Below are 60,948 nucleotides of genomic sequence, written 5' to 3'. Positions count from 1 at the left end.
AAATACTACGTTTTTAAGCGCATTGTAGCGCATTTTTCTGCCCTCATAAGTGCATACCACATACTTACATCTAAGTAGTGTACTATTTTGTGCCTGTTAATCTGTCAAGAGCTTACATACTGCGAAAGGACAGCCAAAAGTAATCACCAGCTGTTGTTTTACTCCGATACGTTTATTAAGCGCACAGTAGCGCATTTTTCTGCCCTCATAAGTGCATACCACATACCTACATCTAAGTAGTGTACTATTTTAAACCTGTTAATCTGTCAAGGGCCTAGATACTGTGAAAGTCCAGGCAAAAGTACTCACCGGCTGGTGGGGTACTCAGATACTTTTTAAGTGTACTGTAGCACATTTTTCTGTCCTCATAAGTGCATACCACATACCTACATCTTAGTGTACTATCTGGTACTTGTTAATCTGTCAAGGGTCTAGATACTGTGAAAGGACAGCCAATAGTACACATCTGATGCTGTTCTAGACAAATACTGTTTTAAGCATAGTGAAGCGTATTGTACTCCCCTTATATACGCAATAAGTATCTCAGGCAGAGTAGTGCCAGGACATGCACAGAGGAGTGGCAGAGGCCTAAATTCATCAGGCACAGGCAGAGGTCGCAGCAGAGTAGGGGTGTGTGTTGCAACCGGAGTCGCAGCGAGAGGTCTGAGCTCCCGATGTCAGCTAGCAGTCGTGTCGTGACCAGCAACCCAGCAGCATTGATTGATTGGTTCACGCGGTCATCAATTTCATCCCAAGTGAGGTTCACTCGGTCATCCACTTCATTCCAAGTGATATCCGACACCCCCAGTCAACAGTCAATGGATTCCTCAGACTCAACCCTCAGTTGGCATGGCCCTCATGCTAATGCTACCACCTCAAGGCTCTGTCATTGTGCTGCCATATGGTCTCCTCATGTTAATGCTGTCACCTCCAGGCTCTCTCCTTCTGCTGCTCTATGGTCTCCTCATGCTAATGCTACCACCTCCACGCTCTGTCATTGTGCCACCATATGGTCTCCTCATGCTGATGCTAACACCTCCAGGCACTGTCATTGTGCCACCATATGGTCTCCTCATTTTGATGCTGCTGCCTCCAGGCTCTCTCATTGTGCTGCTCTATGGTCTCCTCATGCTGATGCTACCGCCTCCACGCTCTGTCATTGTGCCACCATATGGTCTCCTCATGCTGATGCTGCCACCTCCAGGCTCTCTTATTCTGCTGCTCTGTGGTCTCCTCATGCTGATGCTGCCACCTCCAGGTTCTCTAATTGTGCTGCTCTATGATCTCCTCATGCTGATACTAACATATCCAGGCTCTCTCATTGTGCTGCCATGGATTCTGCAAAACATAATTAAGGTGCTTGGCCCCAGTTTCAGAAATTCCTTGCAGTAGGGTCACTTTCAGGACCCCCTGATGCCACCTCCATGCTGTGCCATTCAGACACTATATGGCATCCTCATACTTCAGCCAACTCCAGGCTGTGCAACTCAGACACTATATGGTCTACTCATGCTTCAACCACCTCCAGGCTGTGGCATTGAGCCACTATATGGTCTCCTCATGCTTCAGCCACCTCCAGGCTGTGCCATTCAGACACTATATGGTCTCCCTATGCTGCAACAAACTCCAGGCTGTGCCATTCAGCCACTAAATGATCTCTTCATACTGATGCCACCTCCAGGCTCTGTCATTGTGCTGCCATGTGACATGTGACTCATTGTTAGATTTGGTCCTTTGTACCCACACGCCGGTGCCTGGGACACTAAAACTTGGGAGTTAAAATTTAAATGTCAAAATCCTCAATTTAAATTTCAAAATCTTACATTTCAATGGTCTCCTCATGCTTCTGCCAACTCCAGGCTGTGCCATTCAGAAACTATATGGTATCCTCATGCTTCAGCCACCTCCAGGCTGTGTCATTCATCCAATACATGGTTTACTGATGCTTCAGCCAACTCCAGTCTGAGTCATTCAGCAACTATATGGTTTAGTGATGCTACTGGGCCTATTACCTATGTATGTTTATGGTAGTGCTAGGTACCATACATCTTTAATGGAAATTTCAAAATTAATCTTGTATTTTTAGAGATTTTGAGGCCCTATTGTCTCCTCATGCTTCACCCAACTCCAGGCTGTGCCATTAACTACCCAAAATCTTCAGTTTAAATTTCAAAATTCATATTTTAATCTTGGGGATTGTGAATCCCTAGTGTCTACTCATGCTGCTACCAACTCCAGGCTGTGCCATTCAGACACTATATGGTCTCCTCATGCTTCAGCCAACTCCAGGCTGTGCCATTCAGCCAATATATTGTTTACTGATGCTGCTGGGCCTGTGTCTGGGCCTAAAAATGTTGCTATGGTAGCACTAGCTACCCAAAATCTTCAATTTAAATTTCAGAATTCATCTTTCAATCTTGGGGATTGTGAAGCCCTAGTGTCTACTCATGCTGCTGCCAACTCCAGGCTGTGCCATTCAGACACTATATGGTCTCCTCATGCTTCAGCCCATCTCCAGACTGTGCTATTCAGCCAATATATGGTTTAGTGATGCTGCTGGGACTAAAAATGTTGCTATGGTAGCACTAGCTACCCAAAATCTTCAATTTAAATTTCAAAAAACATATTTTTATCTTAGAGATTGTGAATCCCTGGTGTCTACTCATGCTGCTGCCAACTCCAGGCTGTGCCATTTAGACTTTACATGGTCTCCTCTTGCTTCAGCCAACTCTAGGCTGTGTTATTCAGCCAATATATGGTTTACTGATGCTGCTGGGCCTGGGCTTAAACATTTTGTTATGGTCGTACTAGCTACCCAAAATCTTCAATTTAAATTTCAAAATTCCTCTTTTAATCTTAGGGATTGTGAAGCCATGGTGGACAGGCTGTGCCATTCAGACACTATATGTCTCGTCATGCTTCAGCCAACTCCAGGCTGTGTCATTCAGCCAATATATGGTTTAAATTTAAAAATGTGTCTTTTAATCTTAGGGATTGTGAAGCCCTAGTGTCTACTCATGCAGTTGCCAACTCCAGGCTGTGCCATTCAGTCAATATATGGTTTACTGATGCTGCTGGGCCTTGGTCTGGGCCTAAAAATGTTTTGTGGTAGCACTAGCTACCCTAAATCTTCAATTTAAATTTCAAAATTCATCTTTTATTCTTAAGGATTGTGAAGCCCTGGTGTCTATTCATGCTGCTGCCAACTCCAGGCTGTGCCATTCAAAAATGTTGTTTTAGTAGCACTAGCTACCCAAAATCTTCAATTAAAATTTCAAAATTCATCTTGTAATCTTAGGGATTGTGAAATCCTGGTGTCCACTCATGCTGCAGCCAACTCCAGGCTGTGCCATTCAGACACTATATGGTCTCCTCATGCTTCAGCTAACTTCAGGCTGTGGCATTAAGCCAATATATGGTTTACTGATGCTGCTGGGCCTGGGCCTAAAAATTTTGTTATGGTAGCACTACCTACCCAAAATCTTCAATTTAAATTTCAAAATTCATCTTTTAATCTTAGGGATTGTGAAGCCCTGGTATCTACTCATTCTGCTGCCAAGTCCAGGCTGTGCCATTCTGACACTATATGGTCTCCTGATGCTTCAGCCAACTCCAAGCTATGTCATTCAGCCAATATATGGTTTACTGATGCTGCTGGGCCTGGGTCTGGGCCTAAGATTTTTTTATGGTAGCACTGGCTACCCTAAATCTTCAATTTAAATTTGCAAATTCTTCTTTTATTCTTAGGGATTGTGAAGCCCTAGTGTCTCCTCATGCTGCTGCCAACTCCAGGCTGTGCCATTCAGCCAATATATATGGTTTACTGATGCTGCTGGGCCTGGGTCTGGGCCTAAAAAATATTTACGGTAGCACCAGCTACCCTAAATCTTCAATTTAAATTTCAAAATTCATCTTTTATTCTTAAGGATTGTGAAGCCCTGGTGTCTACTCATGCTGCTGCCAACTCCATGCTGTTCCATTCGGACACTATATGGTCTCCTCATGCTTCAGCCACCTCCAGGCTGTGTCAGTCAGCCAATATATGGTTTACTGATGCTACTGGGCCTGGACCTAATATATTTTTATGGTAGCACTAGCTACCATAATTCTTCAATTTAAATGTCAAAATTCATCTTTTAATCTTAGGGATTGTGAAGCCCTAGTGTCTCCTCATGCTGCTGCCAACTCCAGGCTGTGCCATTCAGCCAATATATATGGTTTACTGATGCTGCTGGGCCTGGGTCTGGGCCTAAAAAATATTTACGGTAGCACCAGCTACCCTAAATCTTCAATTTAAATTTCAAAATTCATCTTTTATTCTTAAGGATTGTGAAGCCCTGGTGTCTACTCATGCTGCTGCCAACTCCATGCTGTTCCATTCGGACACTGTATGGTCTCCTCATGCTTCAGCCACCTCCAGGCTGTGTCAGTCAGCCAATATATGGTTTACTGATGCTGCTGGGCCTGGACCTAATATATTTTTACGGTAGCACTAGCTACCATAAATCTTCAATTTAAATGTCAAAATTCATCTTTTAATCTTAGGGATTGTGAAGCCCTAGTGTCTCCTCATGCTGCTGCCAGCTCAATGCTGTGTCATTCAGCTACTATATGGTCTCCTCATGCTGCCAACACCTCCATGCTGTGTCATTCAGCCACTATATGTCTCCTCATGCTTCAACCTCATCCAAGCTGTGTGATTCAGCCACTATATGGTCTTCTCATGCTGCCAACACCTCCACTCTGTGTCATTCAGCCACTATATGGTCCCTTATGCTGCCAACACCTCCACGCTTTGTCATTCAGCCACTATATGGTTCCTCATGCTTCAACCTCATCCAAGCTGTGTCATTTAGCCACTATATGGTCTCCTCATGCTGCTCACACCTCCACGCTGTGTAATTTAGCCACTATATGGTCTCCTCATACTGATGCCACCTCCAGGCTCTGTCATTGTGCCACTCTGTGGCAGGGATTCTAATAGCGATGCCTGTAATCTGCATGTCATACTGAATAACAGTATTATTTCACTACCCCAGCCCACTCCATATGCGTGTTAGAACAAAGCAAAGGGTTCTACACCCCTATTGAGGCTCTCTGTAGGCTAGAAATAGCTAAATAGCTGATTTTAATATAGATTCACCGCAAATAAATTCGTATTGAACCAATTATTTTAGAAAAATTTGCCCATCTCTAATGATAATAAACTAATTCCACTAAAAGAAACATTTTCAGCACAAAATGTTGACCAAAAGCGGAGATTTATCAAAAACTGTGCAGATGAAGAGTGGTGCAGTTACCCATGGCAACCAATCAGATTGCTTCTTTCATTTTTTATGTGACCTGTGAAAAATGAATGAAGCAATCTGATTGGCAACTGCACCACTCTTCCTCTACACAGGTATTGATAAATCTCCCCCAATGATCTTTTAAATTTCCCAAAACATATATCAGATGATAGTTTGTAAAGTGTTGCCCGTAGAAGTAGGAGTAGCGATGATACCTTTTTTGTCTAACTGAGAGGATATAGATTGCAAGCTTAGGTAACATGCCTGATTAAGTTACCTAAGAAGTCTTGAAAGCTCACAATCTATATGCTTAAAGTTAGCCAATAATTATAGCATCGCTACTCCATTCATCTCCAATATATATATTTTACTGTTGCTTAGTTGTCACAATCCAATGTATGAAACCACTATAGTTTTCATCTTATTTTTTGATAACAAACAAAATGAACAAAACTTTTCTTCCTAGCCAGCAGAAGCATGGCTCCTATGATCACAGAACCTCTTAAAAACAAAAACTTGTAAGTGGAAGCAGGTAAAAAGCATTATTCAGGCTACTTTATAGTTGAGTATAGTTGTGTTGAGCTCACAGTGACTCTGATCAAAGGATTAAAAGTACTGAGAGCACAAATAGATACCCTACACCCCCAGAGAATAGAATTAAAAAATAATATAAAAACGATTGGCTCTCTTGGTGCCTTGGGGAATATGGCATATGTTGCACTTTTACCATATTCCCCCAGGTACCTAGAGAGCCAATAAGGTTTACATTACTTAATAACAACATGGGGGGACATTCATAAAAGTGTTTACCCATTTTTTTTCCTTATATTTGTCGCTAAAAAGTCACAGTTGTGACTACACATTTTTCTTTGCGACAATCCATCTTCAGAGCGAGAAAAGCAAAAATAATGATTTCAGCTTTTGTAAGCAACTTTCACAAATCAGCTTACGGTAGTTAGAGATTTATAAAATGCGAATGTCGCAAAAAAGTCGCAATAAAGTAAAAGTTTGCTTACATTTACTTCAGGAAAATCCTGGCTTAGGTTTTTAATCTTTTTTGGACTTTAGAGAACCAAAAAAGTGATGGAGATACCTTTTTTTTACTAAAATTTCATAGTGTACCATTTAAAAATAATAATTAAAAGATACAGTAGTGATGGAAAAAAATGTATTTAATGAAATGCATTTTTTTATAACAACATTTTTATTCATTTTTAAACAGGGATCAATTTATGTGAGCGGGTAAAGCACGAAAAATGTAGCCGACAATAATAAAAATGTAGTTTGTGTGTGTTTTTAACTATTTTTTTTTAAATTTTTTAGGTAGTACTACTAGTACTACCAGCATGGAACACACTGATCCATGATTGGAGTAGTAGTTCCTGTACTAATAGACATATCGCCCGTTGCTATCCTCCTGTATAATGTATAGATGCGGGCGGCCACTCTTGGGTTGCTGCCACTGAATGAGGTAGGACCTCCGCAACTTTCAAGTACGTTTGCTAGGCCAAAGCCTTGCGGCCTCAGCCTACACCACAGCGGTTATAGATACATAATTCCCCGCTACTCTCCGCAAGATCACTGGACCTAAATGCACCCCTAAATCCAGCGGATCTGTGCAACGGAATCTTCCTAAAGCTAAATTGAGCTTACCTGATCTCAACCAACTGTCATTCGCTGCTCAAATACAAATAGACTTTGTTCATGGACTGTTATTGCTATTGTCTGCTTCAGAAAATCTTCAGTAAAAGTTCCTGCAAGTTTCAGTTCACAGTGGTTGTTGACAATCCATTTATTACGCATTCACCTATCGTTCTTGGGAAGGGTAGCGATAGGCTCAGCACCATTACAGTATTTAACCTCACCCTGGCGTCACGAGTGACAAGGGTTAACAGCGCCCTTTATAAATCAGGAAAAGCAACACCCCAACTATGGGAGAGTGCCCATAAGTCAATGTCTACCTAAACAGGGAGCCTCCAATTGGCGAAAAACTACAACTCCCAGCATGCCCAGACAGCCTTTGGCTGTCTGGGCATGTTGGGAGTCGTAGTTTAGCAACAGCTGGAGTCTTCCTGTCTGGGAAGACACTGGCAGAAAGGTCTGTTCACATTATCCAAAACGGACAATGTTAACAGACTTACCAGCCTGAATCCCATTGTAGCTCCGCCCCTAATGACGTCATCACTAGGGGCGGAGCTACATGGACCCGGTGGGCTCAGGAACGAGGGAGGTACGGGGATCTCCTTTTCTGTATACACCATATACAGCTATCTATAGATAGCTGTATATACTGTATACTGCCCAAAGGGGCTATAGGAGCAGGGAGTCCTGTCAGTCTGGTGACAGGATTCTCTGCTCCTGTATAGTATACAGGTGTACACTATGCCCCCCTGTATACTATACGGCCGGAGGAGGTGAGTAGTGACGCTGTACATCACTCCTCATACCCTTACACTCTGTGCACCGGGCGCTCAGCATCCGACCCTCAGAGTGGTACCTGAAGACAGTGAGAAAACTGCCACAGGGGACAAAACTGGCAGTTTCAACACACCAGGAAAAACGCCAGAAAAAAAGCCAGAAAAACTGCCAAAAGGCAAGGAAAATTCGTGGCAGTTTTCCCGGCAGTTTTTCCTGGCGTTTTTGCTGGTGGGGTAAAATCTCAGTGGAAATCTAGCCTTACTAAAATACCTCACCTACTTTTGCTTACATGTGGCAGATTTCAAGATTTTGCTTACGCGCGACAAATTTATTAAGGCAGTGCAACATCATAATAAATTTGTCGCACATAAGCAAAACGGCATTTAAAAAAAAAAAACTAAAAACAAGAGGACTAAAGCAAGGTTTTATAAATGTCCCCCATGATTGTTGCAGTAACATGCACAAATAATTCCTCTGTTCCAGCATATCCCTGTTTTAAATGTTTGCTAGTCATGCCATTCATAAAAAATGGACATTATTATATCTTAACAGCAGAAAAAAAATCTGCATTGCAGATTTTATTATAATAGAAAACTGCATTACTGTAATTTCATAACTATAAGCATTAATAATTTTATTAATTCATTTTCTACAAGTATTTTTTTGGTTGCACCATTCCTTGTTTTTTGTAAAATGAAAAGTGTCATTACAAAGTACAATTGGTTGTGCAAAAAACAAGATTGCACACGGGTCTGTGAATGGAAAAATAAAAGAGTTATGGCTCATAAAAGGAGAGAAGGGAAAACAAAACTGCAAATATGAAGCTGGCCGTGTCCTCAAGGCAAAATGGGCTGTGTTCATAAAGGGTTAAACGCAGATCGTTTTCACAACCTTCCTCAGATCATCCTTCACTATCACTGTCTTCTCCTTGGCGGTAGACACTACTGTATATTGATGACTTAGCATTTTTATGCACTTCATAGACAGCTCATGTGACAAAACAAATTTGAAAGTATTGTGTAAGAAAAACATTTTCTGACAGGAAGCTGACGACTTTCTTATTTCTTCTTGTGAAACAACATAGAATGCTCCTTCTTCCAACAGCGGTAAGTATTCTTCACATTTATGTAACTATTTACCATGCATATTCGCATTTTATCATGTATTTCCTTTCTTATCAGTTACTATGTTTGTATGCTCCCTGTATAACCCATCATATGTTTCATAGAGCATTAAGTCCTTTAATTATTAACTGTACTTAATAAGAACCTGTCAGGTCCCTGATGCCCCATAATCCAGCTTCAGGACCTGACAGGTGAGATCAGTATTTTGAACATGTCCTCCTATACTTCTTACAATACTTCAAAGAGCTGTATATAGCTGCAGTCACAGGTGAGTAGATGCGGTGACTTCACTAATGCTTGTCATGCCCTCTGCCCACCTAGTCAGGCTTTGTTGATAGCCTGAGTGCAGGGAAGCATTGAAAGTTGTTCTTTTAGCTCTCTTCTGCATCCTAGGAGCCTAGTTAACCAACATCATAATTCAGCTCTCTTCACCTGTCAGGTCCAAGGGTTTATCAAAACCGGTGTTAAGGAAGAGCGGTGCAGTTGCCTATGGCAACCAATCATATTGCTCCTTTTATTTTTCAGAGGCCTTTTTTTTTGTTTAACCCGATAACGACCATGGACGAGTATAGACGTCCAGGTTGGCGGCAGTTCCGGCACCTGGACGTCTATACTCGTCCATTCTTCTCGTGGGTGCTGCCCAGTGCACCCACGAGATCGCGGCAGGGACTCGGCTGTATCACACAGCCGGGACCCTGCTGCACTGCCAGGACCGAAGTAAACTTCGGTCCCGGCAGTTTTAACCCTTACAGCCGCGGTCGGAAATGACCGCGGGCTGTAAGTGTTATGACAGAGGGAGGGAGCTCCCTCTGTCTCCTCTGCAGCACCCCGCATCGCGATCGCGGGGTGCTGTGTGTAATACGCGGCTGGCCGGGGCCTGCCGCACTGCCGGCAGTGAAGTTCACTTCACTCCCGACAGCTTAACCCTTACAGCCGCGGTCACAAGTGACCGCGCGCTGTAAGGAGTTCTGACAGAGGGAGGGGGCTCCCTCTGTCTCTCCTGCAGCACCCCGGAGCATCGCGGGGTGCTGCTGCATACCTGGGCAGCCGGGGGTCCTACAAAGACCCCCAGGTCTGCCCTGGGTATTGCCTGTCCCTGATATGCTGCCTGCTAGTGAAAACTGGCAGGCAGCATATAACTGCAATGCTTTGGAATACTAAGTATTCCAAAGCATTAAAAAGTGTATAAATAAATAAATAAAATAAAAGTGTAAAAATAAATAAAAATGTAAAAAAAGTGTAAAAAAAAAATAAAAAAAAAATAAAAGATATTAAAAATAAATTTATTAAATGAATCTAATAAAAAAAAAAAGCATAATGTGTAGGATCGCAGTGGCGGACATCCGCAGCATGTAATATGCTGCGGATGTCCACCATGTGATCCTACACATTATGCAGCAGTCATGGTAATGAGCTCGCTGCTGCGGCTGGGTAGCTTCGTGTGTCCACTCATAGCGGCGGATTTCCCGCCAGCAGTCATGAGCGGACACACTGAGCTACCCAGCCGCAGCAGTGATGGATATATTCGCCATGAGCGGGTGCTTATTCCCACAACATGGCGGATATATCCATCAGGAGCCTTAACTGTCACAGACAGACGCGTTATACTGCCAGCCGACCAAGGACCAATCAGAGAGGTCCCTGGTCCAGCCAATAACTTGTACAGGTGCGGTATATAAATGGGGTCACTTGTGGGGGTGGGGGTACTGTTCTGCCCCGAAAGCCAAATGGCGCTCCTCTCCTTCTGAGTCCTACCACGTGGCCAAGGAACCATATATGGCCAAAGCGGGGGTATTTCCGAACATGGGACAAGCAGCTAAATAAAATATAGGGTGCATTTCTTTCAATATCAGAAGTGATGTACAAAAAATATGTCCCCCAAATGATGCATTTGTGAAAAATTGCAAATTTCGAATTTTTAATACTGACTTTGTAATAATTCCTGCAAAAAACTATGGTGTTAAAATACTCACTGTACCCGCTAGCGAATACCTTTAGGGGTCTAGTTTTTAAAATGGGGTCATTTGGGGGGATGTTCCTATGTTCTACTACCTTTTAATGTCTGCAAACCTTGCATAGCACATAAAAAAAGATGTACTTTTAAAATTTTCTAAATTTTCAAAATTTCAAGTTAAATTGTTAGGCTTCTAACTAATTTAAAATGTTAATTAAAAACAAAAAAAATGATGTCAAAATAAAGTAGACATCTGAAAGTATAAGTTTCATAAACTATTTGGTCAGTAAGTATAAATATATGCAACCTATTAGTGTTAAAATAGCAAAAAATCTTAATTTTTTGTAAAAATTTCATGATTTTTTGCATTGTAAAAAAAAACTACAAATGATATCGGCTTACTTTTACTATGTACATGAAGGACAACTTGTGACAAAAAAACAATGTCAGAATTATCGTGATTGGCAAAACGTTACCAGAGTTATTCTCTAATAAAGACAGACATCCCCGATTTGAAAAAACAGGCCTGGTCTTTCAGGGGCGTACAGGTTTATTTGCATTGGTCCTTAAGGGGTTAAATAAAGGAAGCAATCTGATTGGTTGATAATGCCAGCTGCTCCACTCTGCCTCTACACATGTTTTGATAAATCCTCTATTAATGTGTGGGGCACCAAGGACCTGACAAGATATTGGAATTTTCTGGAATTTTTGTTGTCATTTTTTTTTTTTATAAAGTGTACCCATATTTGTTATCTTGTCACATTGTTGTTTTTCAAACATGTTGAGAGAATACAGACTCCAGAAGCTAATTGAAAAGTGGTAACCCATAGGGATGCACATGTTGTCTTTTTTTTTAAAATGACTAGTTGCCGATATAGCCGTAGCCATATACTTAGCCATATACTACCTTGAAGAAGTGCCAAAAAGAAGCTGCAGTACAATAATTACATTACAGAGATTTCCAGGCAAATGTAACACTTAAAGAGTACCTTTCATGATCTTGTTAAATTTTATAATCCTCCCAGTTCACTGCCCCCATCATGATAAACGACCCCCTCCGTTTATTTTTATTATTTTTTAGTTTCTACCTTGATATTGCTCTGTATTTTCTGCTCAGTCTCAGTCAGATTCACAGATTAGAACCACTGAAGAGCGTCTGGATGTGGCAGCAGGGTCGGAAGACCATATGGCGTCACAATTGAAGAGATTAAAGAGATTTTTTTAATGTAATTTTGATTTAATTTCATTTTAATTTATTACATTTTAAAAAAAATCCTTTTTTGAGGACCCAATTGGTGAGCATTGAGCTGGTGGTCCGCCACAAGGCAAGCTAGGCAAGCTACCACCTGTTCCAGCCCCTGCCTAGATGAACCTAAAAAGTTTCATTTATTGTGCCAGGAGCATGAGGAAACCACATGGCCACGGTGTGTCTGGGTCTTCTGTCTCATCTTCCTCATCACCCTGTAGTTCCACAGCCTGCTTCTCCTCTCCTATCAGATGAATATAAAAAACCACCCATTTTGCAAAACCTTGCCTGTGCTGCACATTCCCCCTCCTCCTCCAGTTCAGCCCCCACAGAGCTCATGTGGCCGTGAGAGGTAGGCACCACATTTCCAGTGCCCTGACCAGCCATTGTTTCAAATACGTGTTGTAGGAAATGAAGCAGTGGAATGATGTCGTTCATCCAGTAATCCCGGCGACTGACTAATAATGTGACTGACTAAAAACGGCAGGTGTCACTTATGGGCTGCCACTGGTTGACATTGACGTTACACAGGGGAGTCCCTCTATCCGTTTGGATCATCAAGAAATCGGTGTTGGCTTTTCTCTGTTCGTATAGTTGGTCCAACATATGGACGATGGAATTCCAACAGTGGAAACATCGCAAATCAGACTATGTTGGGGGGTACCATTCTGACGCTGCAGCTAAAGGAGGGTGTGCTTTGCGGTGTACGAGTGGCTGAAGTGCATGCAAAGTTTCCTGGCCATTGTTAGGATGTCTTGCAGATGGGGGGAACACTTCAGGAACCGCTTGACAACCAGATTGAACACATGTGCCATGCAGGGTGCATGACTCAGGCTTCTTTGACGCAGCGCAGAAAAGATGTTCTTCCCATTGACGGTCACCATGGTTCCCATTTCCAGTTTTCATGGAGTAAAATTTCTTTCTTGATGAATTACTTTTAGCAGTCCCTCTCCTGTGTGACCTCGTTCGCCAAGGCAAACCATGTGAAGAATAGCGTGACACTGGCGTGCCCTCCACACATGGTATGCTGAAGGGTCACTGAGACTTGTCCATGCAGTGGAGGCTGAGGACACGGTGAAGGATGTGGAAGCGGAGTCGCACACTGTCACAGGACCAATGGCCTGAGAGCGTGGAGGCAGCAGAGGCGTGACCTGTCCAAGTTGGTGTTGTGGCTGTGCAGGAACAACATTCACCCAGTGGGCGGTAAATGAGATGTATTGTCCCTGACCATAGTTACAGCTCCACGCGTCGACGCTGCCATGCACTTTGGTACACTAGAGTGAGGTGGTGGGTGTTAATACCAGTACCCGGTGACAAAGGTAGTTGAAAGAAGGGGAACTTGGCGTCAGATGTGTGGCATCAAGTGGGTGGCAGGATCAGAATATTAGCTGAGGCAGGTAGGCAGAAGAAAACGGTCCCTTTTCTCAAAGTGTTAGTGTGCACAAGTAAGTATTGAGGATATGCATTACGTAAAACTTTACTTTTAATATTATTCTTAGGATAAAATATATGGACCCAAATTTTTTTTTTAATCTAACAAAAGGAAAGGTGTGCAGAAAACACCATGTGCCACCTACACCACCAAATATTGATGTGATGCAAAGACCTCCAAAAGGTAGAAGGGAACAACGTATGGTCCATTGTAGCAGGTGGGGGTAAAAACTTCCCCTGTAAGGCCCTTCTCTCTCACTAGTAATTCCCTTATTGGCAAGTGTTACTCGTCCTAAAAAGGGGGCAGCCCTACACAGTAACCTCTCCCTATTTCCAACTAAAAACCCTGGAAAATGGTAGTGTTTTTAGGTGGAAATAGGTAGAGGTTTCTGTGTGAGGCTGCCATTTTTAGGGCCTTACAGGGGAAGTTTTTACCCCCACCTGTTACAATGTGACCATATATGGACTACCTTTTAGAGGTCTTTGCATCGCATCAGTGCTTGGTGGTGTAGGTGGCACATGTTGTTTTTTGCACACCTTTCCTTTTGTTAGAATTTAAAAAAAAAATTGGGGTCCATATGTTTTGTCCTAATAAAAGTTAAGTTTTAGCTAATGCAGATTCTCAATATTTACTTGTGGTCTGATGTGGAGGAATTTCTGTAAATAGGGATGAGCACCTTAATTATGTTTTGCAGTATCTATGGCAGCACAATGAGAGAGCCTGGAGGTGGTAGCATCAGCATGAGGAGACCATATGGTGGCACAATGACAGAACCTGGAGGTGGCAACATCAGCTTGAGGAGACCATATGGCAGAACAATGAGAGTTAGCAGCATCAACCTGAGGAGACCATTTGGCAGCACAATGAGAAAGCCTGGAGGTGGCAGCATCAGCATGAGGAGACCATATGGCGGCACAATGACAGAGCCTGGAGATGGCAGCATCAACATGAGGAGACCATATGGCAGCACAATGACAGAGTCTGGAGGCGGCAGCAGCAGTATGAGAAGCCCATATGGCAGTACAATGAGAGAGCCTGAAGGTGGCAGCATCAGCATGACAAGACCATATGACAGCACAATGACAGAGCCTGGAGGTGGCAGCATTAGCATGAGGAGACCATATGACGGCACAATGACAAAGCCTGGAGGTGACAGAATCAGCATGGGGAGACCATATGGCAGTACAATGAGAGAGCCTGGAGGTGGCAGCAGCAGTATGAGGAGACCATATGGAAACACAATGAGAGAGCCTGGAGGTGGCAGCATCAGCATGAGGAGACAATATGGCGGCACAATGACAGAGCCTGGAGGTAGCAGCATCAGCATGAGGAGACCATATGGTGGCACAATGACAGAGCCTGGAGGTGGCAGCATGCATGAGCATGAGGAGACCATATGGCAGCACAATGACAGAGCCTGGAGGTGGCAGCAGCAGCATGAGGAGACCATATGGCAGTACAATGAGAGAGGCTGGAGGTGGCAGCTACAGCATGAGGAGACCATATGGTGGCACAATGACAGAGCCTGGAGGTGGCAGCAGCAGCAGCTCGAGGGCCATGCCAACTGAGGGTTGAATCTGAGGAACCCACCGACTGTTGACTTGTCAGATATCACTTGGAGAGAAGTGGATGACTGAGTGAACCAATCAATCACAGCTGCTGGGTTGCTGGTCGTAACATGACTGCTAGTTGACAACGGAAGCTCAGACCTCTCTGCGACTCCTGCTGCCACATGCCCCTACTCTGCTGCAACCTCTGCCACTCCTCTCCTAACATACTCATACACCAGCTGAGTACGCTTAAAACTGTATTAGACTACAGAAACAAGTGTGTAGGTTTGTCTGGCCTTTCACAGTAACTAGGCCCAAATTAGTTTTACAGGAAAAAAAAAATGTACACCACGTAGGTGTACCTACAGTTTGCACTTATGAGAGCTGGACAATACGCTCCACTACAAACTGTATAAGGCTACAAAAACAATTGTGTAATTTTGGCTGGCCTTTCTCAGTAACTAGGCCAAAATCAGTTTAACAGGAAAATATATAAAGGACACCTTTACACTTTTGAGAAGAGGACTATGCGCTCCACTATGCTTAAAACTGTATCGAACTACAGAAACAAGTGTGTAGCTTTGTTTGGCATTTCACAGTAACTAGGCCCAAATTAGTTTAACAGGAAAAATATAAAGGACACAACGTAGGTGTACGTACAGTTTATACTTATGAGAGGAGGAGGACTAGACCCTCCGCTACAAACTGTATAAGGCTACAGAAACAAATGTGTAGCTTTGCCTGTCCTTTCACAGTAACTAAGCCCAAATTAGTTTTACAGGAAAATATACAAAGGACACCTTTACACTTATGAGAAGAGGACAATGCGCTCCACTATGCTTAAAACTGTATTAGACTACAGAAACAAGTGTGTAGCTTTGTCTGGCATTTCACAGTAACTAGGCCTAAATTAGTTTAACAGGAAAAATATAAAGGACACCACGTAGGTGTATGTACAGTTTACACTTACAAGAGGAGGAGGACTAGACACGCCGCTACAAACTGTATAAGGCTACAGAAACAGGTGTGTAGCTTTGTCTGGCATTTCACAATAACTAGGCCCAAATTAGTTTAACAGGAAAAATATAGAGGACACGTACGTACAGTTTACACTTATGAGAGGAGGAGGACTAGACACTCCACTACAAACTGTATAAGGCTAAAGAAACAAGTGTGTAGCTTTGGCTGGCCTTTCACAGTAGCTAGGCCCAAATTAGTTTTACAGGAAAATATATAAAGCACACCACGTAGGTATATGCACAGTTTAAACTTAAGAGAGGAGGACTATGCACTCCTCTACCAACTGTATAAGGCTACAAAAACTAGTGTGTAGCTTTGGCTGGCCTTTCACAGTAACTAGGCCCAAATTAGTTTTACAGGAAAAAACAACGTATACCACATAGGTGCACGTACAGTTTACACTTATGAGAGGTGGACAATATGCTCCGCATAAAACTGTATTAGGCTACAAAAACAAGTGCGTAGCTTTGGCTGGCCTATCACAGTAACTAGGCCCAAATTAGTTTAACAGGAAAATATATAAAGGACACCACGTAGGTGTACGTACAGTTTACACTTATGAGAGGAGGACAATGCGCTCCACTACAAACTGTATAAGGCTACAAAAACAAGTGTGTAGTTTTGACTGGCCTTTCACAGTAACTAGACCAAATTAGTTTTACAGGGGAAAAAAACATACACCACCTGATGGGTCAGCTATAACATTTAAACAGTACAAAGAGCTTAATAAAATATGTAAAAATGTAATAAAAACAGCAAAAATTCAAAACGAGAGACAGGTGGCCAAAGAAAGCAAAACTAATCCTAAATATTTTTTTTAGAAATATAAATGCAAAAAAACCAAGGACAGAGAATGTAGGACCCCTTAATAATGATAATGGGGAGGTTGTCACAGGCGATAAAGAGAAAGCTGAGCTACTGAATGGGTTCTTTAGTTCTGTATATACTAGGGAAGAAGGAGGAGCTGACATTGGCCAGGTCAGTGCTGGTAACACATCATGTAATGTACTGAACTGGCTTAATGTAGAGATGGTACAAGGTAAGTTAAGTAATATAAATGTAAGCAAATCTCCAGGGCCAGATGGATTGCACCCAAGAGTTCTTAGAGAGGTAAGTTCAGTAATATCTGTACCCCTGTTCATGATATTTAGAGATTCACTGGTGTCTAATATTGTGCCAAGGGACTGGCGCAAGGCGAATGTGGTGCCAATCTTCAAAAAGGGCTCTAGGTCTTCCCCAGGAAACTATAGACCGGTAAGTTTAACGTGCATTGTGGGTAAATTGTTTGAAGGACTTATAAGGAATTACATACAGGAATACATAGGGGATAATAGTATTATAAGTGATAGCCAGCATGGGTTTACTAAGGATAGAAGTTGTCAAACCAATCTAATTTGCTTTTATGAAGAGGTGAGTAAAAGCCTTGACAGAGGAATGGCTGTGGATATAGTGTTTCTGGATTTTGCTAAAGCATTTTATACTGTCCCTCATAGACGTCTGACAGGTAAATTAAGGTCTTTGGGTTTGGAAATTTTAGTTTGTAACTGGATTGAACACTGGCTCATGGATCGTACCCAGAGAGTGGTGGTCAATGATTCGTACTCTGATTGGTCCCCGGTAATTAGTGGTATACCCCAAGGTTCTGTACTGGGCCCGCTGTTGTTTAATTTATTTATCAATGATATGGAGGATGGTATTAACAGCTCTGTTTCTATCTTTGCAGATGACACCAAGCTTTGTAGCACGGTACAGTCTATAGAGGATGTGTATAGGTTACAAGATGACTTGGATAGACTAAGTGTCTGGGCATCCACTTGGCAAATGAGGTTCAATGTGGATAAATGTAAAGTTATGCATCTGGGTACTAATAACCTGCATGTGTCGTATGTCTTAGGGGGGATTAAACTGGCAGAGTCACTGGTAGAGAAGGATCTGGGTGTACTTGTGGATCACAGACTACAGAATAGCATGCAATGTCAGGCTGCTGCTTCCAAAGCCAGCAGGATATTGTCATGTATAAAAAGAGGCATGGACTCAAGGGGCAGGGACATAATACTACCCCTTTATAAACCATTGGTAAGGCATCACCTGGAATATGCTGTTCAGTTTTGGTCACCTGTACATAAAAGGGACACTGTGGAGCTGGAAAGGGTGCAGAGACGCGCGACTAAACTAATATGGTGCATGGAACATCTTAGCTATGAGGAGCGATTAAAGGAGTTACAATTGTTTAGTCTTGAGAAGAGACGTTTAAGGGGGGATATGATAAACGTATATAAGTATATTAATGGCCCATACAAAAAATATGGAGAAAAACTGTTCCAGGTTAAACCCCCCAAAGGACGAGGGGGCACTCCCTCCGTCTGGAGAAGAAAAAGTTTAGTCTCAAGGGGCGACACGCCTTCTTTACCATGAGAACTGTGAACTTATGGAACAGTCTACCTCAGGAACTGGTCACAGCAGGAAAAATTAACAGCTTTAAAACAGGATTAGATACATTCCTGGAACAAAATAACATTAATGCTTATGAAGAAATATAAAATCCCATCCCTTCCCCAAAATCGCGCCACACCCCTACCCTTCAATTCCCTGGTTGAACTTGATGGATATATGTCTTTTTTCGACCGTACTAACTATGTAACTATGTACGCACAGGTTATGAGAGGACAATACATCTGCTACACAACCTGTATTAGGCACAGTAATGAGTTGACTATGGCTTTTCGTGTTTACCCTAACTGGCCCCTGTTAGCTTAAGAATTGTTGTACACCCAACTGCAGCAGTACAGAATCCCTGTGTAGTAGAGCCCAGTACAGTATTATTAGGCACTAATAGCAAGTAACAATGTATTTTTGTGCTCAGCCTAACTGGCCCCTATTAGCTTTAGAGTTGTTGTACACCCAACTGCAGCAGTACAGAATCCCTGTGTAGTAGAGCCCAGTACAGTATTATTAGGCACTAATAGCAGGTAACAATGGCTTTTCGTGCTCAGCCTAACTGGCCCCTATTAGCTTTGGAGTTGTGGTACACCCAACTGCAGCAGTACAGAATTGCTGTATAGTAGAGCCCAGTACAGTATTATTAGGCACTAATAGCAGGTGACAATGTCTTTTCGTGCTTAGCCCAACTGGCCCCTGTTAGCTTTAGAGTTGTTGTACACCCAACTGCAGCAGTACAGAATTGCTGTATAGTAGAGTCCAGTACAGTATTATTAGACACTAATATTTGGTGACAATGGCTTTTAGTGCTCAGCCTAACTGGCCCCTATAAGCTTTAGAGTTGCTCTACACCCCACTGTAGCAGTAGAGTCGCTGTATATTACATCCAAATGTGTACCGCCTACCCGCCATCCCAGAGTGCCTTGCCCCATGTCCTCACATGGGGATCCGCCATTTTAGATGCCCTTGAACCCGGACTGCACTAAATGGTGTTAAATGAAGTGATTTGTTTAATTGAATCGCGGCGATATTCGGATTCCTTACGAATCAAATTTTTCCTGAAATTCATAACAAATTCAACTTCATCAGATTCTATTCGCTCATCCCTATCAGCCACCAATTGTGCAAAATCTTCCACTTAAAAAGATGAGAGAGGCCTGTAATTTTCATCATAGGTATACCTCATGAGGTATACCTTATGAGAGACATAATGAGAAAAAACATCCATAAAATTACATGATCTGATTTTTTAAGAATTTATTTGCAAATTATGGTGGAAAAAAAGTATTTGGCCGACAACAAAAGTTCATCTCAATACTTTGTTATATACCCTTTGTTGGCAACGACAGAGGTCAAACGTTTTCTGTAAGTCTTCACAAGGTTTTCACACTGTTGCTGGTATTTTGGCCCATTCCTCCATGCAGATCTCCTCTAGAGCAATGATGTTTTGGAGTTGAGATCTGGAGACTAGTGTTGCTCGCGAAGATTCGCAATAAGAATTTTATTTGCGAATATCGCATATTCGCTAATTCGTGAATATTCGCGAATATAGCACTATAAATTCGTAATGACGAATATTCATTTTTTTCCCCGCATATGCAAATTTTCGCTTATGGTAATTTTTTATATGCTAATTTTCGCATATGCTAATTTTCGCATACGCAAATTTTCTCATATGCGAAAATAAAACGCGAATATTACGAATATGCGAATTTAGCGAATATATGATGAATATTCGTCCATATATTCGTGAAATATCGCAAATTCGAATATGGCCTATGCCGCTCAACACTACTGGAGACTGGCTAGGCCACTTCAGGACCTTGAAATGCTTCTTACAAAGCCACTCCTTTGTTTCCCAGGCGGTGTGTTTTGGATCATTGTCATGCTGAAAAACCCCGCCACGTTTCATCTTCAATGCCCTTGCTGATAGAAGGACGTTTTCACTCAAAGTCTCACGATACATGGAACCATTCATTCTTTCCCTTACACGGATTAGTCGTCATGGTCCCTTAGCAGAAAAACAGCCCCAAAGCATGATGTTTCAACCGCCATGCTTCACAGTAGGTATGATGTTCTTTGCATGCAACTCAGCATTTTTACTCCTCCAAACACAACGAGTTGAGTTTTTACCAAAAAGTTCTACGTTGGTTTCATCTGAAATTCTCCCAATACTCTTCTGAATCATCCATATACTCTCTAGCAAACTTCATACGGGCCCAGACATGTACTGCCTTAAGCAGGGGGACATGTCTGGCACTGTATGATTTGAGTCCCTGGCAGTGAAGTGTGTTACTGATGGTAGCCTTTGTTACTTTGGTCTCAGCTCTCTGCAGGTCATTCACTATGTCCCCCTGTGTGGTTCTGGGATTTTTGCTCACCGTTCTTATGATCATTTTGACACCACGGGGTGAGATCTTGCGTGGAGCCCCTGATCGAGGGAGATTATCAGTGGTCTTTTATGTCTTCCATTTTCCAATAATAGCTCCCACAGTTGATTTCTTCACACCAAGCTGCTTACCTATTGCAGATTCAGTCTTCCCAGCCTAGTGCAGGTCTACAATTTTGTTTATGGTGTCCTTCGACAGCTTTTTGGTCTTGGTCATACTGGAGTTTGGAGTGTGACTTTTTGAGTTTGTGGACAGGTGTCTTTTATACTGATAACAAGTTCAAACAGGTGCCAGTAATACAGGTAACGAGTGGAGGACAGAGGAGACTCTTAAAGAAGAAGTTACAGGTCTGTGAGAGCCAGAAATCTTGCTTATTTGTAGGTGACCAAATACTTAATTTGCACCATAATTTGCAAAGAAATTCTTTTAAAATTAGACAATGGGATTTTGTGGATTTTTTTCCTCATTATGTCTCTTATAGTTGAGGTATACTTATGATGAAAATTAAAGGTCTCTCTCGTCTTTTTAAGTGGGAGAACTAGCACAATTGGTGGCTGACTAAATACTTTTTTGCTCCACTGTATGTGAACCCAGCCTAATACAGGTCTTTAGCACTCTTAGGCAGTGTTATACATTTGTTTTTGGAGATAATGCATTGTTGGTACGCATACAACTTTATAACTGCAAACATAACTTTTACGAAAAATTCTGTGAGTCCAGCGAACCAAACATTTGAAAAACCAGTAAGAAGAAAATAGAGCAAGAAAAAAATAAGGGGTAGACGGCACCGGTATTGAAGAAAACCACACTGTGTGAGCTGAAGCAATATAATGAAACAGGTGTTGCTAATGAGCCAAACCCTGTATAGGCAGAGGAAACCAAAAAAGACTGTCTGAAGGTGCTCTCATTGTAAAATTCTGTGTACAATGTAGCAAGAAGAAGAGAAAAGAAATTAAACAGAGCACTCTTGTTCTTGACCTGTATCCACAGGCAGGAAAAGCCGACTTCAGTTGCGGTCTTCCATTTGCGGGGAGGCGGTAGATGGTTCGGGGGGGGGGGAGTCTCAGATGCTGGCCACGGACCGTATCACGCCCGCTGGCGCTTCATCAGGCTGTGTATCAGATACACGGCCTGACGAAGTGCCAGTAGTCATGATATGGTCCGTGGCCGGCATCTGAGACTCCCCAGTACCATCTACCGCCTCCCCCAAATGGAAGACCGCAACTGAAGTCGGCTTTTCCTGCCTTTGGATACAGGTCAAGAACGTGAGTGCTCCGTTTAATTTCTTTTCTCTTCTTCTTGCTACAAACCTTTGAAAAGCTTGCTCAACTCTACTTATAACCCCTATTTGGGATTAAGTATTTACATCTTCAGTTTTTTAAAATTACAACTATTAAATAAAAAGCTGGGAACAGATCGCAAATCGATGACGTGTAAAAGAAATACCCAGGTTTCTCGTCATTTTAAATTCCTTCCTGGTTTTGTATTTAATAATCTATATATATATATATATATATATATATATATATATATATATATATATATAACTCAACGTGTGTGTGTGTGTGTGTGTGTGTATGTATGTATGTATGTATATATGTATGTGTGTATGTTCCACAAAACCTTTCAAACGGCTAAAGATATTAACATGAAACTTGGGACACATGTTACTTATATGTCAACAACAAACATAGGATAGCTAATTTAACCCTTACTCACCCCCATTTGCCAGGGGCGGGGCTTATGTTTAAAGTCCCATGCAAGTCAATAGGAAATATATGTTACTGCATAACTTCCAAACGGCTGGAGATATTTCGATAATTCTTGGTCACATGTTACTTATATGTCCACTTAAAATATAGGATAGTTAATTTAACCCTTAACTACCGCCATTTGTGAGGGTCAGGTTTTTTTTTTTTTAAAGTCCCATGCAAATCAATGGGAAATGTATGTTCCCATATAATTTCCGTTAGGCTAGAGCTATTTCATTACCTGGTACACATATTACGAGTCAGGATATGAGGACGGGATGGGAGGTCGGGATAGGAGGACGGGATATGAGGATGAGATATGAGGTTGGGATAGGAGGTCGGGTAGGAGGTCGGGATAGGATGTCGGGATAGGAGGTCAGGATAGGAGGACAAGATATGAGGACGGGATAGGAGGTCTGGATAGGAAGTTGGGATAGGAGGTCGAGATAGGAGGATGGGATAGCAGGTCAAGATAGGAGGACGGGATAGGAGGTCAAGATAGGAGGTCGAGATATGAGGATGGGAAAGGAGGTCGGGATAGGAGGACGGGATAGGAGGTCTGGATAGGAGATCAGGATAGGAGGTCGAGATAGGAGGATGGGATAGGAGGTCAAGATATGAGGTCAAGATATGAGGACGGGAAAGGAGGTCGGGATAGGAGGTCGGGACAGGAGGTCGGGATAGGAGGACGGGATAGGAGGTCGAGATAGGAGGACGGGATAGGAGGTCGGGATAGGAGGTCAGGATAAGAGGTCGGGATAGGAGCTCGAGATTGGAGGACGGGATAGGAGGTCGGGATAGGAGGTTGAGATAGGAGGATGGGAAAGGAGGTCGAAGACGGGATAGCAGGACGGGATAGGAGGACGGGATAGGAGGTCGGGGTAGGAGGTCGGGATAGGAGGTCGGGATAGGAGGACGGGATAGAAGAACGGTATAGGAGGTCGGGACAGGGGGTCGACATAGGAGGTCAGGATAGGAGGTCGGGATGTGGGGTTGGGATATAACAACAATATATGAGGATTGCATATGAAGGCAAAAGCTTTCTCCTTTGTTTATTTTCCTCCCCAAAAAGGATTAGGAAGGAAAAACCGGGCAACGCCGGGTACTCAGCTAGTTTATTTTAAACCTGAATGCATGAACATACGTTATCCTGGATCATTTGTGATCATAGTTATTATTTATAACAAGCAATCATACAGTAACTACTAATTTCTTAATTTATTTTTCTTAAATTATTCTTGAGAAATTCATCTGGTTACAATTTTCTTTTCTAGGCAAAGAAATTATGAAGATGTGTGTATTGTGCATTTTGTACATATGCACTATTTTGAATTTCAGAGATACAGGTAGGTACTGTAAATGTAGAGATTGTGGAGTCATATGTGCCATATTTTGCTGTGTATTTCCCTACCCATTGAAGCCAATGGGTAGTAAAATCAGCTGCAGAAAATGCGCAGAAAAATACAGCACTTGTGACCCTACCCTAAAGTTATGTTTTAGGATAGGGTCACACATGATGTACTTTGCTGCATATTTTTCTGCGTATTGAAGTCAATGGGTGGCAAAATCCGCTGCAGTACAAATGTAGCAAAATACGACACGTGTGTCCTATCCTTAATCACACTGTGGAGAAACCCTGAGGCTAAGTTCACACTGCGTAAAATTTCCTGTAGTATTGTATTTTACGCATGCATTTTCATATGTGGTGTCCCAGTACAGGATGTTGTCCTGTGGGCTAAAGTTTGCCTCAGGCAAAGCCTGCTGTCGCTGTTCTGGGCCCACTACTCTATATTGTATTTTGTTATATTGCACTGCGCTTCTGTGTTATTTTGTGATAAATGATGTACTGTCTTTTTTAAGGGAATTTGGCAGAGTGAACCAGGAGACCCTGAAGCCCCAATAGGGTGCCCCCCAAATTCCGTCCCTAAAGCGCACTCGTCAGATCCTAGGAAAAAAATTAAAAGTTACTCAGTACCTAATCCTGACCATGTACATCTATTTTTTTTATGCCTTTTATAATAATACCTCTTTTTCATTAGCTCACAGTGTTAGAAATCCTTTCAGGGGAAGGTGTTGTGTCCCTCCCTTGTGGTGGTGAGAGGTGATTGGTGTGTCTACTCATGCAGCCTTGTCCATGAATCATCTCTTGTCCATGACCCATGGACAAGCCTGATGCTGCTGCAGAACTGGTTGGTGTCTTAGTAGATATGAGGACCCCTAGTGGGGGTATTCTAGCTAAGGTACAGTCGATAGACATGTGCAGAAATTTTTTTTTCGTTTCTTTTTTTCGTTTTTTTATAAAATTTTCGGTTCAGTAATATTTTCAGTTTTGATTTTCAGATACATTCGGTATTCGGGTGTCCAGGTTTCATTTTTTTTCTGATACATTCGGTATTCGGGTGTCCGGGGGTTAATTTTTTCGGATACATTCGGTATTCGGGTGTCCAGGGGCTAATTTTTTCGGATACATTCGGTATTCGGGTGTCTGGGTTTGATTTTTTTTTCGGATACATTCGTATTCAGGTGGGTTTGATTTTTCGTATACATTCAGTATTCGGGTACAATCGGGTAAATCTTTTTTAAGCAGGGGACCATTATCGGGAGTGTGTGCAGGAAAAGAGGGCAGCCGCAGAGATCGGAACATTGGAAGACAAGTAAGACAATATGATTTTATGTGATTTATATTAATACATAATGTAATGTTGAATGAATGAGTAAATGAATGAATGAATGCTGTATGAATGATTGATGTGTTTGATCGATGTGTTTGATTGTCGGGTGATTTATGTATAACATGATGTTATACATAAATCACCCGACAATCAAACGCATCGATCAAACTGTTGCAAAACTACAACACCCACCCAGCATGCGGCTGTCTGGGCATGCTGGGAGTTGTAGTTTTGTAACAGCTGGAGGCACACTTTGGCAAACACACACATTCACGCAATGCTTTTTAATTCATTTTCAAATTCCGCTGGATTTTGTCAGAAATGGGTTAACAGGTCAATAACATGCATAGTAATTGCCGTGGGAACATTTTTAATTCATAAAACTGCAGACTTAATTGGATAATTGCAGTGTAGAATGTTTGGTGTCCTAAGCGTTCTACACGGCAATTATCCAATTAAGTCTGCGGTTTTATGAATGAAAAATGTTCCCACAGCAATTACTATGCATGTCATTGACCTGGTAACCCATTTCTGACAAAAGCCAGCGGAATTTGAAAATGAATTAAAAAGCATTGCGCGAATGCGCGTGTTTGGCAAAGTGTGCCTCCAGCTGTTGCAAAACTACAACTCCCAGCATGCCCAGACAGCCGCATGCTGGGTGGGTGTTGTAGTTTTGCAACAGTTTGATCGATGCGTTTGATTGTCGGGTGATTTATGTATAACATCATGTTATACATAAATCACCCGACAATCAAACACATCGATCAAACACATCAATCATTCATACAGCATTCATTCATTCATTCATTCATTTACTCCTTCATTCAACACTTCTTTTTGTATTAATAATTTATTAATACATAATTGTAATGTTGAATGAATGAGTAAATGAATGAATGAATGCTGTATGAATGATTGATGTGTTTGATCGTCGGGCGATTGAGGTCAATGACATGCATAGTAATTACCGTGGGAACATTTTTCATTCATAAAACCGCAGACTTAATTGGATAATTGCAGTGTAGAATGTTTGGTGTCCTAAGCGTTTTACACGGCAATTATCCAATTAAGCCTGCAGTTTTATGAATGAAAAATGTTCCCACGGCAATTACTATGCATGTCATTGACCTGGTAACCCATTTCTGACAAAAGCCAGCGGAATTTGAAAATGAATTAAAAAGCATTGCGCGAATGCGTGTGTTTGCCAAAGTGTGCCTCCAGCTGTTGCAAAACTACAACTCCCAGCAAGCCCAGACAGCCGCATGCTGGGTGGGTGTTGTAGTTGGAGACACCCTAGTAACAGTAAAACAGTAACTAACAGTCAGAAACAGTGTAGCGCAAGGAACAATAAAAAAATTAGAAATCATTCTTTCCTTTCGTTTTTCTTCCGCATGCATTCGGTAAATAATGAATGCATTTGCTTTCGGATAACGAATGCATTTGTTTTTTTACCGCATGCATTCGGAGAATAACGAATGCATTCATTATGTTGCTATTCGTTTTATCGTTGCTATTCGGAAATATTCAAAAAATGTTTTTGTGCATTCGGAACGGCCCGAATGCACGAAAACGGCAAAATTCGGTAAATTTGACATTCGTGCCGAACCGGATTGCACATGTCTAACAGTCGGTGTACAGTGTGGAGAAGTGTGAAGACGTCTGAGGAGGCCTAAGGAGAAGAAAACTCTGAAATCTGCAGCCAAGCAAATCTCAGGAAAACCCCATCACTCAGTGTGGGCTGCTATTTATCTCAAATCTGCAGTCTCAGCAACTACAAGTCCCAGCAAGGCGACAGGCTTGCCAGGTTCATTCTGTACTTCCCTCCACACAAATCTGTACTGTGAGGATTTTAACAACAATTCCTGCCTCAGTTAAAGATAGTTTTCTTTAATCTGGCATTGTGGTCCTTATTGTCCCCACACCTGGCCCACGAGAGCTATTTCATCCTCAGAACGTGTAGGTTAATGTTGCTCTGGTTTTACGAATTGTACATCTCACCCATATTCCACCTGTGGCACCACACATATATAATAGGCAAAAAATTGCACCAAAAAAATGCTTATTTTTTGCCAATTACAGATGCACCCTTTAAATAAAATATGTTGGGAAATTGTACACAGTGTGAACTTAGCCTTATAGTGCATAACTACTTGACAATCTTTAACCCCTTAAAGGGGTACTCCGGTGGAAAATGTTTTTCTTTTCATGAACTGGTGCCAGAAAGTTAAACAGATTTGTAAATTGCTTCCATTAAAAAATCTTTACTCTTCCAGTACATATTAGCAGCTGTATGCTACAGAGGAAATTCTATTCTTTTTGAATTTCTTTTTTGTCTTGTACACAGTTATCTCTGCTGACACCTCTGTCTGTGTCAGGAACTGTTCAGAGCAGCATAGGTTTGCTATTGGGATTTTCTCCTTCTCTGGACAGTTCCTGATACGGGAATCAGGTGTTAGTAGAGAGCACTGTGGACAAGACAAAAAAGAAATTCAGAAATAATAGAATTTCCTCTTTAACATACAGCTGCTAAAAAGTACTGGAAGGGTAAAGATTTTTTAATAGAAATAATTTACAAATCTGTTTAACTTTCTGGCATCAGTTGATTTAAAAAAAAAAAGTTTTCCACCGGAGTACCCCTTTAGGACCAAGCCCATTTTAACCTTAAAGGGTTACTCTGGTGGAAAACTTTTTTTTTAAATCAACTGATGCCAGAAAGTTAAACAGATTTGTAAATTACTTCTATAAAAAAAATCGTAATCCTTCCAGTACTTATTAGCTACTGAATACTACAGAGGAAATTCTTTTCTTTTTGGAACACAGTGCTCTCTGCTGACATCATGACCACCATGCTCTCTGCTGACATCTCTGTCCATTTTAGGAACTATCCAGAGCAGCATATGTTTTCTATGGGGATTTTCTCCTACTCTGCACAGTTCTTAAAATAGACAGAGGTGTCAGCAGAGAGCACTGTGGTCATGATGTCAGCAGAGAGCTCTGTGTTCCAAAAAGTAAAGAATGTCCTCTGTAGTATTCAGCAGCTAACTGGTAGGATTAAGATTTTTTTTAATATAAGTCATTTACAAATCTTTTTAACTTTCTGGCACCAGTTGATAAAAAAAAAAAAAAAAGTTCTCCACCGGAGTACCCCTTTAACCCTTTAAGGACCCGGGGTTTTTCCGTTTTTTGCATTTTCGTTTTTTCCTCCTTTCCTTTAAAAAATCATAACTCTTTCAATTTTGCACCTAAAAATCCATATGATGGCTTATTTTTTTGCATCACCAATTCTACTTTGTACTGACATCAGTCATTTTACCCAAAAATCTACGGCAAAATGTAAAAAATAATCATTGTGAGACAAAATTGAAGAAAAAAACACACCATTTTGTAACTTTTTGGGGCTTCCGTTTCTACACAGTACATTTTTTGGTAAAACTGACACCTTCTTTTGATTGATTTATTTGATTTTGTCATACTTCTTGAAAAAATCATAACTACATGCAGGAAAATTTATATGTTTAACTCCTTGGGGACGGAGGGCGTATGCATATGCCCTCACATCCCGTCACTTAAGGACGGAGGGCGTATCCATGCGCCCTCCGCATTTCCGATCACCGCCGCTCGCCGGGCGGTGATCGGACCAGAATGACTGCTGATATGATTTGTCAGCGATCGCGGCAAATCATTGGTCAATTCAGACCAGCGATTTGCCCGCGATCCGGGCTAATCGGGTCACTGGTGACCCGATCTCCCAAAAAATAAGCATGATCGGAGCTGTCAGAGACAGCTCCGACCATCCTAAAGGATAGGAGCGAGGTGGCAGTGTTGCCCCCCCTCCTATTCCCTGCCATTGGTCGGTCAGGCTGACCACCAATGGCAGGAGGGGGGCGGGGGGATTAGAGTTCATTTCCCCCGCTCTGCCCACCAATCGGAAGTCGGGGAAGAGCAAGGGGGAACACGGGCGGTGAGGGGGGAGCATGGTCCGGCTTACCCGGACCGGTGGAGACATCCTGGACCAGCGACAGTGACGGTGGCGGCGACGGCATTGACGGCAGTTGGAGCGGCCAGAAAGTACAGCGTGCAGAAGACTGCAGTGAAGATCGCGGTAAGTGATCTTCTCTGTGGCCTTCTAAAAGCTGCAAAACTACAACTCACAGCATGCCCACACAGCCAAAGGCTGCCTGGGCATGCTGGGAGTTGTAGTTTTGCAACATCTGGAGGGTCACAGTTTGGAGACCACTGTGTATAGTGGTCTCTAAACTGTGGTCCTCCAGATGTTGCAAAACTACAACTTTCAGCATGCACTGACTGTCTGGGCATGCTTGGAGTTGTAGTTTTTTCAACATCTGAAGTGGCATAGTTTGGCTACCAGTATCCCCAAACTGTAGCCCTCCAGATGTTGCAAAACTACAACTCCCAGCATGGCCAGACAGTCAGGGATGCTGGGCGTGTAGTTCTGCAATATCTGGCCCTTCATATGTTGCAGATCTACAACTCCCAGCATGCCTTTTGCAACATCTGGAGAGCATAGTTTAGCAACATCTGGAGGGCCACAGTTTGGAGAACCCTACTTAGCAGTCTCCAAACTGTTCTTCCCCAGTTGTTGCATAACTACAACTCCAAGCATGCCCAGACTGTCCAGGTATGCTAGGATTTGTAGTTCTGCAACATCTGGAGGGCCACAGTTTGGAGACCACTACTTAGTGGTCACCAAACTGTTCTTCCCCAGTTGTTGCATAACTACAACTCCTAGCATGCCCAGACTGTCCAGGCATGCTGGGAGTTTTAGTTCTGCAACATTTGAAGGGCCAGATATTGCAGAACTACAAGCCCAACATCCCTGACTGTCTGGCCATGCTGGGAATTGTAGTTTTGCAACAGCTGTAGGCACACTGATTGGGAAACACTGAGCTAGAGTCCGTTTCCTAACTCAGTGATTCCAAGCCGTGTGCCTCCAGCTGTTGCAAAACTACAACTCCCAGAATGCACTGACAGACCGTACATGCTGGGAGTTGTAGTTTTGCAACAGCTGGAGGCACATTGGTTGGAATCACTGAGCTAGAGTCTATTTTCTAACTCAGTGGTTCCCCACCAGTGTGCCTACAACTCCCAGCATGTACGGTCTGTCAGTGCATTCTGAGAGTTGTCATTTTGCCAGAGCTGAAGGTTTGGGGTAATTCCCCCCCCCCCCCCCCATGTGAATGTACAGGGTACATTCACACAGGCGGGAGTTTACAGTGGATTTCCTTCTACAAGTTTGAGTTGCGGCAAATTTCCCGCCGCAGCTCAAACTCCCAGCGGAAAACTTAATGTGAACCCCCGCCTGTGTGAATGTACCCTAAAAACACTACCCTAAACTAACAAATAATAAAAAGTAAAACACTACATATACACCCCCTTACACATTGCCAAACCCCCCTCCAATAAAAATGAAAAACGTCTCATACGGCAGTGTTTCCTAAACAGAGCCTCCAGCTGTTGCAAAACCACAACTCCCAGTATTGCCGGACAGCCATAGACTGTCCTGGCAGGCTGGAAGTCTTGCAACAGCTGGAGGCACCCTGTTTGGGAAACATGCTGTAGGGTTTTACTGTAGGTAACCGGGTCCGCCCCTATTGCAAATTCCTTATTCAGGCCTCAAATGCGCATGGCGCTCTCTCACTTCAGAGCCCTGTCGTATTTCAAGGCAACAGTTTAGGGCCACATATGGGGTATTTCCGTACTTGGGAGAAATTGCACTACAAATTTTGGGGGGCATTTTCTCCCATTACCCTTTGGTAAATTTGGGGGGAAAAAACTGCACTTAAGTGAAAAAAATTTTTTCATTTACACATCCGACTTTAACAAAAAGTCGTCAAACACCTGTGGGGTGTTAAGGCTCACTGGACCCCTTGTTACGTGCCTTGAGGGGTGTAGTTTCCAAAATAGTATGTCATGTGGGTTTGTTTGCTGTTCTAGCACCATAGGGGCTTCCTAAATGTGACATGCACCCCCAAAAACCATTTCCGAAAAATTCACTCTTCAAAATCCCACTGTCGCTCCTTCCCTTCTGAGTCCTCTACTGCGCCCACCGAACACTTTACATACACATATGAGGTATTTTCTTACTCGAGAGAAATTGGGTTACAAATTTTGGGGGCTTTTTCTCCAATTACCCCTTGTAAAAATTCAAAAACTGGGTCTACAAGAACATGCGAGTGTAAAAAATGAAGATTTTGAATTTTCTCCTTTACTTTGCTGCTATTCCTGTGAAACACCTAAAGGGTTAACAAACTTTCTGAATGTCATTTTGGATACTTTGAGGGGTGCAGTTTTTATAATGGGGTCATTTATGGGGTATTTCTAATATGAAGGCCCTTCAAATCCACTTCAAAACTGAACTGAAATTCAGATTTTGAAAATTTTGTGAAAAATTGGCAAATTGCTGCTGAACTTTGAAGCCCTCTGGTGTCTTCCAAAAGTAAAAACATGTCAACTTTATGATGCGAACATAAGTAGACATATTGTATATGTGAATTAATATATAATGTATTTGGAATGTCTGTTTTCCTTACAAGCAGAGAGCTTCAAAGTTAGAAAAATGCAACATTTTCAATTTTTTCATGAAATTTAGGAATTTTTTCACCAAGAAATGATGCAAGTATGGACAAAAATGTACCACTAAGATGAAGTAGAATATGTCACGAAAAAACCACCTCGCAATCAGAATGAAAAGTAAAAGCATCCCAGAGTTATTAATGCTTAAAGTGACAGTGGTCAGAATTGCAAAAAATGCTTCCGTCCCTAGGGTTATAATGGGCTCCATCCCCAAGGAGTTAAAATTGTCATCTTCTGACCCCTATAATTTTTTTATTTTTCCACGTATGGGACAGAATGATGGCTCATTTTTTTGCACCATGATCTGAAGTTTTTAGCGGTACCATTTTTGCATTGATAGGACTTATTGATCGGACTTTGGATTTTTTTTGCGCGTACGCCATTGACCGTACAGTTGCATTAACGATATTTGTATAATTCTGACATATCCGCATGCAGCGATACCACATATGTTTATTTTTATTTACACATTTTTTTTTTTTAAATGGGAAAAGGGGGGTGATTCAAACTTTTCTTAAGGAAGGGATTAAATGATCTTTATTAATTATTTTTCTGCAAATCTTTTTGTTAACTTTTTTTGTCCAACCTTGAACGCCACGTCTAAAGGGTTAATAGCGCGTGGCACCGTGATCAGTGCCATGTGCTATTAGCCACGGGTCCCAGCAGTTGTTAGAGGCCGGGCCCGACCGGCTATGACGCAGGGCCATGCAGTGGCCCCGCGTTATAGAACGGGAGCGGACTCATGACGTACCGGTAGATCATGGGTCCTTACTTTTTATGTCTCCATAGGGGACTATCTATAATAATAATAATCATTTATTTATATAGCGCCTACAGATTCCACAGCGCTTACAATTATGGGGTACAAACGAAGACAAGTATCAGACATAATATTACACAATAACTATTCAAACAAGAGGTGTGGGGATATGTTGAGGATATGTTGAGGCCTATTAGAGAATGTTATAGGCCTGTCTGAAGAGATGTGTTTTCAGGCCACGTTTGAAACTATGGATGTTGTTGTTGAGTCTGAGGGATTGAGGGATAGCATTCCAGAGAATCGGTGCAGCACGAGTGAAGTCTTGGAGACGGGAGTGAGAAGTTCGGATTATAGAAGATGTTAGTGTGAGATCATTAGCAGATCAGAGAGAACGTGTAGGATGGTAGACAGAGATGAGAGAGGAGATGTAGGGAGGTGCAGCATTGTGGAGGGCTTTGTGTGTGAGACTGAAGATTTTGTACTGTATCATTTGATTTCATTTGATTACTAATACTGTTCAGTGCTATGCATCTGTTCAGTGCTATGCATAGGACATAGCACTGATCAGTGTTATCGGTCGTCTTCTGCTCTGGTCTGCTCGATCTCAGACCAGAGCAGGAGACGCCAGGAGACGGACAGAGGCAGGTGAGAAGACCTCCGTCCTCCATTACAGATGATTGGATCCCCTGGGCAGCGCTGCGGGTGATCCGATCACCTATTTCGACATGCGCATTCCCGCAGATGCCGTGATCTGTACTGATCACGGCATCTGAGGGGTTAAAGGGGTTCTCCGGTGCTTAGACATCTTATCCCCTATCCAAAGGAAAGGGGATAAGATGCCTGATCGAGGGAGTCCCGCCGCTGGGGACCCCCGTGATCTTGCACGCGGCACCCCGTTTGTAATCAGTCCCCGGAGCGTGTTCGCTCCGGGACTGATTACCGGCAACAACAGGGCGGGCGGTGTGTGACGTCACGCCCCCGCCTGCGTGTGATGTCACTCTCCGCCCCTCAATGCAAGCCTACGGGAGGGGGCGTGACAGCTATCACGCCCCCTCCCGTAGGCTTGCATTGAGAGGCGGAGCATGACATCACACGCAGGCGTGACGTCACACGCCGCCCGCCCTGTAGTCACCGGTAATCAGTCCCGGAGCGAACACGCCCCGGGGACTGATTACAAACGGGGTGCCACGTGCAAGATCACGGGGGTCCCCAGCGGCGGGACTCCCTCGATCAGGCATCTTATCCCCTTTCCTTTAATGGTGGACATCAATGCCAGCCATTACCGGCGGGTCCATGTATGATGCGAGCTCCATTCCGATGCTCACGGTCATACACTGGACGTAAATGTACATCCTGGTGTGCTAAGTACTGCCACACCAGGACATACATTTACGCCCGTAGTCGATAAGGGGTTAAAAAAGTAGTCTAGTAAAAAAAAAATGTATCCCCTATCCAATTATAGGGGATAAGTTATAGATTGTGGGGGGTCCGAGCGCTGGGACCCCCCATGATCTCCTGCACGAGGTTCCAGCAATTTGCCGGAACCTGATGTCTGACCCCCGCAGGAAGCCACGGCTGGCACACCCCCTCCACGTATCTCTATGGGGTACATGGAGGGGCATGTCGGCCAGCACTTAGTGCGGGAGTCAGCATGCCCCCTTGCAGCTAACTGCCGGGACCCTGTGCAGGAGATCATGGGGATTCCCAGCGCTCGGACCCCCGCGATCTATAACTTATCCTCTACGCTATGGATAGGGGATAAGTTATTTTTCGCTAGACAACTTCTTTAAAAGCCCTCTAGAGAATAAATGGAGCTCAAGTTATGCGTGGGGGCTGCCCCACCATTTCTTTAGGGGACTTTTGACCTCTGTTCATGGGATTGCTGAAGGGCCTAGCAGTTGGTTCACCATCGTTTCAGCTACATTAGAATCCATGTGAAAAAATATGTAGTGCGAACATATCCTTATTTTAAGCAGAGACTTTGAAGCTTTGTATAAAAAATATACATAATAATAATAAGAAACTAATACTACTAAATGACACATTTTCAGCACAGAATGTTGACCCAAATCTGAATCTTATAAATAGAATTTCCCAACATATATATCAGATGAGAGTTTGTACCGTGTTAGCCTTAGAAATAGGAGTAGCGATGATACCTTTTTTGGGTAACTGAGAGGATATAGATTGCAAGCTTAGGTGACATGCCTGATGAAGGGACCTAAGAGGTCTTGAAACCTTGCAATCTATATCCTTTCAGTTAGCCAATAAAGATAGCATCGCTACTCCACTCATCTCCAATACACACATATATACATATATATATATATATATATATATATATATATATATATATCACAATCCAATGTATAAATCCACTGCAGTTTTCATCTTATTTTTTTATAAACTGAAAATTAACAAAACTTCTCTTCCTAGCCAGCAGAAGCATGGCTCCTAGGATCACAGAACCCCTTAAAAACATAAACTTGCAAGTGGAAGCAGGTAAGAAGCCTTATTTAGGCTACTTTATAGTTGAGCACAGTGACTCTGAACAAAGGATTAAAAGTACTGAGAGCACAAAGAGATACCATATACCCCTAGAGAATAGAAATAAACAATAATATAAAAATTATTGGCTCCTTACCCACCTTGAGGAAAATGGCATATGTTGCACTTTTACGATATCCCCCAAGGTATCAAAGAGCCAATAACTTTTACATTACTTAATAACAACATGATTGTTGCAGTAACATGCACAAGTAATTCCTCTGTTTCAGCATATCCCTGTTTCAAATGTTTTTTCTAGTCATGTCATTCATAAAAAATGCACATATTACAATATCTTAAAAGCAGCAAAAAATCTGCATTGCAGATTTTATTATAATAGAAAACTGCATCACTGTAAGTTCATAACTACAAGCATTAATAATATCATTAATATATATTTCTGTACAGGCTCAAGCATAGATTTATGTTGCTCTGCACTGCTTGAATCTGAAGGTTCCGTAAATGCTACAATTATTTATTGGCTGATAAATGGCTCTTTCATAGAAAACATTAGCAGTATCCACGAAGGTTCCCAAAGGTAAGTTGTTAAACACATAATAAACATTTTTTTTTTACTACTACTACTTCTATTTTATCCTCACAGCCTATGATACTCTTAGATTGGATAATTTGTCTCCTCTAAGGCTGTGTCCACACATCGCAGTTACATTGCAGTACTGTTGCAGTCCTGAATTATGACAGTAAAAACGCTGCAGTACCGGACAGTACTTGAATGAAACTGCAATGCAACTACAGTGTGTAAGCACAGCCTAAAGGGTTAGCACTGCAGACTATAGGCTATGTGTGCGGTCATCCATGTTAGTGATGTAGGTAAAGTCCTGTTGACATGCATCGGGAAGATGTGAGATGGCATGTGCGCAATAGGCATGAAGGGATAGTGTGTAGGTGACGTGGAAGAGAGAGAGTGGGTAAACGCTAAAAGTAATGTGGCTCTAGGGAAGTTGCCTCTGGATGATTCCAAGTGAGTACTAATACCGGTGTTTATCTGTCATGTGAGCTCAGTACAGCCCACGCAAATGTTGATTGTATCTATTGGTTCATATGCATGGCTGTTTATTCAGTACGATCCAAATTTGAACATTTTCTTGCACATTATCTTCAATGGGGATTCCACTGTCCAATTCACACAGCGGAATTTCCATGGCTGACATTCTGCTGTGGACCTTCTGCATACTGGATTCCGCATAATTAGAAGACATGTTTTTAAACTTTGCAGAATTCCGTTCAGAGCCCATTGAAGTTAGGATATATTCACATGACAGAATTTCCACATGCAGAATTCAGCATGGATTCTGCATGCGGATTCTGCATCAAATTAAAGCCCAATACGCTTCAATGGGATTCCACACACCCATTCAAACTTCAGAATTTCAGCATCCGGATTCCGACGGATTCCGTATGCGGATTCTGCATCAAATTAAAGCCCAGTAGTCTTTAATGGGATTCCGTACACCCATTCACACTTAGGAATTTCAGCATGCGGATTCCACATGGATTCTGCACAGAATCTGCACTGATTCCACTCGAAATCCACATGAGCCAGAAACTATCCAAATGAATACAGATACGGAATTGGTGCGGATGTGCATACATTCTGCCATGTAAATATATACCCTTAATGGGACTCATTCCATTGGAATCTCTGTTTCGAAAGTGCAAAAATTCCGCTTGAATTCCACTCAATCTCCAGAAAACTGAAAAATCTGCAGTCTGCTTTTCTAAGCAGAATTTGAGCAGAATAGCAGAAATTCTGCCATGTGAACATAGCCTTATGGAGAGCAGGAGGGTCTATGATGTCCAAGTGCCCTATTAGGTTATATACTATAGATTAGGGCACTTAAATTGGCACTGTCATTTGCAAAAAAAATAATTATGTAATATAAATAATAACATCTATTTCCTGGAAGTTTGGGCAGGACAAGCAGGGCTCTATGCAGGCTCTGGGCTCATCCTGCTGTGTAAGCCGGGGGCGTATCATAGAGCCTCAGTACACAAAGCCCTGCTTGTACTGCCCACATTTCCTGTATTTTGTCCCAGCTAAGAGATACAGGCAATAGCTGCAGGGACAAGACTGCATTTTTTCACCCAAAAATATTCACATTTTAACCAAAGTATATGTACATTATATTAAGATATTTTGCTAATGACAGTGCAAATTTAAATGGACACTGCCCATTTTTTTTTAAATACGTATACGTTAGAGACACATATTTAAAGTTTGATCATTAGGTAGAGCCATGAGAAGTGCATGCTGTCCAGGCTGTGTCATGTGACCAAAATGGTGACATAAATTAAGTCACAAAACATGAAGAGAAGCAAGTGACAGCTTGCTCAATCTAGTGATTGGATGAGGTCTGAACACTCAGACCTCGACCAATCAAGACTTTTAACATGTTCCTAGAACATGGCAAAAGTTTTTTCAATAGGACTTGAACACTTAAAATTTATACTAAATATGGAGAGTGAATATCTCCAAATGTTTTAATGTGAATATTTTGGACATTACTAAGCTAAATAGAAATGTTGTGAATTCTTATTTTTATTTATTTATTTATTTTGCTCTCATACATGTCCTTATACAGGGTATCTAAGAAAGGAGATCAAAATTATGTTTACATTATACTTCGTATAAATGATGTTATTCCAGAATTATACAACATTCCAATTACGTGTATAGCAAACAGCCCATGGGGGGGAGACAATTCAACACTTTATTTGAGAGCCGTTAAAACAGGTTGGTATACCTATATGATATATACATAGAAGATACTGAATCATCATATCATGGAAGTCATTCGATATGTCTTATACATGATATATAATATCATTTAAAATAAAAATAATGCTGCAGAACTTCTTTTATGTCAATTTGCAATTAGTATCCTCGTTACTACCCTGCAAAGAATATCAAAATGTTAGTTTTCACATAGAAAATGTCATAAGAGCAGAAAAATAACAGTGTATCTTGATAAAGATTGATTACACTTGGAACATCTATTGTATTCATTTCTATGATATCTGTATCCAAGTAGATAACCTGTATGCGGTATCCAAGCAATATCACAATTCCAGACTAACAAATGTGTCAATGGAGACCTCCTCTAGCCTATGTGAACTCCTAAACAAAGCCCAGAAAAATGTATTTATTTTTTTATTGCTTAGATTCTTTTTTAACAAGAGAAATTGGGATACATTTTTTATATTTTGTACTTTAAAAAAAGTTATTTTTATTTTTTTGCTTGATTACTTGTACTATGCACTGCAATTCTTATTTATGTAAGGGTGTAATACAGATACCGGGGTTGCTTTTTTATCATATGAGTGGTTACACTGCCAAGCACGTATGTCTGATGTTGCTTAAGGGTAGGGTCAACAGAGCACATCCGCAGCGTATTTCATGTTGCGGATGCGCCAATGGCTGAGCAAGTTCCCTGCTGCGGCCGAATAGCTCTGTGTATCCGCTCGTGACTGCTGGTGGGAAATCCGCCGCTATGAGAGGACACACAGAGCTGGCCGCAGAAGGGAGCTTGCTCTGCCATCGCTCTGTGATTGCTAGTGTTGCATCCGCAGCATGAAATACACTGTAGATGTGATCCGTATGACCCTACCCATAGTCTACAAATTAAGATGTGGCTACAATTGACCTAACAGGTTTAATACCTCATATAACCACAAAGATCAAGAAGTTGGTTGGCAGATCCTCACATAGTAGTACTGTTAACTGTGCCTTCCTGGGACTTGGGGGGATTTATTAAAACTTAAAACAGTGGAAGTGTTGCCCATAGCAACCTATCAGATTTAATCTTTAATCTTTAATTCTTAATCTTTAATTCTTAAAAAGACCTCTGAAAAATGAAAACTGGAATTTAATTTGATATTATGGGCAACTGCCCCACTGTTCAGCTGCACAGGTTTTCATAACTCTCCTTCCTGGACTCTACAGGGTCATAAATGAGCTTTTTCTAATTCCTTATCCATATATCTACATTGATAATAAAGGAAAGAAAATTACCTACATGATCTTTTTGTTGTGTTGAGATGCAAAAAAATGTTTTCTAAAACTAACAACCCAGGTCATATATATTTTATGGGGGAAAAACTCTCTCAAAAACATCACATTTAGAACATACTGCATTTTGGAGAAAAAGAAAAAAGTAGAAAAATGTCAAAACTCCCAAAGTAGGCTGCTACAATGCTAAACACAAATCTGATATCTACATTTATAGGTTTTGAATTTATAGATTAAGTAGCATGTCTTTATTTTTATTTGTTTTTTTATTTTTTTATTTCAGGTTCTTCTAAATGGAAGGTGATCATCCCTATCACTCTTCTATGTCTTCTTGTTTTGGCTTTACTAGTGGCATTTATATATAAATATTTACTTCCATGACAACAACCTCATTTTTACTTTTATAACCCATCACAGCATGACATAAAAGTAAGCTAAGTTTAGGACTTTCACTGTTGCCAAGAACAAGGATCTCAAAATTCCCAATTTTTAGCCAGAGACCAAAACAAGTATGTATCGTCAATTTCTGTGGAGATAAAAGGGAATGTGGGAAATGTGAGTGTACAGTATATTGAACAGGTTCCCCTTCACTAACAACCTTTTTCCTCTATTTGACATGTACTATTTATTGTATGCAAATATAAAGTTATTATATTTATCTTTATATAGTGGCTAAAAATTATGCAGCACTTTACAATTTTGAGGGCACAAATAAAATTTTAAAACATATGCATATTTGCTTTGAGAAAGAAGAGAAAATAAAAAAAAAGGATTGCAGATGTTACAATTGGAGAAAAGGGGGCAATTTCAAATCGTGTCCTTCCACTCTCATGCCAGTAACATATTTCTCGGGCTTCCCTGACTGAAGCAAGTGTTGCAGATACACAGAACCAGGATCTCTACTGACCTCTGCTGTTAATCTGGTATTATAGCAATGAAGACAACGCAACATATAAACATGTTGCATTACACTGAACAAGCAAAAAAGGGAATGGAGAAAAGACAAATTGTTCATAGTTTCAGGAAAAGACATGGACTTCTGGATGCTGTGAACGGAGCTCCGAACTGCAGGGCAGCGCACAACCCCTTTAAGGTTTTAAAACATGTAGATGGCAAATATGCTGTTACATCTTATGGGCCTCTTGCTGCCTTGAAAAACTGTCACCAAGGTGCTGTTCTAATAACGATTAAATAACTTTTTAAGGTAAATGTTTTGCATTATTCAAAAACTTACATTTTCATATATATGAGGTGGCCCAGTAGGGAAGTTGTTACCCCGTACCCAGCCTCCCTGCAGTGTCCCCTGGGCCCCCCTGCATCTGGTCTACTGTAATTGTTTATTATCCCCTATGTTATGTATATAAGAATGTTGTATCTTTAAGAAAGGTTAACATGTGATCACCAGTTGTCATGTGAGTTGTCATGTGATTGTTACCCAGGAGGTATCAGTGACCAGGTGACTTAAGGGTGACCAATGGGACCCCACCAGTGTCTCCCCCATGTAAGCCCTGGGAGGAGTCTCTTCTCTCTCTTAGTTCCTGAGTCTTTGCTGAGGTGCAGTGGAGCCTAAGAGTGTGTCTGGGGACATTGGAGGCCTCAAGTCAAGTCTGTAGCCACAAGTTACAAGTCTACAAGTAAGCTAAAGTTACTGCTTAGTCTGTCTCCAGTCAAGTCAGTCACTGTCATCTATTGTCAAGTCATCGTGGCCTGCACTAAATTGTCCAAAACCACTGCAAGTCCCAGCAAGCCCTTAAGGTCTCTGAAGTCACTGGTCACCTCCGTGGCCTGGCTACACTGTATAGACTGTACCATCTGTCACTCAGTAAAGCTACTGTTGTCGGTAACTTGGTGTCAGAGTCATTATTGCCCCCCGTGCCTAGCCCAGGATCCAGCGGTACCTTTCTGTGGTATTGAGGATAAACCATGCCCTGGCATCACAAATACAAGGGGTTAATGCCATCTGCCCCTAGGGTAATTCCATCTGCCCTGCATCACACCCCATTCCACATGTACAACCTTTTCCCTCTATTTGACATGTACTATTTATTGTATGCAAATATAAAATTATTATATTTATATTTATATAGTGGCTAAAAATTATGCAGCACTTTACAATTTTGAGGGCACAAATAAGTATAAAATTAGACATTAAAATATGACACGCCAGTTATTCAAACAGGGGGAGTGAGGGCCCTGCTCGCAAGAGCTTACAGACTATGAATGGGGAATGGGATTGAGGCAAAAGGTAGAAAGTGCTTTATTGATACAATGGTCCAGCCATGTTTTCTAATTAGATTACATGTAGGTATAGGGGTATAGGAGTTTGAAGTGCATAGAGAGTAGGGGGAGACTGCCGAATGATAGTAGGGGAGACCAATCAGGGAATGTTATACACCTGCTTGAAGAGATGTGTCTTTAGGACACGTTTAAAACTGTAGATGGGTAAAAGTCTGAGGGTTCAGGGTTTTGTACTACAGAGGACTGGTGGAGCACAAAGTCTTGGATACTGGAGTGAGAGGTTCGGGTTATAGAAGGTGTTAGTTTTAGACTATTAGCAGAATGTAGAGCACATGTTTGACTGTAGACAGATGAGGGAGGAGATGTAGGGAGGTGCAGCACTGTGGAGAGCTTTGTGGGTAAGATTGAGGATTTTATACTGGGGGGGGAAGCATCGATGTAATGGCTAGAGAGGAAGGCAAGTCTGGCTGCGACATTTAGAATGGACTGGGTAGAGGAGAGCTTATAGAAGGGAAGGTCTATTAGTAAAGAGTTACAATAGTCATGGCGAGAATTAAACAGAGCAACAACCATAGTTAAAAGCTTTACTGTCATTAAGCACAACATTTGACATGTTGATCAAACATGTCAAAAATTGTTGAACGCACCAGGTCTCACTCCTGAATCCTGCAGTGATCGTGCTTTTTTTTTTTTTTTTTTTTTTTTGTAGGTTAATACAATCATATTGGGGGGCATTTACTAATCTTTTACTATGTAGTCTGGTTTTTACCCTGTTTTTTTCTACTTCATTTTTGACTATGTGCGACAAATTTACTAAATTGTTGCACGGCATTAATAAATTTGGCAAACATAGGCAAAAGTGGGAAATTTACTTCATGTAGTAGAAAAAATAGTCTGTTCCTTTTTCCTGCTGTCTGAATAGGTTTGGCTGCTGGTTTCCTTCTGGATCTTTTGTTTTTGAGTTTTTTTTTAGCTTTTTCACCACATCTAAATAATTCAATAACTACAGTGGTCCCTCAAGTTACAATATTAATTGGTTCCAGGAAAACCATTGTAAGTTGAAACCATTGTATGTTGAGACCATAACTCTATGGAAACAGGGTAATTGGTTCTAAAGGCACCAAAATGTCATCCAAAAATAGGAAAAAGTGACAAAGAAAAATAAGTAGATAACTGATATAGATAAAGCAAATCCTTACATATTAAAGTAATAAAGATCTGCTGGGAGCTGTAAATCACTGTCTATGTCAGTGTTTCCCAAGCAGGGAGCCTCCAGCTGTTGCAAAACTATAACTCCCAGCATGCCTGGACAGCCAAAGGCTGTCCGGGCATGCTGGGAGTTGTAGTTTTGCAAAAAATGGGGCCACCCTGCTTGGCAAACACTGGTCTATGTAGAGGACAGGAGCTTCTTCAGGGGTCCTGTACAGTACAGGCAATGTCCAAAACAAGTAATGGAGTTGCCCTCACCTGGTGTCCAAAAGAGCAGCTAACCCTGATACAGGTAAAGTGTACAGAACATGTAATACCAGTCAGTGCATACACTTCAGTAATACAGGGGTTTTACCAGTGAATGCCCATTTTGATTGGTTGGTTCTTCCAGCCATTGACACGTTTTACAGATCTGGACTGTCTGTAGCATTGTATGTTGAGTCTGGTTTCAACTTACAATGGTCCAGAAAAGACCATTGTATGTTGAAACTATTGTATGTTGAGGCCATTGTAAGTTGAGGGATCACTGTAAATTGTAGTCATGGCTCAGAAGTGGTAAACGGCGTTTAGTGTGTGTGTGTGTGTGTTTATTACATTTTTTTAACACAGTTTTTTTCTCCCTAAATGTACTTACACTTTTTTTTTTTTGGTTACTTCTTCTACAGATCTGTGTATCCTGTGGACTCCTTCGGATTCGGTGGACTACTTCGATGACCAGCGTTTTTCTTTGCTTGATGTTAATAAAATGGTTAACGAGGGCTTGTGGGGGAGTGTTTTTTGTAATAAATTTTTTTTAAAACCTGTTGTGTTTTATTTTTATTTTACTTTACTAGACAGGCTTAGTAGTGGAAGCTGTCTTATAGACTGAGTCCATTACTAAGCCGGGCTTAGCGTTAGCCACAAAAACAGCTAGCGCTAACCCCCAATTATTACCCCGGTACCCAACACCACAGGGGTGCCGGGAAGAGCCGGTACCAACAGGCCCGGAGCGTCAAAAATGGCGCTCCTGGGCCTAGGCGGTAACAGGCTGGCGTTATTTAGGTTGGGGAGGGCCAGTAACAATGGTCCTCGCCCACCCTGGTAACGTCAGGCTGTTACTGTTTGGTTGGTATTTGGTTGAGAATAAAAATAGGGGGACCCTATGCGTTTTTTTAATATATTTAATTATTTATTTAAAAAAAAAAAACGCATAGGGTCCCCCCTATTTTCATTCTCAGCCAAATACCAACCAAACAGTAACAGCCTGACGTTCCCAGGGTGGGCGAGGACCATTGTTACTGGCCCTCCCCAGCCTAAATAACGCCAGCCTGTTACCGCCTAGGCCCAGGAGCGCCATTTTTGACGCTCCAGGCCTGTTGGTACCGGCTCTTCCCGGCACCCCTGTGGCGTTGGGTACCGGGGTAATAATAGGGGGTTAGCACTAGCTGTTTTTGTGGCTAGCGCTAAGCCCAGGTTAGTAATGGACTCTGTCTATAAGACAGCTTCCACTACTAAGCCTGTCTAGTAAAGTAAGAAAAAAACACAACAGGTTTTAAAAAATTTTTATTACAAAAAACACTCCCCCACAAGCCCTCGTTAACCATTTTATTAAAATCAAACAAAGAAAAACGCTGGTCATCGAAGTAGTCCACCGAATCCGAAGGAGTCCACAGGATAAACGGATCTGAAATGAGAAGAAAACAAAAAAATGGGTTAGTACATTTATTATCACCTGCTCACACATCTCCCGCCCCGCACGACTACAACTGCCAGCATGCCCTTACAGTAAGGACATGCTGGGAGTTGTAGTTGTGTGGTGCAGGAGATGTGTGAGCAGGTGATAATAAATGTGACAAGCTTGTCCCCTGCCCCCAGCTGCAGGACTACAACTCCCAGCATGCCCTTACAGTAAGGTGGGGCGGAGGCCGGGCACAGTGTTTCCCAACCTGGGACTTGTAGTTTTGCAACATCTGGAGGCACCCTGGTTGGGAAACACTGTTTTAGGCCAGTGTTTCCCAACCAGGGTGCCTCCAGATGTTGCAAAACTACAAGCCCCAGCATGCCTGGACAGTCAAAGGCTGTCTAGGCATGCTGGGAGTTGTAGTTTTGCAACATCTGGAGGCAACCTGGCTGGGAAACACTGGCCTAAAACAGTGTTTCCCAACCAGGGTGCCTCCAGATGTTGCAAAACTACAAGCCCCAGCATGCCTGGACAGTCAAAGGCTGTCCAGGCATGCTGGGAGTTGTAGTCTTGCAACATCTGGAGGCACCCTGGTTGGGAAACACTGGCCTAAAACAGTGTTTCCCAACCAGGGTGACTGTTTTAGGCCAGTGTTTCCCAACATCTGGAGGCACCCTGGTTGGGAAACACTGTTTTAGGCCAGTGTTTCCCAACCAGGGTGCCTCCAGATGTTGCAAAACTACAACTCCCAGCATGCCTGGACAGTCAAAGGCTGTCTAGGCATGCTGGGAGTTGTAGTTTTGCAACATCTGGAGGCAACCTGGCTGGGAAACACTGGCCTAAAACAGTGTTTCCCAACCAGGGTGCCTCCAGATGTTGCAAAACTACAAGTCCCAGCATGCCTGGACAGTCAAAGGCTGTCTAGGCATGCTGGGAGTTGTAGTTTTGCAACATCTGGAGGCAACCTGGCTGGGAAACACTGGAATAAAACAGTGTTTCCCAACCAAGGTGCCTCCAGATGTTGCAAAACTACAAGTCCCAGCATGCCTGGACAGTCAAAGGCTGTCTAGGCATGCTGGGAGTTGTAGTTTTGCAACATCTGGAGGCAACCTGGCTGGGAAACACTGGCCTAAAACAGTGTTTCCCAACCAGGGTGCCTCCAGATGTTGCAAAACTACAAGTCCCAGCATGCCTGGACAGTCAAAGGCTGTCTAGGCATGCTGGGAGTTGTAGTTTTGCAACATCTGGAGGCAACCTGGCTGGGAAACACTGGCCTAAAACAGTGTTTCCCAACCAGGGTGCCTCCAGATGTTGCAAAACTACAAGCCCCAGCATGCCTGGACAGTCAAAGGCTGTCCAGGCATGCTGGGAGTTGTAGTCTTGCAACAACTGGAGGCACCCTGGTTGGGAAGCCTGCGCAACTTACCGGCTTCCGTAGGATCCAGCGCTGCACGACACTGCCGCGCGACAGTGCCGCGCGACGATCTCCGACAGCGATCGTCGCTGGAGCCTCGGAAGGGTAAGTGAACCTCTTTGCCGGTCCCCTTCAGCTGTTTAGTTTTGCAACAGCTGGAGGACTACAGTTTACAGACCACAAACCAGGGGTCTGCAAACTGTGGCCCTCCAGCTGTTGCAAAACTACAACTCCCAGCATGCCTGGACAGCCAATGGCTGTCCAGGCATGCTGGGAGTTGTAGTCTTGCAACATCTGGAGGCACCCTGGTTGGGAAACACTGTTTTAGGCCAGTGTTTCCCAACAAGGGTGCCTCCAGCTGTTGCAAAACTACAACTCCCAGCATGCCCGGACAGCCAATGGCTGTCCAGGCATGCTGGGAGTTGTAGTCTTGCAACATCTGGAGGCACCCTGGTTGGGAAACACTGTTTTAGGCCAGTGTTTCCCAACAAGGGTGCCTCCAGCTGTTGCAAAACTACAACTCCCAGCATGCCCGGACAGCCAATGGCTGTCCAGGCATGCTTGGAGTTGTAGTCTTGCAACATCTGGAGGCACCCTGGTTGGGAAACACTGTTTTAGGCCAGTGTTTCCCAACAAGGGTGCCTCCAGCTGTTGCAAAACTACAACTCCCAGCATGCCCGGACAGCCAAAGGGTGTCCAGGCATGCTGGGAGTTGTAGTCTTGCAACATTTGGAGGCACCCTGGTTGGGAAGCCTGCGCAACTTACCGGCTTCCGTAGGATCCAGCGCTGCACGACACTGCCGCGCGACACTGCCGCGCGACAGTGCCGCGCGACGATCTCCGTCAGCGATCGTCGCTGGAGCCTCGGAAGGGTAAGTGAACTTCTTCGCCGGTCCCCTTCAGCTGTTTAGTTTTGCAACAGCTGGAGGACTACAGTTTACAGACCACACACCAGTGGTCTGCAAACTGTGGCCCTCCAGCTGTTGCAAAACTACAACACCCAGCATGCCCTGACAGCCAAAGCCTATGGCTCTCAGGGCAGGAGCCCGGGCTGACATTACAGTGCAGCCGCCCGGGCTCCTCATACGGCCTCCCCGCTACCCCCCTTGTCTCCCGCCCGGGCTCCTCATACGGCCTCCCCGCTACCCCCCCCCCCCCCTTGTCTCCCGCCCGCGCCGCTCAGCTCCCGCTGCTACAAGACTACAACTCCCAGCGTGTCCTCACTGTAAGGCCATGCTGGGACTTGTAGTCTTGCAACAGCAGACAGATGGGAGTTGTGTGGCGCTGGCAGGTGAGAGGGGGGATGTAAATCACTGTAGTGACCCGGTAGTGAGGGTAGCGGGGAGAAAGTATGTCGGAGCCCGGGCGGCAGCAGCTTTTCCTGCTCCATGTTGGAGCTGGAGTAAATTTTGTCAATTTTTATGGCCGTTGCGACAGTTTATTGCGCAACTGCGACTGTCTCAGTTAATAAATACCTGACCACTGCAAGTCAAAACTGAAAACTTGCGTAAATTAAGCGGGAATTTTTTTTTTTACTTTCTAGCTCTTGCTAGGGAAAGTCGCACAATTTATAGGGTAGGCGCAATTGCGACAATTAGTCAGAAAAAAATGACTAAACCCCTTAGTAAATGCCCCCCATAGATACCAAATTTATGTAATTTTTACGTTTTACTACTTTTGCTAAATAAAAAAAGGAAAGTGTGCTAACACATTTCATGACCAATGACATGTTTTTTTTTTATCAAATGAGTTTTATTTTTTTTTTTTTTTTGGTGGCTTTTTTTTTCTTTTGGACAAGATACTGTATTTTTTTTTTTTTTTTTTTATTAAAACCATTTTGGGAGACAAAAGTGTCACATAGGAACTTCCCTAGCATGTGACATAGAATAAGCTAATCTATCTCTACTCACTCTATCTTACTTACACTTAAATTGTTTAAATCACACCAAAACACAGTTACGCACAACAGACATGTGCTGCCACCACTTATCGAATACAGGCAAGAAGTCCTGACACGGTTTGCACTGTGGACTCTTTTTGAGCATACAGGGACCAAACTTATTACAATTTTACATTTTAATGTAAACACGGTTACAAAAAGACACAAAAAATTAACTCAAAAACTAAATAAAATGGCATACAAGTATGCTAAAGTTTTAAAATAAAAATGAGAAAATAAGCAGAATATCCCTTACAGTATGTTTAGTTTCTTTAGCTTTTCCAGGGGATTAGACAGAATGTATTGGATCACAGCTCAGTCAGGCCGGGTTTACACTACGTTTTAAGCAATACAGGACTGTATATGGCTGGGGGGAGCGAAAACCGGGCGCTCCTGTATCCCAGCCACATCCGGCCCGTATCTAATGCATTTCAATGAAACGGCTAGAGTCAAACGCTGACTCCAGTCGGCTCATTTTTGCCCCATATGCGGTTTTCCCACTGGACCTAAAACCGTGGTCTATTAAGGTTTTAGGTCCGATTAGAGAACCGCATATGGGGCAAAAATGAGCCGACCAGAGTCAGCGTTTGACTCCAGTTGGCTCATTGAAATGCATTACATACGGGCCGGATGTGGCTGGGATGCAGGAGCGCCCAGTTTTCGCTCCCCCCTGCCGTATACAGTCCTGTATTGCTTAAAAAGTTGTGTGAACGCAGCCTGACTGATCCCTATGCTGAAAACATTTTACTAAGGAGGCCAGCATACAGTTCAGAATGTTTATGGTTTATTAAACCATACTTCATTTGTTTTAATCTTTATTAGTTCTGTATAGATGATGAAAATAAAGAACGCTCATCTTCTCATTGATCCACCAGTAGTTTAGTAACAAACATGTTGCCACACACAGAACCTATTTAAATAACATTAGGGTCATATTACAGATTCATACCATACAGAGCTGTTAGAATGCCATAAAGTCTTAAATCTATCTGATGGATGGTGGCTTGCAGGTTGTCAGGGTAGTAGTCCATGTGTAGAAAGATGATGGAGGTTGTATTATGATAACAATTCCCATTTACCGCTACTTCAAATGAAGTGGTCATCCGTATCAAAGGAAAAATAAATAACCTCAAAAGACAGAATATATGGATAACAGCTTTACCTTTACTGAGATGCAGGTCCAGGAATACAATAAACAACACAGTAGATACAGATTAAGGATGCAGACACTTGATTGACACTTGTACAGCTTTAGCTGGAATGAAGTCACTGTCACAGTCTGGGACTTGTAGTACGCCTTGGTGGCTTGACTGTAATTGACATGAGACAGACTAGACTGGACTTAACGTTATTCTTACTGAAGACAAAGTTGACTGGTGACTGGTGACAAAGTTGAATGGACTGTAGCTGACTTAAAGAGTACCTATCACTTAATAAACTTTTCTACACTAACTTAAGCTATGTTCCCTAACTACATCTAACACCTTCCCTGCCCTTAAAAATGTTTTAAAGAACTTTAAAAAGCTCTGTAACTTACCTATCTTCTTGCTCACTTAGTGTAAGCACCCGGCAGGAGGATGTGAGTGTGCCCCAGCAGGCTCCGCATCACTGAAGTCTGCTGGGGGGGGGACTGCTTCCGCCCTCACTTGGGGGGGGGGGGGGCGCATGGGAATAGTACCTGCTTATCCTCAGTGTACGGGACGCTGCTTGTCCTCACTGCCCAGATGCCTGCCTGTCCTCAGTGAATGGAGCGCCGCTTGTCCTCACTGCCCAGGTGCCTGCTTGTCCTCAGTGAATGGAGCGACGCTTGTCCTCAGTGTACGGGGCGCCGCTTGTCCTCAGTGTATGGGGCGCCTCTTGTCCTCAGTGAACGGGGCGCTGCTTGTCCTCAGTGTACGGGGCGCCGCTTGTCCTCAGTGTACGGGGCGCCGCTTATCCTCACTGCCCAGATGCCTGCTTGTCCCCATTGTTCAGAGCGCCACTTATCCAAGGTGTTCAGTGCCCTGCATGTGAGCACAGCGCTCCCGTCTGTCTGAATGACAGACGGGGAGCTGCGCTGAGCTGGTCACGTGCTCAGCCAGCACTGCGATTTTGGACTCACTGCCAGGCCGGCGTGAGTCCGAAATCAATGAAAAGCTTGCGGCTAGGGAGACCCCTAGTGGCCACATTTTCAAAACTAAAAAACACATAAAAGGAAGCATTTTTTTTTTAATTAAATCTAATTACAAAGTTGTTCTATATACAATCAGCTCTAACATATCAAAAAAAATGTTGTTGATAGGTACTCTTTAACTGGTGACAGACTTTGACTAGTGATTGACTTTAATTAGCTTAGCTTCTTCTGTGATGCACGAGCAGGCTCAGAGGCTTGTAGTACTGGGATCTATTTGTCTGTTGGTACCTGACTTGTCTGTTTTGGCTCTTGGGATTCACTAAACTGCTGACGGGTAGCTGGGTGCCTATGCTGGCAGGTTTTCCAGTAATCCCTCCCCTGTCCCTGGGGTGAATACAAGACTGGCCTTCACCCAGATTGGCTAATATATGATATCTTACCTACTTTACACAGGATTGTGGGTGCATGCAAGAAACAACAGAGGCAGAATAAAATACATTTTCATAGCAAGACTTTAAAGATATAGACCTGATTGTAAGCTGGGGACCTTTGAGGCAACAACCACCGAACAATGTTCATGGTAGCACAAGGAGATCCTGCTCTGGGACACCACAAATGTACTGTTTTGTGAACTGAACTGCTTATAACCTCACATGAGAAGATTTAACAAGGATTTCGCTGTACTATTTAAACACTACAAATAGAATAAGGGATGGCACTGCTAATATATTCTCACCATATGATACCTGATAGCTTGTAAAGGTGCCAGGGAGTAACAGAGGAGTCACAATATCACAACCAGTCTTTCGGTGCTCAGTGGCAAAAGAACAAAAGCAGGATGTCCATGCAGGCACATAGAAAAGATGCTCACGGCACTCGATGCGCTGGTATAAAAGGTACTTCTTTATTTCAAGCAAGGGGGTTCACAAACATCGGGAGCGGAGACGGGGGAGACAGGTCAACAACCGTTTCACCGCAACTGCTCCTTCAACTGGACTATTTAAACACTACATGACTAATGGAATGGAGGAATTTAATGTCAACCATTACTTAAATATTAGGAATTTATAGGAATATTAGGAGTTTATATTATTTTGTAGCACAAGTACAAATACAAGTCTAATGTCCCAGTACAGGACATGGTCCTGCACTACACTTAGGCCCTTTCAGGTTGAGTCCCTCAGTGACCTGGGGGCTCTCCGGCAGTGTCTCCCCTGCTGTTATTATAAGTATCATTTGTTGTCATAGGATTGTAGTCAGTACATTAATGTGTAGAACTTTTTTTTTCCCACAGCAATTAACACAGCAATTAAAACATAATACTGAGGTTTAAGTTTAGAAAAAACAACTCATACAGTTGCCATAACTAATTAACATCTTTTGTTTTAAAAAAAAAGAACACAACAAGTGCTCAAATCTCTTCCAGCAGGGCGCTCCCCGGGTCCTGACGGGTTTACTTATCTGTATTATAAAACCTATTCATCTGTGCTTCTTCCCAAGCTGGTCCCCTTGTTTAACTCTTTTCTGGGGGGGGAGGGGATTCCGCAGTCATTTTTACACTTCTTAGTCACCCTGATTCCTAAACCGAACAAAGACCTCAATGACTGTTCTAGCTATAGGCCTATAGCCCTGCTGAATTCGGACTTGAAACTGTTCTCGAAGGTCCTGGGGGCCCGTCTCTGTAGCTTTCTCCCCACACTCATTCATAAGGACAAAGTAGGTTTCATCCCCTGTCATCAGGGTGGTGATAACACGCGACGGGTTGTCAATCTTATTGATCTTGTCAAAAGGAGATCGGAACAAGCATTCATTTTAAGCTTGGATGCTGAAAAAGCATTTGACAGGCTTTGCTGGCCTTTTATGCTTGCTACTCTACAAAAATTTGGAATCACGGGTGACTTTCTCACGGCTCTGCGGGTTCTCTACTCCTCTCCCACTGCCTCTCTCAAACTCCCTTCTGAATCCTCCCCTCCTTTCACCCTTTACAATGGGACAAGGAAGGGATGCCCATTGTCCCCCCTGATCTTTGCCCTTTGCATAGAACCGCTGGCGGCCCTGATCCGGGAGAGCCCAGACATTTCTGGTTTTACTCTGTATGAGAGGACTTTTAAGATCTGTCTTTTCTCAGATGATGTTTTGCTGACCCTTACTAACCCTCTTCTGTCTTTACCTACCCTCTACAGACTTTTGCATGAGTGTGGCCTGGTCTCGGGATATAAGGTCAACCTCTCCAAGTCGGAAGCTATGCCTATCAATCTCCCTCCTTCTCTGATATCTCAATTACGTTCTCACTACTCTTTCCGCTGGTCTCCCTCTGCTATTAAATACTTGGCGGTCTCTATCTCCCCTAGCTATTCCACTCTGTACTCTGTTAATTTCCCCTCTTTGTTCCCAGAGCTCCGCGCACTGTTGGAAAAATGGCAATCTCAATACATTTCCTTTTTTGGGCTGCTGTTAAGATGACAATATTACCGAAACTGCTCTATTTTTTATCGAAACTATCGGTCTATCGAAACGCTGCCGGTGCGGGTCCCCTTGGCGACATTGAGGTTGTTCCAGTCGGCTATTTTTAGGTTTATATTGAATGCTAAACGGCATAGACTCCCTATGTCAGTGATGATGGCGAGTCGCTTCTTTGGGGGTCTGAGTGTGCCCAATGTTGCGAAGTACTACTGGGCGGCCCACTTACGTCACTTGGCAGCATGGTCCACTCATTGGGCCTATAGTAAATGGATGAAAATTGAAAAACTGTGGTTGGCACCGGTGCATCCTAACACTTTCCTGTGGTCCTTTCCACTGATGTCCCCAACACATCATCTGCTGGGCCCTATGTCCTTCACGCGATATGTCTGGACTTACTCTGCTAGGCGGTTCCAACTCCTTTCCTCTTTCTCCCCAATGCAGTCCTTTTTGTATCACCCAGCCTTCCCCCCGAGAGGCACTTCTCATATGGTGGGATGTGGGGGTCGAGGGGATTGTTTTGCTGGGCTGATGTCGTGAACTTGGTCACTAGTGTTCTATTACCCTTTGATGAGCTACAATCCCGTTCAGACCTCCCTGCCTCTGCTCAAGCCCACTATATGCAACTGAGGATCGTTGATGGTGTCCCTCCCCACGAGCGGCTGTGTAGGAGTGGGCCTCAGACGAAGAGACTTCTTTCGAGCATCTATTCCCTTTTAATCTCCCCCCTGGATGGCACTGCCCCTTCTCACCGCTACATGGAACGCTGGGAAGAAGCTCTCAACACTACTATTATGATTCCTCAGTGGTGGGTGATTTGGGAGAGGGCCTCTCGAGCCTTGATCTGTACAGCCTATAAAGAAACACAGTACAAGATGCTTATGGGCTGGTATCACACCCCTGTTCTTCTAAAAAAGTTAAACCCCGACATACCACCCCAATGTTGGAGATGTGGTGTAGGGTTGGGCAATATATACCACATATTTTGGGCCTGTCCATTGATAACTCAGTTTTTGGTGCAGGTAAAGGATCTACTCCAGGAGGTTTTGGGAATTAGGGTACCCTTAGATCCCCTGGTCTACCTATTACACCTGTCCACAAGAGCCTTGGCCAAGAGACCGTTCAAATAATTTTTACATATTGTTCTGGCTGCCAAGACTCTCATTGCTAAACATTGGAAACAAACTGCCCCCCCCCCCCCCCCCTCCGGAGAGGGAACTTATGGCCAGGGTTCGGGAAATCCGCTCCTTGAAAACTATCACTGCCTCCCTGAACAACACCATCCCACATTTTCTCTCCATATGGGACCCGTGGGACCGTTATACCGACAGACAACCTCCCTGAACTGCATGCCTTTCATAGACCTTCTCCCTCCCCCTTACTTTGTTTTCTTCTCTATCTTTGTGTATTTATTTTGTGTCCCCCCCCCCCTTAACCGGGATGTTCTTCGTTGTTGTATCCCCTCCCTTCCCCCCTTCTCCCAGCCTTTCCCTTCCCCCCCTTCCTCCCCCCCCCCTCCTTGTTGAAAGTACATGGAGCAGCTGATTCCATCGCTTTTTGGATCTTTATTATATTGCATTGATGCTTGGTTTGTATAAGATGTAATATGTTATATCTTCATGTATGTTCCTTACCACTGGGGTATTTATCCCCAACTTTTATTGTTGGCTTGTTTTGCCTTGTGAAAATCTTAATAAAAATCTACAGTAAAAAAAAAATAAAAAATAAAAAAAGAACACAACAACAGAGTTCAATGATCCAAACTTGTTTACTTTTATTTTTTATTGATAGTTTATAGTTTCCCCACATTAGGTTGTAGTTCCCCCACATTAGATTGGCAGCACAGCCCTCCCACATTAGGTTGTAGTTCCCACCACATTAGGTGCAGTATAGCTCTCCCACATTAGGTGCAGTATAGTTCCCCCACATTAGGTACAGTATAGTTCCCCCACATTAGGTGCAGTATAGTTCCCCCACATTAGGTGCAGTATAGCTCCCCACATTAGGTGCAGTATATTTCCCCCACATTAGGTGCAGTATAGCTCCCCACATTAGGTGCAGTATAGTTCCCCCCACATAAGGTGCAGTATAGATCCCCCACACAAGGTGCAATATAGCTCCCCACATTAGGTGCAGTATAGTTCTTCACATTAGGTGCAGATTAGTTCTTCACATTGGGTGCAGTATAGTTTCCCACATTAGGTGCAGTATAGTTTCTGCACATTAGGTGCAGTATAGCTCCCCACATTAGGTGCAGTATAGTTCCCCCACATTAGGTGCAGTATAGTTTCCCCACATTAGGTGCAGTATAGTTTCCACACATTAGGTGCAGTATAGCTCCCCACATTAGGTGCAGTATAGTTCCCCCACATTAGGTGCAGTATAGTTTCCCCACATTAGGTGCAGTATAGCTCCCCACATTAGGTGCAGTATAGTTCCCCCACATTATCTGTAGTATAGTTCCCCCACAATAGGTGCAGTACAGTTCCCCCACATTAGGTGCAGTACAGTTCCCCCACATTAGGTGCAGTACAGTTCCCCCACATTAGGTGCAGTATAGCTCCCCCACATTAGGTGTAGTATAGTTCCCCCACATTAGGTGCAATAGAGTTCCCCCACATTAGGTGCAGTATAGCTCCCCCATATTAGGTGCAGTATAGTCCCCCCACATTAGGTGCAGTATAGTTTCCCCACATTAGGGGCAGTATAGTTCCCCCACATTAGGTGCAGTATAGCTCCCCCACAGACATACAGCCTTCAGCCATATACAGTGTATGGCTGGAGGCTGTATGTCTGTGTACTGCCCCACTTCAGTGCTCCGTCCACAGATCCACAGTGGTGATTGGAAGACTGAAGATGACGTACAACATACAGGTAACTTACCATACGCACGCGCGTCCTCCTTCTCGCTGCTCTGCTCCTCTCTGCTGTTGCTATGGGCGCACGCATGGGACGTCAGTGACGTCCCTGTGTGCGCTACCTTCCGGTGGCCCCTGCATTTTTAAAGTTAATGCGGGGCCGCAGAAAGGTAACCGGGGCATCCTTGTGTCCCGAAAAGATCTTTCGGGACACAGGGATGTCTCGAATGGGCTGATGGCGAACTATGGATGCGTTCCCACAGAGGGGGCTCGGCGTGCCACCTGTGGCATGCGTGACATAGGTTCGACATCACTGGTATAGTTATTCCAAATGACCTGTGAGATGCCTGCAGGACCTGTGGAGTGTCACATGTTCTGTTATGTTGTCACATGATGTTACCCAGAGAGCACCAGCTTAACCTATGACCCGCAGCTTGACCAATGGGCTTTAGTCCAGCCCCCCACTATATAAAGGGGGAGCCATTACTATTCTCGCTCTATTCAGTTTTTACTGAGACCAGCAACTAACTGCTACAACCCATGGTCCCGACATATACCGTGGGTCACCACATAAGAGAACAGAATGAAAGATCAGAGATAAATGGAAGCTAATGAGACAATAGATGACAGAGACTGCACTCACTAAAAGGGTCTTCTTTATGCAAATTTTGAGGTGCATACAGACAAGAGCATTTAGACGTGAGAGTGTAGGAGTGTCCGGGACAAACTGTTTTGCATGTATACTGCGTGCTTCCTCTATCCGGTATTCTCCTCCTACCTGCAATTTATACATCAGGTGTTGGGAGAGGGGGAGGAGGGAAGGGTGTCATGACAACCAGTAAACAATGGACAAGTAAGTGACATTCTACAAGCAATGGGTACTCTGACACATAAAATGAATAAACATTTGCTAGATAAATTAGCTAAGGTCATTGTGATACTTTAATCTGATCAGTCCCATAGCATCTAAACTGACAGTCCACCTTGCCTCTCATTGGAGAAGCAAGGTGTGTCTGTCTCCACCACTGATGGGAGGGTTAACCCTTTTTAAGGCTGGCAAACTTTAAGCCACTGCAGTTACTCTCATGCGACTCCTTCATGTGGGCAATAAACCTGGGGGTCCCCTGTTCCATTATAAAGGAGCGGAGGTGCTCGCGAATACACATTTGCCTAATGGTTTTGCCCACATAGAAGAAGCCGTATGGGAAAACGAGATAGTACACCACGTAGTTAGTGTGGCAAGTGATGAGTTGCCTTACCATAGTTTCCCATCTTCACATTGTTACTGGCTAGGTTGAAGGAACAACAAGGGATGGTTGCCCATTGGTAATGCTCTAGTGAGCCAGTTCTATTTGTCATTAGTGAGTTAAAGGGGTTGTGCGCTGCCCTGCCTTTCGGAGCTCCGCTCGCAGCGTCCGGAAGTTCATTACTCCGAACGCTGTGTGCGGGCTTGAGTGTTCGCGGCCGCCCCCTCGTGATGTCACGCCCGGCCCCTCGTGACGTCACGCCCGCCCCCTCAACGAAAGTCTATGGGAAGGGGGCGCGACCGCTGTCTGTATTTCGCGGCGGGACTCCCGCAATCAGACATCTTATCCCCTATCCTTTGGATAGGGGAAAAGATGTGTAAGCACCGGAGAACCCCTTCAAATATTGTACAGTACTCGCTCAGTAAATGGTGATGCCCGATCTTCTTAAAGGGGTTATCCAGGAAAAAACTTTTTTTGAAATATCAACTGGCTCCAGAAAGTTAAACAGATTTGTGAATTACCTCTATTAAAAAATCTTAATCCTTTCAGTACTTATGAGCTGCTGGAGTTGAATTGTACTTTTCTGTCTAAGTGCTCTCTGATGACACGTGTCTCGGGAGCTGTCCAGAGTAGAAGCAAATTCCCATAGGAACTGCACAGAGTAGAAGAGGTTTGCTATGAGAATTTGCTTCTACTCTGGACTGCTCCCAAGACACGTGTCATCAGAGAGCACTTAGACAGAAAAGAACAACTCAACTTCAGCAGCTGATAATTATTGGAAAGATTAAGATTTTTTAATAGAAGTAATTTACAAAACTGTTTAACTTTCTGGAGCCAGTTGATCTAAAAAGTTTTTTCCTGGAATACCCCTTTGACTAAAATTTGTGGTAGAGCAAAAGCAACATATGAGGACGCTTTTTTCCTTATATCCTGTCCTCATACCTCCCCCTCATACCTTGACTTCATACCCTGTCCTCATATCCTGACCTCATATGCCGACCTGGCAGGGTTGCCAACCTGTTTTTTTAATTTTTTTTTTTTTTTATGAGCAATTTATCCAAAATTAACAGACAGTCAAAATTTTTTATGGGCATATTGAAAAACTATAAGGAATGATGAAGAATATAAGTAACATGAGTTTATAGTTCAGAATACTGATATGAACATCTTAGTAGCATTTGCTATGTACATTGAAATTATGATTATTAGTAACATAGTAACATAGTTCATAAAGTTAAAAAGAGACCAGAGACCATCAAGTTCAACCTATGTCCCTAATGAGTCCCTACTGAGTTGATCCAGAGGAAGGCAAAAAACCCTCATACTAGAGGTAAAAATTCCTTCCTGACAAATATGGCAATCAGAATAAATCTCTGGATCAATGATCTGTCCCTATAAATCTAGTATCCATAACCTGTAATGTTATTACTCTCCAAAAATGCATCCAGGCCCCTTTTGAACTCTTTCCTCTAAATATAGAGGATGCCCCCTTGTTATAGACACAGTCCTGGGTATAAATAGATCATGGGAGAGATCTCTGTACGGTCCCCTGATATATTTGTACATAGTTATTAGGTCTCCCCTAAGCCTTCTTTTTTCTAAACTAAATAACCTTAAAGGGGTAGTCCAGTGCTGAAAAACGTATCCCCTATCCTAAGGATAGGGGATAAGTTACAGATCGCGGGGGGTCCGACCGCTGGGGCCCCCCGCAATCTCCTGTACAGGGCCCTGGCTCGCGGCTGACATGCCCCCTCAATACATCGCTATGGCAGAGCCGGAGATTGCCGAAGGCGATCTGAAATGTATCCTCTATCCTTAGGATAGGGGATACGTTTTTCAACACTGGATATCTCATTTAATTCTGATAATCTTTCTGGGTACTTTAGTCCTCCCATTCCCCGTATTACCCTGGTTGCCCGTCTTTGAACCCTCTCCAGCTCCACTATATCTTTCTTGTACACTGGTGCCCAGTACTGTACACAGTATTCTATGTGTGGTCTGACTAGTGATTTGTACAGAGGTATAATTATTTCCTTGTCGTGGGCATCTATGCCCCTATTGATGCACCCCATGATTTTATTTGCCTTGGCAGCAGCTGCCCGACACTGGTCACTACAGCTAAATTTACTATTAACTTAGACTCCCAAGTCCTTTTCCACGTCAGTCGTCCCAAGTGTTCTCCCATTTAATACATAATCCCAGCCCGGATTTTTCTTCCCCATGTGCATTACCTTACATTTATCAGTGTTGAACCTCATTTGACACTTCTCAGCCCAAACCTCCAAACTATCCAGATCCATTTGTAACAGTGCACTGTCCTCTATAGTGTTTATCACTTTACTGAGTTTAGTATCATCTGCAAAGATTGCTACTTTACTGTTCAACCCCTCTACAAGGTCATTAATGAATATATTAAATAGAACAGGACCCAAGACTGACCCCTGTGGTACCCCACTAGTAACAGTCACCCAATCAGAATAAGTACGATTAATAGCCACCCTCTGTTTCCTATCACTGAGCCAGTTACTTACCCACTTGCACACATTCTCCCCCAGTCCAAGCATTCTCATTTTATGCACTAATCTTTTATGTGGCACCGTATCAAATGCTTTGGAAAAATCCAAATATACGACTTCCAGGAACTTGTACAGTTTATTGTTATTAGAATCACAATAAACTGTACAAGTTCCTTCTACTAAAAAAAAAAATCTTGAATTGTTTTTTATGGATATTGCATATGGTTGTGTCATTCATTCTGATTTGATCAGATTGAAGTGAAGAGACATGAGTCTCCATTTTGATCCTGGCAGCCATGTTTAACCCCTTAAGGACCAAGCCCTTTTTCACCTTAAAGGAGATGTCCGGTGCTCACTTTTCTTATTGTATCTGTTCCGGGCTGCAAAAAAATAGAAAATAAGCTTTCTCTTGCCTGCCTAGGCTCCCCCGGTGCTCCGGTACAGGCGTTCGGTCCCCGGGCTGTATTCGTCTTACTTCCTGTTAGCCTGGCACGTCACACGGAGCTTCATCCTATCACAGGCCGAGGCGGGACATCGCTGCGGCTGGTGATAGGTTGAAGCTCCGTGTGACGTGCCGGGCTAACAGGAAGTAAGAAGAATACAGCCCGGGGATCGAACACCTGTACTGAAGCACCGGGGGAGCCTAGGGAGGTAAGAGAAAATTTGTTTTCTTTTATTTTTCAGCCCGGAACGGATACAATAAGAAAAGTGAGCACCGGACATCTCCTTTAAGGACCAGAGCATTTTTTGAACATCTGACCACTGTCATTTTAAACATTAATAACTCTGGAATGCTTTTAGTTATCATTCTGATTCCGAGATTGTTTTTTCGTGACATATTCTACTTTAACGTAGTGGTAAAATTTTATGGTAACTTGCATCCTTTCTTGGCGAAAAATCCCTAAATTTGATGAAAAAAATGAAAATTTTGCATTTTTCTAACTTTGAAGCTCTCTGCTTGTAAGGAAAATGGATATTCAAAATAATTTTGTTTTGGGTTCACATATACAATATGTCTACTTTATGTTTGCATCATAAAATTTATGAGTTTTTACTTTTGGAAGACACCAGAGGGCTTCAAAGTTCAGCAGCAATTTTGAAATTTTTCACAAAATTTTCAAACTCACTATTTTTCAGGGCCCAGTTCAGTTTTGATATTCAAAATGACATTCAGTAAGTGTATTAACCCTTTAGGTGTTTCACAGGAATAGCAGCAAAGTGAAGGAGAAAATTCAAAATCTTAATTTTTTACACTCGCATGTTCTTGTAGAACCAATTTTTGAATTTTTGCAAGGGGTAAAAAGGAGAAAATTTTTACTTGTATTTGAAACCCAATTTCTCTCGAGTAAGCACATACCTCATATGTCTATGTTAATTGTTCAGTGGGTGCAGTAGAGGGCTCAGAAGGGAAGGAGCGACAAATGGTTTTTGGGGGGCATGTCACCTTTAGGAAGCCACTATGGTGTCAGGACAGCAAAAAAAAAACACATGGCATACCATTTTGGAAACTAGACCCCTCAGGGAACGTAACAAGGGGTAAAGTGAACCTTAATACCCTACAGGTGATTCACGACTTTTGCATATGTAAAAAAAAAAAAATTTTTTTTTACCTAAAATGCTTGGTTTCCCAAAAATTTAGCATTTTTAAAAAGGGTAATAGCAGAAAATACCCCCCAAAATTTGAAACCCAATTTCTTCCGATTCAGAAAACACCCCATATGGGGGTGAAAATTGCTCTGCTGGCGCACTACAGGTCTCAGAAGAGAAGGAGTCACATTTGGCTTTTTGAAAGCAAATTTTGCTCTGGGGGCATGCCGCATTCAGGAAGCCCCTATGGTGCCAGAACAGCAAAAAAAAAAACACATTGCTCACCATTTTGGAAACTAGACCCCTCGGGGAACGTAACAAGGGGTAATGTGAACCTTAATACCCTACAGGTGTTTCACGACTTTTGCATATGTGAAAAAAAATAATTTTTCCCTAAAATTCTTGTTTTCCCAAAAATTTTACATTTTTAAAAAGGGTAATAGCAGAAAATACCCCCCAAAATTTGTAACACAAAACTTCCAGCATGCCTAG

General features: G+C 42.9%; 1 protein-coding gene across 1 annotated transcript; it reads left to right on the top strand.

Moving 5' to 3' along the window:
* Positions 1-8,792: 8,792 nt before the first annotated feature.
* LOC130355654 (interleukin-1 receptor type 2-like) lies at positions 8,793-41,049 on the top strand. The gene is made up of 6 exons (XM_056556068.1): positions 8,793-8,812; positions 23,887-23,958; positions 35,075-35,140; positions 35,594-35,723; positions 37,789-37,940; positions 39,499-41,049. Exons 2-6 carry the CDS (start codon positions 23,898-23,900, stop codon positions 39,594-39,596), a joined length of 507 nt encoding a protein of 168 aa, XP_056412043.1. The 5' UTR covers positions 8,793-8,812; positions 23,887-23,897; the 3' UTR covers positions 39,597-41,049.
* Positions 41,050-60,948: the final 19,899 nt, after the last annotated feature.

The sequence above is a fragment of the Hyla sarda genome, chromosome 2 (genome assembly GCF_029499605.1).
Source record: "Hyla sarda isolate aHylSar1 chromosome 2, aHylSar1.hap1, whole genome shotgun sequence".
NCBI classification, from domain to species: Eukaryota; Metazoa; Chordata; class Amphibia; order Anura; family Hylidae; genus Hyla; species Hyla sarda.
This window is presented reverse-complemented; position numbering and strand designations above follow the sequence as displayed.

What these genes read in the sequence shown, in the direction of transcription:
- LOC130355654 (XM_056556068.1), top strand. Translation starts at nt 23,898, where the DNA reads ATGAAGATGTGTGTATTGTGCATTTTGTACATATGCACTATTTTGAAT. An exon ending in TTTGAATTTCAGAGATACAG is followed by an intron (nt 23,959 to 35,074) that starts GTAGGTACTGTA and finishes TTCTCTTCCTAG; the next exon opens with CCAGCAGAAGCATGGCTCCT. An exon ending in AAACTTGCAAGTGGAAGCAG is followed by an intron (nt 35,141 to 35,593) that starts GTAAGAAGCCTT and finishes ATTTCTGTACAG; the next exon opens with GCTCAAGCATAGATTTATGT.